The sequence below is a fragment of the Lithobates pipiens genome, unplaced genomic scaffold, assembly GCF_037356315.1.
Source record: "Lithobates pipiens isolate NorthernLeopardFrog02 unplaced genomic scaffold, aLitPip1_a1.2 Scaffold_18, whole genome shotgun sequence".
Lineage (NCBI taxonomy): Eukaryota > Metazoa > Chordata > Amphibia > Anura > Ranidae > Lithobates > Lithobates pipiens.
In genome coordinates this window covers 631,824,373-631,880,567 of record NW_027507758.1, presented here as the reverse complement: position 1 = coordinate 631,880,567, position 56,195 = coordinate 631,824,373, and the positions used below count along the sequence as shown (strand labels likewise).

The following is a 56,195-nucleotide window of genomic DNA, read 5'->3' as shown; positions in this document are numbered from 1 at the left end:
AAGAAAATAAAGCTTTTCTTACCTGCGCAGGATTTGTCTGTGGTTCTTGATGTGCCCGACCATTTCGTTCCGTCCTTATGTTCGTTCGCCTCTTGTAGTTTCTTTCTGCAGGTCCCTTGTTCGCGGCGCCAGAAATGTTAGGTGTGACCTCAACAAGTCACCTATTTGTCAGGTTATGTTACCGTTTCCCAATTGTTAGTTAGAGTTCTTATCTAAGCAAAGAGACACGGAGGTATTCAGTATTTCTGCTCAGAAGTCCGTCGTAACTCTGACTCTCTCTGACTGACTGACTCTGAGCTCTTTATTACTTCTCTTTTATAGACAGAAAAGAGCAAACATCAGCAGTGTAAAAAAACAACATTTTGCAAAGAAAAAGCAATTCTCCGGGTGTTATCAGCTGATAAGACAATCTTCTGGGCGTAGACTGCTTTTTAGGGCTGATGCGGCCTCTTATGCGTACGTGACTAAAGATGACGAGTCCTTATTTTACTGAGAAGGATAGAGAAAGACAAGTATTTAGTAAGACATATTGTCAACCATTTTGTTTAGACACCCCTTAATCCTTACAGGTGGTAATTAAACTCACTTGGTGTCTTATCTGCATTTAATTAGCCTCAGAACCCGTGTAATTCATATGTGTTCCGGTTTAAAGGGATGAGGTGGCAACTCTAGGAGGGACACACATCCTCTCTCCTCCCCTTCTTGTTCCTGACCCGGAAGTTAAATGTATGACATTATTTCCGGGTCCCCATTGACAGTTTCCTCAGCTATCAAGGCCGGGAAAGAATATAATGCAGTGTGAGTGTGCAGTGCGCCCTCCAAAATTATGGACAGGCTTAAGACTCCCTAATTTAAAATGTAAAAACTATTCTAATAGTTCTACAATGCAATATCAACACACCTAGCACCACCCAACATTATAAGTGATTTATTCTTTGAAAGCAAATACACTTTTACAAACTGGTGCTGACTAGTATTCTAATGTTTCTCTTCTCCCTCAGTTTTTTCTCCATCACTCAGCTAATGAGATCCCAAAGCTGATGGAGAGAGGTGGGGGAGGGTCACACAAGCATGATATTCAAGCAACTGACATCCTCCTTATCAACTCATGATGTCATTGGTCATTAGGGGGTCAGCAGCTAGAAGGCTGTAATGGTGTACAATGAAAACCTGAGGCTTTGTGTAACTAAAATGCTTCACCCACCCTCCGGCTTGTATACAATTTTGGGGCAATTGTTCGGAATTTTACCAAGGTGCCCCTGAAGAAACCTCAAGGCACCCCAGTTGAAAAAGGCTGCTCTATGTGATGAAAAAAAATATATATATTTTATAATTGTACAAAATTAAATTTAAACCCAGGCACATACCCCCCATAAAAATAAATCTGAGGCCACGCCCCCACATATACGCATGTACAAACATAAACTCACACATTTGGGGCGCCTACAACTGAAAACGTTGATTGCGATACACATTACATATCGCCGCACACACCGGAATGAGAGCAATAATTCTACACCAGACCTCCTCCATAACACTAAACCGATGACCTATAGGGGGCTTTTAAAGCGTCACCTATAGAAAATATAGGGCACTGAAGGTTGTCACCATTTCACAGGTGCACACAAATTTAAGCTTTGATATGTTGGGTATCTATTTACTCGGTGCAACCTCAGCATTTATATTTTACCAAACAGTTGGATAGTTTATTGTGTTTTTGTGCCCCCTACAATGGAGTTTAGTGTGTTTTTTACCAAAATGTTGTGTTTCCTAGACGGTAATACTGTGTGACAAAAAAACATAGAACTACCACTATTTTATTCTCTAGGTTGTCTGCTTTCAGAAAATATATGATATTTTGGGGGTTTTATATAATCTTCAGGCCTAAAATTATTTTTTAACTCCTTCCCACCCAGACTATAGCAGAATGACGGCCAGGCGGGGGTTCCATTATCCTGACTGGAGGTCATATGATGTTCAGAAGAATAAGCCGCTCGGGCATGTGGCAATCGTTGGTGTGGTGTGTCGCTCTGACACACTGCATCTCTAAACTCAGTAAGGAGCCTATGACGTAGGCTGTTTACCATGTGATCAGCTGTCCAATCAAAGCTAATCACATTGTAACCAGGAAGTTCCGGTTATTGGCTTTCCTTTATTCATGCTGACAAGGCACGAGTAGAGGAGAGCCGATCAGCGTCTCTCCTGACAGAGGGGGATCTGCACTGATATTCAGCATTGATTATCAGTACAGGCCTATCAGTGATGATCGCCAGTGATGCCCAGCAGTGCCCGCCTGTGATGCCAATTAGTACCCATCAGGGATGCTTTTCAGTACCTCCTCATCAGTGCTGTATATTAGTGCCTCATCAGTGCCCATTTTTTTTAATTTGTAGTACACAAAATAAAACCCCAGTGGTGATCAAATACCACAAAAATAAAGCTCTATTTGTATGAAAAAAATATACAAAATGTCATATGGGTACAGTGTTACATGACCATTGTCATTCAAAGTGTGAGAGCGCTGAAAGATGAAAATTGGCCTGGGCAGAAAGGGAGGTGAAAGTGTCCGGTATTGAAGTGGTTAAACATGCGGGCACAATAAATGCAAAACTCATCTCTGTCAATGAAAGGGTAAAAGGAAATGTTCACCTTCGGGAACATTTAACATGTTCCTGCAGCGGCGCAGTGATCTGACCCCTCTGTGTGACAGCAGTGCAAGGAGAAGTCACTTTATGAAAAAAGCACGGTGTTGCCATTTATGTCTTTTGCTGATGTTAGCTTGTAGTTTTCAATGAACTCCCACAACACTGCAGAACTCTCTGGTAGATGAGGGACAAGGAGATTATCATAATGGACAAGGAGATTGACATAAGGGACAAGGAGATTGTGACCCCGATTTAGTCATCTTTGATGTCCACACCCCTGGAACGGTTTCTAACATGAAGATCAGCCATGGAGTATATCTGAGGTGTATATCAGGGTGTGCTTCTTCCCCTACATGAGAGCTGTGATGTCCAGCAACATTCATATAGAAGACATTTCCCACACTCAAGGCACTAATACAATTTGAGGGTTGTGTGGAATCCCTGATGTACAGGAAGACAGAACTTCAGTGAGGAACAATTCCCTCACTCAGGACAGGAATACGGCTTCTCCCTGTGTGAGATCTCTGATGTTTGTAAAGATGAGATTTCTGAGAAAAACATTTTCCACACTCAGGACAGGAAAGTGGCTTCTCCCCCGTGTGAGATCTCTGATGTCTGTAAAGATTAGACTTCACTGAAAAACATTTCCCGCACTCAGGACAAGAATACTGCTTCTCTCCCGTGTGAGATCTCTGATGTGTGTAAAGATTGGACTTCACTGAAAAACATTTCCCGCACTCAGGACAGGAATATGGCTTCTCTCCGGTGTGAGATCTCTGATGTTTGTAAAGATGGGACTTCTGTGAAAAACATTTCCTGCACTCAGGACAGGAATACGGCTTCTCCCCCGTGTGAGATCTCTGATGTCTGTAAAGATTGGACTTCTGTGAAAAACATTTCCCGCACTTAGGACAGGAATACTGCTTCTCTCCCGTGTGAGATCTCTGATGTGTGTAAAGATTGGACTTCACTGAAAAACATTTCCCACACTCAGGACAGGAATATGGCTTCTCTCCTGTGTGACATCTCTGATGTTTGTAAAGATGGGACTTCTGTGAAAAACATTTCCTGCACTCAGGACAGGAATATGGCTTCTCCCCCGTGTGAGATCTCTGATGTGTGTAAAGACCGGACTTGACTGAAAAACATTTCCTGCACTCAGGACAGGAAAACCTCTTATCTATTGGAAGGACGGCACCGTCACTCGCAGTCTGAGGTTCCTCAGGATAAGAGGAATACGATGGTCCATCTACACTGTGTGGTGCCGGATAGACATTTGAGGTAGTCGGGTTTTCTCCTGGACTATACTGTGTGATGTCCTCATCTTCTACTTTACAGTCTGGAGACAAAGTGAGACGATCCTCTGAGGTTTTCCTCATTTCCCGTCCATCTACTAAAATAGAAATACAAAGATTATTACTAGACATGAGCTGATTGGTTCCCCTAAACCAGGACTCCGCCCACATTAGACAGCTTTGTCTCTGAGGATCTTACAATTCCCCCCTCAAGGTAACTAGTAAATGGGTCCTCTGATCTCCTACCAGATCATTTCTTTATTCATGGACCTTAGTCAGAGAGTGAGGACACAACGAGAACTGTCTTTTATAGGAGTTCCCCCCTAAAGGTAACTAGTAAATGAGTCCTCTGTAGGGTAGCAACAAATGATTATTTTCATAATTGATTAGTTGGCCAATTATGGTTTTGATTAATCGACAAATTGGATAAAAACCTCCAAAAAAGGTTAGTGTATAATTTAGTTAATATTCTTGAATCTCTATATGCTGCGGTAAATATAAATATCCAGCTATATGAGAATAACAGACAGATAGATGTATTATTAGAGGGTGAATCTGCTACATATCAGAATCGGAGATTAAAATGTAAAAAAGAGGTAAAACGCTGTTTTGCAAATGATCAGACAGGAGTGTAATATAATATGATGAATGACAGACTCCCTTGTCATAGACAGGTAGGTGGGTACAAGTTCCCTGCACCTGATGTCACTTATGCTGGCCGTACACAAACTAATTTTTCTTTCAAAAAAAATATTTTTACAAAGGTTTTTATTGCAAATGAAGTATAACAAGAGTATACAAATAATTACAGGTTACAGTAAACATCAGACAACAAAATGAAAAAAGGGAAAAAAAAAACCCCCGACATCAAAATGTTGGCTATATAGTACTGTATACAATAACGTTAATGATGAAGAAATTGAAAGCCTAAATGATTCTGAAGAGGCATAATCATCAGCAAAATACCGTAATACCATATGTACCATATGTCTAGCACATCGTTTCTTGAAGATATCCTTAATGTGGGTGGTGTAAACAAGGAGTACAACATAAAAGGTTCGCCCTGTCGTACCTCCACCACAAAAAAATAACCAATGTAGGCAAAGCTTGTGAAAAGAAACTCAAAAAGTACATATAGAAAAAATAAGATTAATGAGAATTGCAATATAGCCTGTCGGGCTCGGTTATTTCCAACTGCCATAACCATCAGATTTAACTTGGCTCCATCATGACCAAAATCATTCAAAGGAGTACAGAAGAGAGACTAAGACATAGAAGAAAGAAGTGAGTGATACTTAAGGGCAGAAAGAGAGCAGAGAGAGTAGAGAGAGAGAGAGAGAGAAGAGAACAGAAGGGGGGAGGGGGAAGAGTCCATTCCACTAAAGGGAGCAGGGGTGCACACAGAGCACTTAGACAAAAGTTGGCTGCTGAATCTGGAAGGTTGGGTGCAGGATATCCAGGGCCTCCAGATTCTGAGAAATTTTTCATGTGTATCAGAAGCCATGGATGAAAGTTTTTAGTTAATCATGATGTCATTCATGCGGTTTTTAACTGCCTCGAAACTGAGTACAGGTGTTTTCCAAGACTTAGCAATGATCAATTTTGTTGCATTGAAAAGGTGTTGGGCTAGTTGACATTCTGGGCGAAGAAGTTCCTGAATGGGTTTGCATAATGGAGCTTCATAAGGGTCTCTTTTCAGGTTAGTGTGGAACATATTTCTTAACAGGGCATATACCCGTACCCAAAATCTGCAGGCTCTTGGACAAGTCCACCAAATGTGGGCCATGGACCCTGATACTGGGCAGCCCCTAAAACAGTTAGGAGAATATGAGGGAATGAATCGTGCTAACCTCTCAGGCATATAGTACCACCTATAAAAGACCTTGTATGCATTTTCTAGGATAAGAACATTCCTAGAACTTTTCATAAGGGTTGTTGTCATAATCCGCCAATCTGCCGGGTCCAATTGCGTCCCTAGATCTTTTTCTCATTGGAGATGGTATTTGCTTACGGGGGGGTTTGTTGATAGAAATAATAGAGGAATATAATAAGGATATTGTCCCCGGGGAATGAGGAGTAGCCCTACATATTTTTTCAAAGGGGGTCAGAGAGTACGGGGTTGGCCGAGCCCGGAGGAGCTGTTGGATAAAATGCTTTATTTGTAGGTAACTATAATGTTCCCGCAGGGGAATATCGTGAGAGGAATGTAGCATAGCAAATGTAACTACTCTCGTGGGAGTGAGCAAAGAATGGACATCTGTGAATCCACTATTTGCCCACCAAGCAAATTGACCGGGATTGTCTCTGCTAGGGGGGAATAATTGGCAGTGGGCGAGGCGTAGTAAAGGCAGGTGAAGGGATATGAGGCCAGCTGAATATTTGGTCATGTCCCAGAGGCGAAGCAAGTGGGCCATACACGGCCCCATTCCTTTCGGCTGCTTCGAGGGAGGGAGCCATGGTACGGAGGAGATGGGAATAGGGTGCGAATCAACCAGATCAATAGTGGCCCAAAGCGGCATTTGGTAATTGTCATGAAAACGGGTAATTTGAGCGAGGTTGGCCGCCGTGTAGTACGCTTGGAGGTTGGGGAAACCCCCTTCAGACCGCCTAGCATACATTGTCTGCTTATTAATTCGGGGACGGGAAGAGGCCCAAATAAATTTCAAGATTTTACGCTGATGGATTTGCAGTATATAAGAGGCAACTGGAATGGGCACTACCCTAAAAAAATACAATAACTTTGGGAGATAAGTCATACGAATTGCGGTGATTCTACCAAACCAGGAAATCGGGTAATGAGACCAGGAGGTTAACATCGCGTCTAGCTTACGGAAGAGGGGGGGGGGGAATTAGCCTGGTACAAACCATTGTATCTAGGGGAGATACGGATCCCCAGATAAGGTAGCGAGGGAAGCCATTGAAAGGGGAAATTTTCTTTTATGGAAGATAATTCAGATGGGGAAAGGTTTACCGACATGGCTTTGGACTTTGCGGGGTTGACTCGTAAACCAGACAGGGACGCGAATGTCTCCAAAAGAGAAAACAGACTGGGGAGTGAGATTCTGGGTGATGTCATAGTTAGTAGAATATCATCCGCAAAAAGCGAAATCTTGTGTGGGAAGCCTGCCACTTCAACGCCTTTGATGTCCGGATGTGAACGGATCGACTCTGCCAGCGGCTCCATGGCCAGGACAAATAAAAGGGGCGAGTACCCCTTCGTATAGGGAACACATGGGATTCAAACCCATAATATTTAACTTTAGCTTGAGGGGCATCGTACAGAGCTGCCAACCAGCGCAGAAATGAGGCTCCGAAACCATAGCGGCGGAGAATGGTCATAAGATATGGCCAGGATAAAGTATCGAAAGCCTTGTTCACATCCAACGACAAAAGCATGGTTTCAAGGGATCGACTATGGCCAATATGCTGTAATTGAATGATTCTATGGATGGCATCCCCAGCCTGCCTCATCGGAACGAAACCTACTTGGTCTTTTTTAATGAGTCGAGGGAGAAACGAATTCAATGGTTGGCCAATATTTTCGTAAGAATTTTCATGTCAATATTGATTAAAGATATAGGACGGAAGTTCGCCCAGGAAGTATGGTCACGGTCAGGCTTCGGCAGCATTACTATATTCGCTGTCAGTAAATCTGATGAGAGGTTCTGCCCATTCTTAACGGAGTTGTACATGGCCATCAAGGGGGCTGCTACTACATCCACTAATTTTCTATAGTATAGTGCCGTGAAGCCATCCGGACCTGGTCGCTTTCCAACCTTGAGGTCCTTAATACTTTGTCTGACCTCAGACTCTTGGATATCACGGTCCATAAGATTCATCTGGGCCTCAGTTAAAGTGGGCAGGGCTATTCGCTGGAGAAATTCCGCCCTATCCTGGTCTGTCTTAGAATCTTGGGCTGAGTATAGGGAGGAGAGTCTGTGCCGAAATTCGTCTAGTATGTAAACCGGGTTACTTGTGAGTTTATTGTGTCGGGTGCGCAAGGTTATGGGGGTCAATTTAGGATTAAATGTTTGCAACCTCCTAGCCAGAATCACGGTGGGTTTATTCGCCTTAATATACCAGCGTTGGCGAGACCAGCGCAAGATGCGTTCTGCTTGTTCAGTGAGACTTAAGTCTAGTTCCATGTGGGCCTGGTCTAGGAGCTTACGATCAGCAGGAGAAGGGGTATGCTTAAAAAGCGCAGAAATGGAGTCCAAACGGGACTCCAACTTTCTCTGCATTTCCTGCCTCTCTTTCTTGCGTTTAGACGCTATTTGAATGATGCGACCCCTTAGTACTGCTTTATATGCCTCCCATAATGTCACTGGAGAAGAGACTGAAGTTGAATTAAGATGGAAATACTCAGATGACGCCTCTAGTAAGGTGTCATGGATGTCTCGTATAGATAACAATGAATCATTCATGACCCAAGGGGAGGGCTAAGGATTACGCATTAGGGACCGACAAACCACTAAGATGGGATCATGGTCTGTCCAGGGGGCTGCCAAGATGGAAACAGATTCCACTAGGGGGAGGTGTTTTCTATGCATTATAACATGATCTATTCGGGAATGCAAATGATGTGGATGGGAATAATGTGTGTAATCTCTGGTTGTCGGGTGTAACTCGCGCCAAAGGTCTACTAAGTCATAGGTGCGTAAGGAACAAGAAAACATTTTGGCTGCGGAGGAAATGGCCTTTTTTTCGGAGGGATATTTGTCTAATACCGGATTAAGGGCCACATTGGCGTCCCCAGCCAGCAACAGGGTCCCCTTCTGGTGCGACGCTAAGAGAGAACAGATATGTGACAGAAAGGGGCCTGGGTTGGAATTGGGAGCATAGTAGGTCAAGATAGTAACGTCCGTGTCTTGAATGCTGCCCAAAAGCAGGAGGTATCTGCCTGCAGGATCTGCTATCTGTTTGTCGCACTGAAAGGGGACCGTCCTGCGGAAGACAATCAAGACTCCCCTCTATTTAGTCGGACCGTTAGCCTGAAACACTTGTGGATATTGGGAATCAAAGTAATTAGGGTGTGAAGCGGAGGAAAAGTGAGTTTCTTGGAGACACGCGATATCAATGCGCTGCTTTCTAAGGTATTTAAACACTTTGACTCTCTTGGATGGTGAATTCATACCTTGCACATTCAGTGACAGCCAGTGCAGGGTCTCGACGAGTGAGCGGGGAACTGCTTGTCAGAGGCTCCGCGTGCATCCCCTATGGACTCAGGGATAGGGAGAAAGGGGATTAGAGCAGAGTAAAGAGGGTAAGCATGAAAGGAAATATAAGGAGAGCCAGAAAGAGTAAGAACAGAGAAGCCGAGGAAAGATCGGAAGAGAAGTATTGAAAATAACAGCTGTGCAATTAGGCGTAGGCCGGGAGGCCCACCAGGAGGTCGGAGGTTGAGAGGGACCATGATCCCACGCAAGTACCGATACAAGGAGGACGCAGTGTTCAACCTGGCCCACTCGATATATCTTAAAACTTGCAATGAAACAAACATTAGGTTTGAGCACTAAATTGCAGTTATGTAGTATGTAGTAATTGTAGTAATGTCAGACTAAGGCAGTACCAACGGGCTAAGGCTTGCTCAGTAACTATTAAGTCAGTCGTTATTCCCCTCGGGGGGGGGGGAACCATTGTCCAAAGACTTAGATGGCACCAGCACCGAGGCCTGCTTTTGCCTGCAAAATTAAACATGTGAATTGTAAAGACATGTGAGCTTAGAACTAGAATGAAGAAGCAAATAGCAAATAAACCTCCCCCGGCTCCCCAGGAAACCCTAGGGGGGAGCCGGGGGAGGCCCGCCACAGACATCTAGGAATGTCCAGACCCAAGAGGGAAAAAGAAAAGAGAAAAAAAAAATATATATATATAAAAATATTCTGATATATATATATATATCATATCATATCATATCATATCATCATATATATATATATATATATATATATATATATATATATATATACCCAGAAGTAGAATATATAGGGATTTTACCTTGGATTCACACATGAAGATATATGGAGGTTAGAGAGGGGAAGGGGGACTTTTATATTAAAGTAGAACTGAAAGCTGAGACTTTTTTTTCATGGATATAATCATTTTATATATAATGCACAATACTAGTAAACTTTTACATTATGTAATCATCATGCCTTCTATTACCTCCAGTCTATCGGCCTCCACCTTCTCTGGGGTCAGATGCTAATCTTCCCTGCACAGAGCCCTAAAAGTCATTGTAAATGTTGGATTTCTTTTCTAAACAAACTTGTCATACTTACCTGCTCTGTGTAATGGTTTTGCACAGAGCAGCCGTGATTATCCTCTTCTGGACCCCCCCCCCCCATGCCTAGCTCCTCCTGCCTTCATAGGGAGTGTCCCTATAGGAATCCACAAAGTATAGTATAGAGCGCCCCTTAGAAATAGTGATGGACGAACGTCCGACGGGACGTTTCGCGAACGCGGGCCGCGAACGCGGCCGATAGTTCGCGAACCGTAACGTTCACGGCGGGCCTCATTGACTTCAATGGGAGGCGAACTTTGCAAACCTACAGGTCAAATTTGCAGCCACAAAATATTTACTAGCTGTGCAAACATAGTCCCACCACATGGCCAATGACATAACACATGTATGAGTTGAATCTGGGATCGACAGCTACAAGCATTCTTTTTTTATATGTGAAATTGTTGTGACAATTCAGGACTGTGGAGCGCATGAAGGCAATGGAGGAGAGGGAAGGTCAGGGTAGGCAAAGAAGAGGGTGCAGGAGATGATCACCAGCAGCGTGACATACAGCAATGACACCTGCACCGTGATAGAGTGATCTGACACCAGCACCGTGATAGAGAGCACTGACATCAGCAGCGTGACAGACAGCAATGACACCTGCACCATGATAGAGTGATCTGACACCAGCACCGTGATAGAGAGCACTGACATCAGCAGCGTGGCATAAAGCACTGACACCAGCACAGTGATATACAGCACTGACACCAGCACCGTGATAGAGAGCACTGACATCAGCAGCGTGACATAAAGCACTCACACCAGCACCGTGATATACAGCACTGACACCAGCACCGTGATATACAGCACTGACACCTGCACCGTAAGCAGCCCCAGGAGGAAGTCAGCATAGCACAGGGATGGTGGGAGCCCCTCATAATGAGCATAGCACAGGGATGGTGGGAGCCCCTCATATTATGCACAGCAGAGGTACAGCCCCAGGAGGAAGTCAGCACAGTACAGGGATGGTGGGAGCCCCTCATAATGAGCATAGCACAGGGATGGTGGGAGCCCCTTATAATATGTACAGTAGAGGTACAGCCCCAGGAGGAAGTCAGCACAGCACAGGGATGGTGGGAGCCCCTCATAATAAGCAGCCCCAGGAGGATGTCAGCATAGCACAGGGATGGTGGGAGCCCCTCATAATAAGCAACCCCAGGAGGAAGTCAGCACAGCACAGGGATGGTGGGAGCCCCTCATAATAAGCAGCCCCAGGAAGAAGTCAGCACAGCACAGGGATGGTGGGAGCCCCTCATAATGAGCATAGCACAGGGATGGTGGGAGCCCCTCATAATATGCACAGCAGAGGTACAGCCCCAGGAGGAAGTCAGCACAGCACAGGGATGGTGGGAGCCCCTCATAATGAGCATAGCACAGGGATGGTGGGAGCCCCTTATAATATGCACAGCAGAGGTACAGCCCCAGGAGGAAGTCAGCACAGCACAGGGATGGTGGGAGACCCTCATAATAAGCAGCCCCAGGAGGATGTCAGCATAGCACAGGGATGGTGGGAGCCCCTCATAATAAGCAGCCCCAGGAGGAAGTCAGCACAGCACAGGGATGGTGGGAGCCCCTCATAATGAGCATAGCACAGGGATGGTGGGAGCCCCTCATAATATGCACAGCAGAGGTACAGCCCCAGGAGGAAGTCAGCACAGCACAGGGATGGTGGGAGCCCCTCATAATAAGCAGCCCCAGTAGAAATATGACACCGCTCAACCTCTTCAAACAGGAGGGTACGGGCATATAGTACGGTGTGCTTTTTTTGGACAAGGAAGTGAACCAAATGAAGAAAGAAGGTCTGTGTGCTCGATTAAAAAAATTGTTTATAGACATATACATGGTCTACTGGTCACATGTGTTGAATTCCTCCGAGATCCATGCCTCATTCATTTTTTAGAAATGTGAGGTAGTTAACACTGTCGTGAGCTAGGCGAGTACGCTTATCGGTCACGATCTCTCCTGCTGCGCTGAACGTCCTTTCGGACAGGACACTGGACGAGGGGCAAGCTAACAGTTCGATTGCAAATTGGGCAAGCTCTGGCCAGAGGTCAAGCCTGCCCACCCAGTAGTCCAGGGGTTCATCACTCCTCAGAGCGTCCACATCGGCCGTTAACCCGATGTAGTCGGACACCTGACGGTCTAGGCATTCCCTGATGCTGGATCCGGATGACACCTGTCGATGGGTCGACTGAAAGAATGACCTCATATCCGAAGTCACCAACACATCTTCAAACCGGCCTCTTCTTGCAGGCGCTTTTGGATTGGTACCCGCAACTGCTTCTCTGGGAGTGGGAATTGCTCTCTGCCAGCGCACACAAAAGCAGAATGCAGCATTTCTCGAAGCAAGGCCTGGAAGTGCTCCATTCTGACAGCCCTCTGTGACGGCGGTAACATTTCCACCATTTTGTGTTTGTACCAGGGGTCTAAGTACGTTGCCACCCAGTACTGGTCCTTGACCCTTATGCTTTTTATATGGGGGTCCCTCTTAAAACACTGGAGCATGAAGGCCCCCATTTACACTAAGCTGGAAGCGGCGTGGTGGCCTGGCTCCTGCTCATCATCCAGGATAATATTGTCCTCTTCATTCTCCTCTCCCCATCCATGCACAACAGGGATCCCAGAAAGGTTTAAAGCATGCTCTTCTTGCTCCTCCTCATCCACCCCGGCACCATCCTCCTCTGACTCCTCTTCAGACTCCTGTTGTTCACTTGTCTCAGATAGAGTAGCCCCCCCTGGGAATTCATCCAGCATTGCGACTTCCTCATCTTCCCGCTCCTGCTCCTCCACAGCTTGATCAATCACACGACGCAATGCACGCTCCATAAAGAAGGCATAAGGTACCATGTCACTGATGGCGCCATGGCTGCGACTAACCAGTTTGGTGATCTCCTCAAATGGCCGCAGAAGTCTGCATGCGTCACGCATGAGCAGCCATTGGCACGGTGAGAAAAACGCAGCTCCCCAGAACCTGTTCTGCCACAGAGTTCATACAGGTAGACATTAACTGCACATTTCTGCTGGAGCAGCCTATCAAGCATATAGAAGGTTGAGTTGCATTGCGTCGGGCAATCGCAAATAAGACATCTAACCGGCAGATTGTGTCGCCGCTGAATGTCAGCAAGGCGAGCCATGGCCGTGTAAGATCTTCTGAAATGGGCCGAGATTTTCCTTGCCTGCCACAAGATGTCCTGGACCCCAGGGTTTTTGACAAGGAATCGCTGCACGACCAAGTTTAAGACGTGTGCCATGCATGGCACGTGCGTAATTTTGCTCTGTTTCAATGCGCTAAGCAGATTGGCACCGTTGTCACACACCACTTTACCAACTGTCAAATTGAGCGGTGTTAGCCACTGATCTGCCTGTGAACGCAAAGTTGAAAGGAGTGTCGGGCCAGTGTGGCTCTTGGCTTCCAGGCACAACAGACGCGGCGTGGCATGGCAACGTCTCACCTGGCATGTCGAATAGGTTCTGGGGAGCTTGGGCGGTGCAGCGGAAGAGACGCTAGCAGCGGAAAAGGAGGAGTCGGCCGAGGAGGAGAGGGAGGAGGATGGAGTAGGAGGAGGAGGAGAAGAAGAGCCAGGCCTGCATGCAATCCGTGGCGGTAAAACCAAATCTACACGGGTGCCACGGGTTACATGCTTGACGGCCGTCAGAAGGTTCACCCAGTGGGCAGTAAAAGTGATATACCTTCCCTGCCCATGTTTGCTAGACCACGTGTCTGTGGTAAGGTGTATCTTGGCACCGACACTGTGTGCCAGAGATACATTCACTTGCCGCTGAACATGGCCATATAGCCCTGGGATGCCCTTCTCTGAGAAATACTTCCTTCCTGGGACCTTCCATTGTGGTGTTCCAATGTCCACAAATTTTCGAAAGGCCTTCGAGTCCACCAGTTTATATGGCAGTAGTTGGCGGGCTATCAGTTCTGACAAGCCAGCCGTCAACCGTTGGGCAAGAGGGTTATCCGGCGTCATCATTTTTTTACGCTCGAACATTAGGCCCACAGAAGCCTGCCTTTTTGCAGAAAAACGTGAGCTTGGCGTGATGGAAGGTGGAGTGGAGGACAATTGTGAGGAGAGAGGAGAAGGAGAAGTAGAAGACGAGGCTGGACGGTGAGAGCCTGGAGTGTGGCTTTGTGTGTTCCGTTGCTCCCACTGGGCTCGGTGATGGCTGCTCATGTGCCTTCTTAAGACGGTCGTCCCTAGGTGAGTGTTGGGCTTACCGCGACTAATGCGTTGACTGCAAAGATTGCAGATGGCAACGCTATTGTCAGCAGCGGACACGTTAAAAAAAGCCCACACTGCGGAGCCATGTGCCGGTGTCATGGGAGCGCCAGATGTGACCGTACATGGTCGATGACTCACTCCTGATACATTTGCAGTCTGCTTTGTCCCTCCTGTGCAATGTAAGTTATTCCTGCTTCTCCTCCCTATCTGCTGGTCCATATCTCCCTCTGAACTCCCCTCCTCTTCCTCTCTTGTGGGCACCCACGTGACATCACTAGACACGTCATCATTGCCATCACCTTCCCCACCGCTATAAGTAGAGATCTCGGAGTAGGCAGCAACAGCGGGGACCAACCTCCTCCTTGGGCTGATCTGGGTACTGTGGTCAGACTGCTGAGTGGCGGTTGTTGCTACCTCCTCTTCCTGATCCAATACAAAGAGTGGCAGCGCATCAGAAATGTCTTGATATGGATCGGAAAATAATTCCTGTGACTCAAGCGGAAGGTATGTGGTGGTGGTGGTGGTGTTGCTGGTGGTAGTGTCTTTGGGGGTGCACATAGCAGAGAGTGAAGAAAAGGGTGCAGATCGAGAGGATGAGGAGGGTGCAGAAGAGTAAGGCTAAGTGAGCTACTCAACCAAGTCTGGTGCGTCCTTTAAAGTAATTGAACGCACCTTCTGCAACTTCCCACTTTGGTTCAAGCCTGTTGCTCCTGCCCTACCCCTACCACACCTGCGGAAGGGCCTGCCTCTTCCTCTGCCTGTCATTTTTTAAATGACCCTGTGACAAAACTCTCAGTCCCTATACTGATAAGGGACTGCTGCAGTATAGGGCAGCAGTCAGCAGTAGTGCACCTCAACCCTATGTATTGTGGACCTATACCAGTCCTTAAGGAATAGCAGACTGTACCTCACTCAACCCTATGTACTGTAGTACCCTATACCTTACCACTCCTTATAAGGACCTTTGTGGAACAAGTAGGTTGTGAATGATTAGCAGACTGTACCTCAGTCCCTATACTGATAAAGGACTGCTGCAGTATAGTTCAGGAGTCAGCAGTAGTGCACCTCAACCCTATGTATTGTGGACCTACACCAATCCTTAAGGAATAGCAGACTGTACCTCACTCAACCCTATGTACTGTAGTACCCTATACCTTACCACTCCTTATAAGGACCTTTGTGGAACAAGTAGGTTGTGAATGATTAGCAGACTGTACCTCAGTCCCTATACTGATAAAGGACTGCTGCAGTATAGGGCAGCAGTCAGCAGTAGTGCACTTCAACCCTATGTATTGTGGACCTATACCAGTCCTTAAGGAATAGCAGAATGTACCTCACTCAACCCTATGTACTGTAGTATCCTATACCTTACCAGTCCTTAAAAGGACCTTTGTGGAACAAGTAGGTTGTGAATGATTAGCAGACTGTACCTCAGTCCCTATACTGATAAAGGACTGCTGCAGGGGGGGCGTGGCCTGGACATGGCGGAGTGAAGTCGCATTTTCTGTGAGCTCCCGGCCCCGGTCTTCCACCCACGGTGTTCCACTGTTAAATCGGCATGCAATCACCTGAAAGATGCAGGACAAGGGCAGCTGCTAAGGGAGATCGCTCTGGGACCCCCGCCGGGGAGATGCAACGCTACTTTAACCCCACGCAAAGACGGTCTACAGGTGCGGCCTTGGCGGCGCCACGAGGCACACCACGCGGAGCACCTCAAGCGCGGCCTGAGAGTCGGGACACCCCGGCGGATCGACATCCAGCCGCGGACACTCCGCCTGTAACATCGGCTTCAATGGATGTACCAGGAAGTTCCCGGGGGTCGGATCAGGTCGAACAAGATCTCCGATCCTTGATACAGGCCCTCCCCACCAGAACGGACATTGAGGCGCTTATTTTACGCCTCGAGGAGACGCACCGCAGAGATATCCAGGAGGTGAGGGAAGATGTGTCCGCTTTGACGGAAAGGGTGTCTGCGGGGGAGGCCTCCTTTTCCACATTGGAGCACCGAGTGGCGAACTTGGAAAGGTCCCGAGACCAACATCGTGACACAGCTATTGCACTTCAGCTCCACTTAGAAGACGTGGAAGACAGGAGCCGCAGGAACAATCTGCGGCTCCGAGGAGTACCCGAATCCCTCGAGGGTGAAACTATGGAGGCCGCTGTGCAAGAAGTTTTTTGTACTCTCTTGGAGGATCCCGCGGGTGCTGTGGTAGTGGAACGTCTTCACCAGACTCTGGGACCTAGAAATGCTGACCCGGAACATCCGCGGGGTGTCCTATGCAAACTGCTACGATACCCACAGAAAGACGAGATACTGAGAAGAGCATGGGAGCAGGGAGAAGTTGACTTAAACGGAGCTGCCATTTCCATTCTCCCGGATCTTTCCAGGGCCACGCTGAAACGTAGGGCCCTACTACGCCCCGTCCTGGAGTTGGCAAAAGCGAAGGGATGTACCTATCGTTGGGGATACCCACTTGCCGTCACTTTCTGGAGGGAAGGCAACATGTACACCCTGCAGTCGCCAGCTGACCTGCCCGGCCTCTTCAGGTTCCTTGAGGCGGAACAGATCCCTGTCCCTGACTGGCTACAACTGCTACCTCACCCGGTTGGAAGATCTGGTCCCTCAGCGTACAGAGGCCCGTTACAGCCCAGGTTGCAGCGCAGCCGACGGCGGCCTAGGTTGGCCCAGCGGGAGGAACCTCCACACCGTGAGTAGCTCCCTTGTTTTGCTGCTTGACCCCTGACTTATTTTGGGCTCCCCCAACTGTCCTCTATCAGTACCCCAACGGTTTTGTGACTTTCTTGCCCTCCATAGCCCGGATTTTTTCCCTTATTTTTTGTGCTCCCCCCCCGCCCCGTTGTGTCCCCTCCGGACCCCCGCTGTGTCTCCTTTCCTATGGAAGACTGAGGTACATTGATATGCGGTGGGGGGTCTTTTTTCTATGATACTCTCTACATGGCAGCGGGACGATGTGTACCCTGGCAATGGATGGATATGGCAGTTGCTTTTGTTGAGGGCGGGGGGGAGGAGGGTTGATGGCCACAGGAATTACACCATGCTCTTGGGTTTTATGCTCTCCCCTGCTGCTAGGCCTACACACCCCCCTGACCGCTGGGATGCCGGACGGAGACTTATTTGCCACGTGAGGATTGTCTCCCCGGACAACTCGTAGATGCAGGCCCTGACCTGCGCCCCATATTGGATATACTATATACTGCCTTGTGTGCTGGACTGCCTTGAACAGAGGGACGTGACCATTTTTTCCATCTGGGGGGGGAGGGGGGTGTTTTGCCCGAGGGGGGCCTGTTTTACCCTGTGGCCCGGGACGCCCGGGGTGATTCCACTGTGCTGGGGGATGGGAGTGCTCCTTCGGGTTGTGGAGGAGTTTGATTATGGTTTGAGGGAGTTGGGGGGACCAGCAACCATGTTTGTTATTGGGGAGTGATGTAGAGGGTATGCTGTTAGCCACATGATTGTCTAGTGTTGTTTCTTTCCCTCAGGTTATTCTTCCTTTTATAGTTGAGCTGGGCATTGATGTTAACATGTTTCCTCTCCCTGTGAATATTCTTCACGTCTTTATATGCTATATACTGTTCCACAAATATGGTCAGATGTTTTTGCCGTTGTATGTTGTTGTTATATGCCGGATTGCCGTGGGTGTTGGGTGGGACCGGGGGCCACACTTCTCGGCCCTGTCCAACCACTACCCCACTTAGGAACGCGCCCGCATCCCGGTATCTTACTGGGGAGCGCTTTAGCTGTATTCAGCACATTTAGTTGTCTCTTTGCACAATTCTCTCTTGTGATTGCGTCCCTAATTCTACTTCTTGTTCTTATTTCTCCTTTTCGGGCCCGTTAAGGGCCTATCTATCACTTTCCCCCTTTCCGCATCCACTTTCCCTCCCCTGGGCCCCGGCCTCCTACACCCCCCCGCACCCCCCCTCCCCCAGAACCCACGAGCATGGCTGATCTTACAATAATATCCCTGAATTCAAAGGGATTGAACATCCCGGAGAAGAGGAGGATGCTCCTACAGGATATGAGATGCATGAAAGCGGACATTGTATTTTTACAGGAGACCCATTTTAGAGCTAACTCTCTATCTCTCCTCAAAAATAGGTTCTTCCACACGGTTTATCACTCCATGTACACGGAGGCTAAGTCAAGGGGAGTATCCATTCTGATCTCAGCTAAAATGCCATGGACGTTGTTGGACGTGCAATATGATAAGGAAGGGCGGTTTTTATTTTTGAAGGGGAAGGTGGGAGGGACGGTTGTGACCCTGGCGAATATCTACTCCCCTAATGACCGACAAGACGCCTTTCTCAAAACTAGACTATCGCACCTTACTAGATACACAGAGGGCCAGCTTATTATAGGGGGCGATCTTAATGCCCCCCTTACTCCCACGGAAGATACCTCTACGGGCCTTTATTCCACCTCCCGAGAGATGCGTAAACGCATCTCTGCATCTTTACATTCAGCACAACTGGTTGATACGTGGAGACTTTTTCATCCCGGGGAAAGGGACTACACTTTTTATTCCAGACCCCACCATACATACTCGCGTATAGACTATTACCTAATCCCCCATAGACATTTACATGCTGTTAAAGATGTTACGATAGGTTCAATAACTTGGTCAGATCATGCCCCGATTACCCTGCGATACACTATTACGGACATTCATAAATCACAGAGACCACCCTGGCGCCTGAATGACAGTCTTCTTCAGGACCCAGAAATCCTCGCGGACGTAAATAGGGAAATAGACTGTTATTTCCAGACTAACTTGACTTCAGAGAGTAGCCCCGGAGTGATCTGGGAAGCGCACAAAGCGGTGATCCGTGGAGTGCTTATTAAACATGGTGCTAGGCTCCACAAGCAGAGGTCGGCCCAACTGTCGGCGTTGTTGCTAAAGGTGCAGAATCTGGAGGTATGTCATAAACGCACTCCCACAGTACATTTAGGTAGGGAGCTAGATGTGGCTTGCAGGCAGATTCCTGACCTGCTTCATTATAGGGCAAAGGCAATGCTCCAAATATGGCGGAAAAAAGTGTACGAATCCGGAGATAAGTGCGGGAGGACCTTAGCTTGTAACCTACAAGAACAAACACTTGCCTCCTATATACCATACGTCACCTCTGTGGGGGGTCAGAAGATCTCCCTGCTGCAACAAATTTCACAAGAATTTAAAACATTCTATGACGCCCTTTATAATCTACATACGTCCCCGCCGCCCCCAAATGCTACCTCTCAGTATATCGCCACCTCCCTCATGCCCACGTTACCGGTCGAAGTTATAGAGAACTAAGGCCGCGTACACACGCGCGGACTGTTGGCCCAACTTTGTCCGTCCAAGGCCGCGTACACACGCGCGGACTGTTGGCCCAACTTTGTCCGTCCAACAGTTTGAGCGAACAGTCCGCTCAAACTTAGCATGGACGGACATGGCCACACACGACGGACGAACAGTTTGCTGAAACCGTGCGCGATGACGTGAACGGCACGTACGACGGGACGAAAAATACGACGTCCTATACACTGCAATGCAACCTTCCGACGTGGAAATCCTTTCTGAGCATGCGCGAGACTTAGTTGGCCGAACAAGCCTACACACGAGCGAACAGTCCGCTGAAACCTTGTTTCAGCGGACAGTTTTTCGGAATTTCCGTAAGACCTTGTTCGGCCAACTGTCCGCTGAAACTGTCCGCTGAAGCCCCACACACGAGCGGACTGTCCGCCCAAACACTGTTCAGCGGACAAGGTTGGGCGAACAGTCCGCGCGTGTGTACGCGGCCCAACAGTTTGAGCGAACAGTCCGCTCAAACTTAGCATGGACGGACATGGCCACACACGACGGACGAACAGTTTGCTGAAACCATGCGCGATGACGTGAACGGCACGTACGACAGGACGAAAAATACGACGTCCTATACACTGCAATGCAACCTTCCGACGTGGAAATCCTTTCTGAGCATGCGCGAGACTTAGTTGGCCGAACAAGCCTACACACGAGCGAACAGTCCGCTGAAACCTTGTTTCAGCGGACAGTTTTTTCGGAATTTCCGTAAGACCTTGTTCGGCCAACTGTCCGCTGAAACTGTCCGCTGAAGCCCCACACACGAGCGGACTGTCCGCCCAAACACTGTTCAGCGGACAAGGTTGGGCGAACAGTCCGCGCGTGTGTACGCGGCCTCAGAGGAGCTAATTACGTTAATAGAACTTCAGTCGGCGCTAGGCACCACTAAGACGGGAAAGGCTCCGGGTCCAGACGGTCTCACGAATACATACTATAAAACCCTTCTCCCGTCTTTGGGTTCACATTTGATAAATTTTTTTAATGTTCTGAGCACGGGAGCGCACTTCCATAAGTCAACGGTACAGGCCCAGATTTCGGTTATACCGAAAGAAGGCAAGGATCCAGCGCAATGTGGGAGCTACCGCCCTATCTCCTTGCTAAATACAGACCTGAAACTCTTCACAAAAATTTTGGCCACTAGACTACAACGACATTTACCTAGCTTAATCCACTTAGACCAGGTGGGTTTCGTACCGACCAGAGAAGCCAGGGACAATACTATTAAAGTCCTGAATCTGTTACATGTGGCGAATAAGGAACGCATTCCGTGCGTATTCCTCGGGACGGACGCCGAAAAAGCGTTCGACCGAGTGAACTGGCAGTTTATGTTCTATACGCTGGAGCACATTGGACTGCGGGACAGGATGATGCGCTGAATTTCGGCGGTGTATTCCAATCTGACGGCCGGGGTGAGAGCCAACGGTGTTCTCTCGGACATCTTTGAGATTACCAATGGGACCAGGCAGGGGTGTCCTCTCTCCCCTTTGCTGTTTGCCCTGACCCTGGAGCCTTTCCTTTGTCATATTAGGAGAAACACAGATATTGTAGGGATCGGGGTCGCGAATACACAATACAAAGTCTCGGCTTACGCCGATGACTTATTGTTTACTCTGGCTGATCCGTCCTTATCACTACCTACCCTACTTAGTGAATTTGAAATTTATGGCAAACTCTCCAACTTCCGTATAAATTTTAGTAAATCGGAGGCCATGGGAGTAGGCATGTCCGCTCCCCAGCTGACTAATCTACAAACTCGTTTCAACCTGAAATGGACGACAGTAGCCTTGAAATACCTGGGCACACTTATACCCCCGAAACTATCTCAACTTTTTCAGCTCAACTTTCCACCCTTGCTTCATAAAGTGCGAGCTTTGTTATGCAAATGGAACAGCGGCCTCCATTCTTGGTTTGGCCGCTGTAACATCCTGAAAATGATGATTCTTCCCAAATTTTTCTACCTCCTTCAAGCCCTCCCAATCCACATCCCTCTATCCTACTTCGCACAAATCCGGTCAGTATTTTTGAACTTTCTGTGGGCGGGGAAAAGGTCTAGGTTACAGGGGAGGATTTTGTCCCTACCCAAGCGATCTGGGGGTCTGGCGATGCCAGACGTGCACACGTACTACAAAAGCAGCACAGCTGGTTAGACTAATTGACTGGTGTCGTCATGGGAAGGTGAAGCTGTGGACGCAGGTGGAACAAGCTCAGAGCAGGATACTCCTGAATGTCATTCCATGGTGCTACAATGATGTGCCGCTGGCCCTCAAGCGCCACCCACTCATAGGCAATACTGTGGTAGTCTGCACGTGTCTGGCCTCCTGGGTCCCCCTGTCTTCCGATATCTCGCCCCTCCGCCCGATTTTGGACGACCCACGTTTCCCCCCAGGCACATCTGATGCAGCATTCCGAACCCTGAGGGATTCGGGGTGTTACCTAGCCTCACATTTTAGTGTAGCGGGATGCTGGAGAACGACTGCAGAACTGACAGACCCGACTGGCTCTTACCGCCTGGACTTTTTGAGAACAGCACAACTGCGACACTTTTTAGACTCCCTAACGCCGCCTAGGGCCGCGTCTTCTTCTCCCACACCCATAGAAGATCTATGCTCCAGAACGGGGTTGGTGGCTCACACTCTGTCCTTAACATATACGATACTTACTGTTCCGCCGGAAGGCTATCAGCTCCCGAGTCTCATTAAATGGGAAAGGGAACTGAATTGCACATTCACAGATCTACAGAAGCAGAAAATTGTGCTGTTTACGCACAAATCGTCAATCTGCACTAAGGTGCAGGAGACGAATTACAAACTCCTCACGAGATGGTATAGGACCCCGGTAGTTTTGCGTAAATTTTTCCCGGCGGTGTCGGATGAATGCTGGCGCTGCCGGGAGGGGACGGGGACTCTGTTGCATATTTTTTGGTCCTGCCCTAGACTTAGATGTTTTTGGGAGGGGGTCCGTCGGATCGTGCAGGGATTCACTGATTATGTGATCCTAGATGATCCGGCGTTCTTCCTGCTTCATGTTAACGACATACCCACACGCTTGTATAAGAAGTCTTTGATCAGACATTTGGTAGATGCAGCAAAGGCATGCATTCCCCTTGCCTGGAAATCTCCGCTCCCGCCTACTCTGAATACTTGGGTCAGGAAAGTCGAAGACGTTAATAAGATGGAAGACCTTGTCCTGACGAGCCAACACAGACAGGAGGTATATACTAAGACATGGCAGCTTTGGAATGTATTTAAATTCTCACAAGAGGGGCAGGCCCTACGGATGCCCCTAGATCACCCACCGTGAAGTGGATGATATCGTGACCATTCGTTCGAATGCTTACCTAATCTGAGTATACTGGACACCCATGCTCGTGGGTACCCCCCCTCCCCTGCCCCGCCCCCCCCAATCTCCTTCCTCCTGTCCCCCGCCTGACATTTACTTACCTCTCCCTTCCTACTTCCTCTTCTATTCACTGTTTTTCTATCTAGCGTTGCCTTCCTTGGCACCTCAGGGCTCTGTTGGAGTTCCTGGGCTTTCTTACATCCTTCTACAACCAACAGGAAAAAAAAAAGGGGGGGGGGAGAGACCTGGTCGGACCTAAACGGCATGATGTTACATGTTACTATCAGGAGATACCTGTGTTACAGTTGTACTATGTCATGTATTCAGATTGTCGCTACTTTATATTGCACTGTGAATGTTTGGATTTTGTACATGTTGTGGCCGGTTTGGTCCTTCCGCCCAAATACAAAAAAAAAAAAAAAGGACTGCTGCAGTATAGGGCAGCAGTCAGCAGTAGTGCACCTCAACCCTATGAATTGTGGACCTATACCAGTCCTTAAGGAATAGCAGACTGTACCTCACTCAACCCTATGTACTGTAGTACCCTATACCTTACCAGTCCTTATAAGGACCTTTGTGGAACAAGTAGGTTATGAATGATTAGCAGACTGTACCTCAGTCCCTATACTGATAAAGGACTACTGCAGCAGAAGGGCAGCAGTCAAGTATAATATTCTTTCTATATTTGGAAGAAAGAATATTATACGTGTACAAGCCTATTACCATACCAGTCCTGAAAAGAACCTTTGTGGACCTAATAGAAACAGCTACTGATTAAACTGACTGTCCCTCACTGCCTCACACACAGCTTCCTGCCTGTCCCTATTTAAACTGACAAAACACAGGCTGCTGGAACAATAACTTGAATAGCACTTTTGTGGACCTAATAGTAACAGCTAATGATTAAACTGACTGTCCCTGCAGCACACAGCGTCCTGTCCCTCTCTCTACACTGACAAAAGACAGGCTGCTGCAAAAATCAGTAGCACAGCAGTGCCTCAAACCTATATCCTGAACTACACCTAACACCTATACCAGTCCTGAAAATAACTTTTGTGGACCAAATAGCTAGTGATTTGGGTCACTGCAGTCTCTCCCTGCTCCACACAGCAACCTCTCCCTATTGTGACAGAAGAAAGAATGTAAAATGGCTGCCGGATCGGGTCTATTTATAAGTTAGGGGGAATGTCCAAGTGTCCATGTGCTGTAATGTCTCAATTGGCTGTCCTGTACCCCATGATGGATGTGTCATCATAGGTCAAAGTTCTTTTACACAGTAAACATGGAAGTCCGCCGGGCGAACGGCGGCAATAGTCCGCCGATCGGGCGGACGGCAAACAGCCGAAATTTGCCGCGAAACGACCACTGGGGGAACCGTTCGGCCATCCCTACTTAGGAAGTTGCAAAGTATAGTATAGAGTTCCCTTATAGGAAGCCACAAAGTATAGTATAGAGTTCCTCTATAGGAAGCTTCAAAGTATAGTATAGAGTTCCCCTATAGGAAGCCACAAAGTATAGTATAGCATTCCCCTATAGGAAGGTATAAAAACTTCTGCCTTTAGAATCACTTGCTTCCTTCTCTTGCCCAGGACTACATGTCCCATGAGGCATTGCTCCGCACACATTCAAGTTCTCAGGCATTTACTGACATGTTTGGATGGTGTACTGAGCTGTATTTTCTGATATGTAAAGAAATAATGCATTCTGTATGCAGGCCAATTAATCGACTGACCAACTAATTAATTTTGAAAATATTTGACAATTTTCAGAATCGATTATGACAACATCTCTGAATCTTCTACCAGTTCTTTTTTTTTAATCATGGAACTTAGTCAGAGAGTGAGGAAACAAAGAGAATGGTCTTTTATAGGCTTGACAGTGACGAGAGGATTATGGGACAAGTGTCCTCACCTCCTCTATCAATCATTGCTATCTTCTCAAATCAAGAAGTCCTGTACTTCCTTATTTAGTGCATGATTTAGTCATGCATAACAGTGGGGCTGAGCCCCACCAAAGGTCAGAGAGTGAGGATGGGGGGAGAACAACCAAGATGAAGGACTGGACTGATCCTGAAGACCACCATCATTGGGTTATTGACTCCTCCCTCAATTTCACTTTCTGTTTAAGGTTCCAAAGATTGAGGATGTGATCACATTATTATGAAAATGTTCTAAGTCTGTGCTCCAATCAAATCATCAGATATAAATATCCAGCTGGTAGAAAATGGATGTAAAAGAGGTAAGGGTTGTGTAATGTACAACTTATTATATAGGATACAACAGTTAGGATTTTATAGTATCAGAATGATGTAATGTAAAACATAGAGTATATAGTGCAGGCATCAGGAGTATGTAATGTACAACATAAATTATATAGTGTAAGGATCAGGACTCATAATATTGGTATTCAGTAATCAATGGAAGCTTAAATGTTCACATAAGACAAGCTGCAGAGATCCCACACTGCTGCCTCCCATCTCCTGAGACTGCACAAAAGTGACTTGGATCTGAGACTATACACATATATCCATCCACCCGGCACAGCCAGCAGACAACAGAGCAAGTAATCCTGGGAGAAATGTCTATGATGAAAATGAACATTTTGCTGCCAGCTGAACCCCAGAATCTCCATAAATCCAGTCTAGATATATAAATTGTGTCTGCAGCACAAAGAAGGAAGATTATCCAAGAGAAATACAGGAATACAGGACAGGGAACACAGCTCAGGAAAGTGACCAGGTGATTACAGGCTGATATCACCCAGTCCCTGCCCTACTCTGGAACAATCAGTGAGCAGCATGGGTGGAGGAATGTATTTAGTGTTAATGACCCACCTGTGCTGATCTCTGTAGGAGTGTCCTCCTCTATAAATGCCCCCGTTATTCCATCCTCCTCCATAGACTGCTGATCATCCCTCACATACGTCTCTTCTTTTTCTGCTTTAACCTCAAATTCTATATCGATTGGATCTCCACTCTAAATCAAGAAAATGAGAGAGAATATCATCTGTAAGATATAAGCTTTATTATTGTGACATCACATAAAAAATCCACAGTGTCTCCACGAGTCTGTGTTTTATGAGCTCCATCCCACCAACCTTGTAACAGTGAGGGATGGCGTGATCTTCCTGTGTAGAATCCCGGGAATACAGAGGACATGGACATCTCTCTGGTGGGTTCCTGGTATTAGGTGGCTCCATCATATACTTGTGTCCTTCTGAAAACTCCTCCATCACTCCATATTCCTCATCCTCCTCTTTATACTCTTCTTTAACATCAATATTATAACCCCCCAGGTTTCCACTCTGCAATATATCATTTATGTAACAAACATGCTGTGTATAAAACAGAACTACCAATAATTGTCAATCATCTACCTGATGATGGTGAGGGATGGTGTGACCTTCCTGTGTGGAATCCTGGGAATACAGAGGATGGGGACATCTCTCAAGTGGGTTTCTGTAGCTGCATGACTCCACCATGGTGTCCTGGTACAGATCTTTGTGTTCTTTTAGAGACCCTGACCCCTCCATCACCCCATCCTCATCATCCTCCTCTTTTATCTCTTTAACTTCAACCTTAGAATCTCTATGGTTTCCACTCTGAATATAGAATAAAAATGACATCAATGCAGATAATGTACAGATCCTAATGATACTATCAGTGATTGTTCCTCATCTACCTGATGATGGTGAGGGATGATGTGACCTTCCTGTTTGGAATCCTGGGAATACAGAAGATGGGGACATCTCTCTGGTGGGTTCCCATTCTTAGATCCATCTGCAGGAAATACACACACTGACTGAATACATTGTTTCTATGTGTTTATCAGATGATGGGGGATCTAGGTGGAGCCTCCGTACTGCTCTCTCCTTTACAATAAAGTCTCCTCTTACCCAGTGATGTGAGGGGCGGCTGATTGTCCATCATGATGTCCTTTTAGAGGTCCTTGTGTCCTTCTAAATACTCCCACTCCTCCATGGAGAAATAGACAGTAACATCCTGAAACCTTATAGGAACCTGACACACACAATGATAGTCACCATCCAGACACATCCCTTGTCTGTTATTGGATAATGTCCCAGAATTCCTAGCACCGCTCACCTCTCCTCGAAGGTCTCTGGTGACTTCTGGAATCTTCTTTGCATTTCTCTATTCTATCGGGGAGGGAGGTGGAGGCAATGTGATGGTCATATGATCTCCAGACTTCACAGGAGGAAAATGTTAGATCTGAACACAAATAGTAAAATTTAAATGATATTCCCAGAATTCTCCTCACCTCACCATTCAGGTTTCTGGTTTATTAAAGCTCCATTTCAGACTGATGTATAATTTACCCACACTGGACCCCACACTATGCAGGTTAAAAGCTTGTAGCAGGCATTCTGATGTCATTACATACAATGCAGGACCTACAGTCCCACTTTGCTAGTGAGGATTCCAAGGGTCCGCCCACATCCTAAGAGCATCAGTATAAAAAAGCCAGATTGAGGAACATTGGTAGGAGGAGCTTTGAAGTCAGTGTGATGTCATAGGACATGCTGACTCTGGATGGAGGGACATTTGTATGGGGTGATTCGAGGGGTCCTCTATATGAGGCTTCCATGCAAACCAATCATTGTTCCTGGGTTCGTCCTACCTCTCCTAAACTGAAGAGTGAACTTTGACCTTTACCATACAGAAATCTGTCAGGAATCTGTGAAAGTAAGCTCTCATGTGATCAGGTGACGTGCGGAGGAACGGAGTGTAAATAGCAGACAATTTTCTCCAGAGCTCCTAATGGTGGGGATGGATTTTTCTGAGTGCTGGTGCCAAGTTTCCACCCCCCAGGATCACTGCAGGTGTGGAGAAAAGCTGTGTAAGAGGATATGGAGGAGAGATGAGTAGGAGTTCCAGGAATCAGGATAAAGGTCAGGACAAGCAACAGACGAGCGCATCCAAAAGATGAAGCCAAGATCACTAAACAGAAAATCAATCCAAGGAACCAACAGGCAGGATGAGAAATAGTAAGAAGGAGCTCAGAGACAAATGAGAATATTGCTCAGGCAATGGGAGATTTTCTCAGCATGACTTACATAATGAAGGAGATGAGGGGGAGGGGAGGAAGTCACTTAAGGCAGGTCTTGACAAATTTGCTTTGAATCTATGAGCCAGCTAAAAAAGAACAGAGATAGTTTTCTCAGGGGAATATTGGGCTATCGGTGCCAGGGGCAAGGCAAGTAATTAGTGAGTAATTTGTGGGGTGGAGAACACAGGACTTGGGGTGCAAAAGAAGAGTGCAGGACATGTTGGGCTGTGTGAAGAATGCATGACATGGGGAGGATGGTGCAAGGTGTATGACATATAATGCAGGGTGCAGAACGCAGGACATGGGATGCAGAATTCAGCACAGTAATACAATCCCCCACTCACCCTGTGTCCTCCTGCATGTCCTGTGCATCTCCCCCAGCAGTGTGTGAGAGCAGAGTGGATGGAGAGGACATCTTGTGTACATAAAGCAGCATGTCCCTCCCTGGCTGGTTTCTTAGCTGGCTGCTTTGCAGACTTGTCCTGGTTACTCCTGTAAGGAACCTGTAGTCCTGTTTCTCAGCACCTTGTGAGGATTTTTGTGGCAGTGCCGAGGAGGCGCCTTGCTGGAGATTTGGTCCTCTCCTTCCTCTCTGTTCTGCCGGAGGGCTCTGCAGGGACATAGGCAGCTGTGGGGGGGAACCAGGAGCCGATGGTGACAGTAATTTGCCCGCGGAAATGAGAAAGATCGGCAGTGGGAGCTCAGTGAGATAAGTCCTCTCATACCGCTGTCCTGCCCAGTCCACACCTGACTTCACAGGTTGGGTGCCATCATCTCCCACCTCCTCCGCTCACCCTCCCGCCTGGCCCCGCTCTGAGCCACATTCCTGTCTGAATAATGTGTCCGGGTTTCAGGCAGAAACATTATTCAGACCAACAGTGAGAATGGGCTGACAAGAGCCCAGCTGCCAAGATGCCATTTCTAATCACCATGGTGACCTGGGATTTTCAGCTGGTTCAGCAGGGATCGGTCACATTTCCACCCATGTGTGGTCACTGCCGGCTAAAAGTCACTCGATCCGCGGCTGCAGCCAATAGCTTCATCACTGATCTGTGTATTCTGAGAGCGGAGGAGCACCCCCCATTGTTAGAATACAATAGTGCAATGGGGAGGATTCCCCTATCCCCCTCCAATGTGTTCAGTTTTTTTTTTTTTTTTGCTCAGCCCATTGGCTGAATGAAATAACAACTAATCCCCATGAAGGGGTTAATCTACATTTCCACACTATATATGTGTGTATCATCATCTGCTGGAGATAAAAGACATCGCAGTGACTATGGAGGAAGAGGACGGACATGACAGGGGGTTACTGGGTGTAAATAGAAAATAAGATCTTATTACCTCCTCTGCTGCCACTTATAGTAACGTCTTCTCTCTACTTCCTCCCGACTCACCTCTCACCCGGAACTTCTTATTTATACCTGACATCACTTCCGTTCTACATAGAGACTTCCTGTATAAAAATGAGATCACCACCTTGTGGCGCTCAGTGGAACTGCATCTAGGAGAAACTGCGTAATGTGAAAACTGCCTTGTGCTGTGTGTGTATGTACTGTATATCCTTATAGATGGGGTCATCTCCACTCCCACCAAGGGGGATAGAAATATATTACTGCTCGGGGGGGGGGGGAGACATTTTGGCCCCTTTGTTTTTGCAGTAAAATTGATTACAGATTTAGTCATGTAGAACATCTGTTATATGGATACAAAGAACCCCAGCTGAGAGTAAAGGGTGGAAATGGCTCCTTATCCCCATATTTGGGCAATTATGTCACCAATAGGGATGAGCCGAACACCCCTCGGTTCAGTTCGCAGCAGAACACAGTTAAAGTCTATGGGACACAAACATGAGTAATCAAAAGTGCTAATTTTAAAGGCTTATATGCAAGTTATTGTCATAAAAAGTGTTTGGGGACCCGGGTCCTGCCCCAGGGGACATGTATCAATGCAATTTTTTTTTTTTTTTAAAAGGCCGTTTTTTTGGGAGCAGTGATTTTTTTTTAATGCCTAAAGTGAAACAATAAAAATGAAATATTTCTTTAAATATTGTGCCAGGGGGTGTCTTTAGTATGCCTGTAAAGTAGCACATCTTTCCCGTGTTTAGAACAATACCACAGCAAAATGACATTTCTAAAGGAAGAAATCTCATTTAAAACTGCTCGCTGCAGTAATGTATTGTCAGATTCCGGCAATATAGATAAAAATCATTTAAAAAAACGGTATGGGGACCTGGGTCCTGCCCAGTATCAATGCAAAAAAAGTTTTAAAATCTGACTTTTTTTCAGTAGCAGTGATTTTAATAAAGCTTAAAGTGAAACAATAAAAATTAAATATTCCTTTTAAATATCATGCCGTACGTGTTTAGAACAGTACCACAGCAAAAATACATTTCCAATGGAAAAATTGTCATTTAAAACTGATCGCGGCTGTAATGAATTGTCGGGTCTCGGCAATAAAGATAAAACTCATTGAAAAAAAGGACTTGGGTCCCCCCCTAGTCCATTACCATTGCCAAACCAAAATGAAAAAAAAAATTGTGTGGGGTCTCCCTAAAATCCATACCAGGCCCTTCAGGTCTGGTATGGATTTTAAGGAGAACCCTGCACCAAAATTTAAAAAAAATGACATAGGGGTCCCCCCCAAAATCCATACCAGAACCTTATCTGAGCACACAAACTGGCAGGCCTCAGGAAAAGAGGGGGAACGAGAGAGCACCCCCCCTCCTGAGTCATACCAGGCCACATGCCCTCAATATGGGGAGGGTGCAACATTTTTGCTCTCTGTATGATATCAACATAATTCTTATTTTGCTACTCAGTTCTGTCAGTGTGCACTTTATATTTTAACTGGCTTTCTCAGAGATTTTGATATTTAGATATTTATCTACATCATAGAATTTCCAGGATGTGGGTTGATAATCTGGATTTTCTTAGCATTGTTTTTGTACATGTTATATGTTTTCTAAAGTATTAAGGTGTTCTACATAGGAAATTTGTTATCCATACAAATTTCAATAAAATAAATGAATTTAATTAAACTGCTTGGTTAACCAATTAAGGACTGAGCCTCTTTCTGAGATTTGTTCTTTACAAGTTAAAAACTGTTTATTTGCTGGAAAATTACTTAGAACCCCCAAACATTATACATTTTTTTCTAACACCCTAGAGAATAAAATTGTGGTCGTTGCAATACTTTCTGTCACACCGTATTTGCACAGCAGTCTTACAAGCGCACTTTTTTGGGGAAAAAATACACTTTTTTGAATTAAACAGTAAGACAACAGTAAAGTTAGCCCAATTTTATTCATATTGTGAAAGATAATGTTACGCCAAGTAAATTGATACCCAACATGTCACACTTCAAAATTGCGCCCACTCGTGAAATGGACCTCTTAAATATGAGATCTGGGGTCAAAAGGACCTCAGATCTCATATTTAGACTTAAATGCAATAAAAATAAAAAATAAAAATTGTAACTTAAAAAAAATGTCCCTTTTATGAGTTTGGGCGGAAGTGACGTTTTGACATTGCTTCTGCCCAGAAATTGTATGGTGATGGGTGGGGGGCCATCTTCCCCTCACTCATCTCCATACCCAGTTAGTGACAGGATGCGATCGCCTCCGCCGCTGGCTCCAGATCGCGGCGGGAGGGGAGGCCCTCTCCCCCCAACAATAAAAGTGATCTTCTGGCGAATCCACCACAAAGACCACTTTTATCTTGTAGCCGACCGCCTGCTGAAGAAGGGGATACTGGGGTTATGGCAGCTAGCTGCTACCATACCAACAATATCCTCCTTCAATCCAATCACAGTGTTGCAGTCCGCGATAGCCTGAAATAACTCCCGGGAGACATATCGCCGGGCAGAGCAGTGTGTCGGGACCGCTGCAGGCTCTTTAATCTAAGGTGAGTATTTCATAATGAGCTAGTATGTTATGCATACTAGCTCATTATGGCTTTGTCTTGCAGGTTTTTTTTGTGGGTTTACAACCACTTTAATGACCCACCTGTGCTGATCTCTGTAGGAGTGTCCTCCTCTATAAATGTCCCCGTTATTCCATCCTCCTCCATAGACTGCTGATCATCCCTCACATACCTCTCTTCTTCTTCTGCTTTCACCTCAAATTCTATATCGATTGGATCTCCACTCTAAATCAAGAAAAGGAGAGTGAATATCATCTGTAAGATATAAGCTTTATTATTGTGACATCACATAAAAATCCACACATTGTCTCTATAAGTGTGTTTCATAAGCTCCATCCCACCAACCTTGTAACAGTGAGGGATGATGTGATCTTCCTGTGTGGAATCCCGGGAATACAGAGGACGGGGACATCTCTCTGGTGGGTTCCTGGTATTTGGTGGCTCCATCATATCCTTGTGTCCTTCTGAAAACTCCTCCATCACTCCATACTCCTCATCCTCCTCTTTATACTCTTCTTTAACAATATTATCACCCCCAAGGTTTCCACTCTGAATATATAATAAAACATTCATTGTAACAAACATGCTGTGTATAAATCAGAACTATCAATAATTGTCAATCATCTACCTGATGATGGTGGGGGATGGTGTGATCGTCCTGTGTGGAGTTTCGGGAATACAGAGGACGGGAACATCTCTCTGGTGGGTTTCTGTAGCTGGATGACTCCACCATGGTGTCCTGGTACAGATCTTTGTGTTCTTTTAGAAACTCCGACTCCTCCATCACCCCATCCTCATCATCCTCCTCTTTTATCTCTTTAACTTCAACCTTAGAATTCCTATGGTTTCCACTCTGAATATAGAATAAAAATGACATCAATGCAGACAATGTACAGATCCTAATGATACTATCAGTGATTGTTCCTCATCTACCTGATGATGGTGAGGGATGGTGTGACCTTCCTGTGTGGAATCCCGGGAATACAGAGGACGGGGACATCTCTCTGGTGGGTTCCCATTACTGAATCCATCTGTAGGAAACACACACACTGACTGAATACATTGTTTCTATGTGTTTATCAGATGATGGGGGATCTAGGTGGAGCCTCCGTACTGCTCTCTCCTTTACAATAAAGTCTCCTCTTACCCGGTGATGTGAGGGGCGGCTGATTGTCCATCATGACGTCCTTGTAGAGATCCTTGTGTCCTTCTAAATACTCCCACTCCTCCATGGAGAAATAGACAGTGACATCCTGACACCTTATAGGAACCTGACACACACAATGATACAGTCACCATCCAGACACATCCCTTGTCTGTTACTGGATAATGACCCAGAATTCCCAGAATCATCCTCACCTCTCCTCCATCATCTCTCTGGTGACTTCTAGAATCTTCTTTTTATTTCTCTATTCTATCAGGGAGGGAGGTGGAGGAAATTTGATGGTCAGATGATCTCCAGACTTCACAGGAGGGAAACTCTAGATCTGAATACAAATAGTAAAATGTAAATGATATTCCCAGAATTCTCCTCACCTCATCATTCAGGTTTCTGTTTTATTAAAGCTCCACTTCAGACTGAGGTATAATTTACCCACACAGGACCCCCACACTATGCAGGTTAAAAGCTTGTAGGAGGCATTCTGACATCATTACATACAATGCAGGACCAACAGGCCCACATCCTAAGAGAATCAGTAAAAAAAAGCCATATGGAGGGACATTGGGAGGAGGAGCTGTGAGGTCAGTGTGATGTCATAGGACATATAGACTCTGGATGGATGGACATGTGGATGGGGAGATTTAAGGGGTCCTCTATATGAGGCTCCCATGCAAACCAAATTATTGTTCCTGGGTGTGTCCTTCCTCTCCTAAACTGAAGAGTGAACTTTGACCTTTACCATACAGAAATCTGTCAGGAATGTGTGAAAGTAAGCTCTCATGTGATCAGGTGACGTGCGGAGGAACGGAGTGTAAATAGCAGACAATTTTCCCCAGAGCTCCCAATGGTGGGGATGGATTTTGCTGAGTGCTGGTGCCAAGTTTCCACCCCCCAGGATCACTGCAGGTGTGGAGAAAAGCTGTGTAAGAGGATATGGAGGAGAGATGAGGAGGAGATCCAGGAATCAGGATAAAGGTCAGGACAAGCAACAGACGAGCGCATCCAAGAGATGAAGCCGGGGTCACTACACAGAAAATCAATCCAAGGAAACAACAGGCAGGACGAGGAATAGCAAGAAGGAGCTCAGAGACAAATGAGAATATTGCTCAGCCAATGGGAGATGATCTCAGCATGATTTACATAATGAAGGAGATGAGGGGGAGGGGAGGAAGTCACTTAAGGGAGGGTTTGTCAAATTTGCTTTGAATCTAGGAGCCAGTTAAAAAAAGTTAGGAGACACTTTTTATTAGCGTAGGGGTTGTCAGTGCTCGAGGCAAGGTAAGTTATTTGTGGGTGCAGAATGCAGGACATATGGTGCAGGGTGCTGAACACAGGAAATGGTGTGCAGTACAAGTTGTGCAGGATGCAGAAGATGAGGTGCAGAACACAGCATATGTGGGGCAGAATGCAGGACAGTAATACAATCCCCCTCCCCCTGTGTCCTCCTGCATGTCCTGTACATCTCCCCCAGCAGTGTGTGAGAGCAGAGTGGATGGAGAGGATATCTTGTGTACATAAAGCAGCATGTCCCTCCCTGGCTGGTCTCTTAGCTGGCTGCTTTGCAGGCTTGTCCTGGTTCCTCCTGTAAGGACTCTGTAGTTCTGTTTCTCAGCACCTTGTGGGGATCTTTGTGGCAGTGCCGAGGTGGCGCTGTGTTGGAGATTTGGTCCCGCTCCTTCCTCTCTGTTCTGCCGGAGGGCTCTACAGGGACACAGGCCGCTGTGGGTGGTGATAGTAATGTGGCTGCGGAAAGGAGAAAGATGGGCAGTGAGATGAGTCCTCTCATGCCACTGTCCTGCCCAGTCCAACCCTGACTTCACAGGTCGGGTGCCGCCATCTCTACCCATCTCACCCTCCCTCCTGGCCCTGCTCTGAGCCACAGATTCCTGTTTGAATAATGTGTCTGGGTTTCAGGCAGACACATTATTCAGACCAACAGTGAGAATGGGCTGACAAGAGTCCAGGGGCCAGGACGCCATTTCTAGTCACCATGGGGTGAGCTGGGATGTGACCACATGAAAATTCAGCTGGTTCCGCAGGTGGTCACTGCCATCTAAAAGTCACTCGATCAGCGGCTGCAGCAAATTGCAGCATCACTGATCTGTAAATTCTGAGAGCGGAGGAGAGCCACCCATTGTCAGAATACAATAGTGCAGCGGGGAGGATTCCCCCATCCCCCTCCAATGTGTGGATGGAGGAATTTCTTCAGATTTTTTCACTCATCCCGCTGGCTGAACGATAAAACTGAACCACGTATGGCCAGATTTGTAAGGAAGATATATTCATCATTAGTGGTTGGCTCGGCTGCGTTTGAAACCCCACGTTCCCGATCCTGCCAGGAAGCCGACACTGCTCAGCGCTAATCACTTCCTGATCTGTGCATCTGCAGGAAATGTCTCACTGCCTGTGATTAGCGCTGTGCAGTGTCAGCTTCCTGGCGGGATTGGGAAGGTGAGGTTTCCAACACGCCTGAGCTAGGGTTGCCACCTAATTCCTTTAAAACTGAACATATACTGTATTAATCACACAGGTTCTGTGCCTAATTAAGGTGGTAATTAAACTCACTTGGTTCCTTAGCTGCGTTATATTTGCCACAGAACCCGTGTAATTCATATGTGTTTGGGTTTAAAGGGATGCTGTGGCAACCCTAGCCCGAACCCATCACTATTAATCATCAACTGATCCCCCTGAAGGGGTTAATCTAGGTTTCTACACACATATATACATCATCTGCTGGAGATAAAAGACATCACAGTGACTATGGAGGAAGAGGACGGACATGACGGGGGGTTACTGGGTGAAAATAAGATCTTATTACCTCCTCTGCTGCCTCTTCCAGCAACGTCTTCTTTATACTTCCTCCCGACTCACCTCTCACCCGGAACTTCCTGTCTGTACCTGACATCACTTCCTGTCTTCAGAAAGTGGAGCTCCACATTTGACAGGAAACATGTGACCCGCAATCCACCTTTTTTTTTTCCTTTAATGAACTTTAATGTAACAAACATTCAGTAGACATTAGAAACAATTTTTCCTGTCACATCTGCATTTCGTTATGGTATCCCGCTGCAGACTGGAGCTCCACTCTGCACAGGAGTCATGTGACCTCCTCAGAGATATGTAGCGCCCGTAACCCGTTGCAGGGTGGCCTTGACTTAATGGGCTTACCGGTTACCTTCTCTTGGCCTGCTCCTCCATTTCTAGGGGTTCCCAGGGTTGATACCCAACGACTTGTACGCTGACGCAGAGGAAGTCCTTTCAAAAAGGTTTATTTGGCATTAGAACTTTCACAAAACACAGTCTCTTAGGGAACAGAGGGCACGGGTGAAGAGCTCAGGCACCTTGAACTGCAGGTTTAACAAAGTCTATATTTCCAACCAGAGAGTAGCCACTCACAGCTGGGTACTTCAAGGCTGAACAGATCTCTAGCCAGAGATCATGGCAGTCAGCACGTTGACTCAAAACTTGAACAATCAACTGAGAGTATACAGGAACCTTTTTCCGACCGTACCTGGAATGTTTCCCTCTTCCTTTGTGGTACTGGAAAAACGTGATATTCGTCAATGTCCTTCCCAACTCAGTAACCAGGCACTTCTCAGGATGCCACTTGCCAGCCCTCCTCCGAAGAGTCCTCCCCTGGTCACTTCCATGAGCTGCGGTGTCCCTCCAAGCCGAGAGCACACCCGGACACTTTGAATCCTCCCTCAGTTACAGCGCCTCGGACCAGCCGGTTCCGAGACTCGGGAACGGACGGATCCCTACCCCAGACCAGACAGGTCTATCAGGGGCCACTGACAGGAACATGTTGCGGGATGTCGAACACCCTTTGACCGGGACCCCTCACAGGGCTACCCCGGTCCTGGAACCAGAACAGACCAGACGGGTCTCACAAACAACTCTGGGACCCTGAACACATGACCCACACCTGTTTAAGTACCCCCTCCCAGACTCCTCAGCGGGCCCCGGCACTCCTGCTGATTGGCTCAGAGAGGGTTGATACCAAAACATCCAACCAGACTTGATTCTAGCCTGCCATGTGCACCTCACCGTTCACATGACCAGGCAGAACTTTCAAACAGAGCCTGGTCAGACTGATGTTAGGCCTACCTATAACAATTAACCCTCAGAACCTTTATTGTCCTGAGGTCAAAAACTAAATTTACAATGCGTGTGACATTTGATCCCTATATGTATATATATATATATATATATATATATATATATATATATATATATATATGTATGTAGCACTGACCCCCGAAGGAGCGGCTTGTTTTATTGGGCTTACCGTTACCTTCCTGACCTCGGGTGTGTCTAGGGGTTTCCCGAGGTAGATGGCCCAAAAAACTGCAGAAACTGACACTGGATCCGCTTTTGGGATTTTTATTTGACAACAAGTAGACAAAACAGTCTCTCAAAGAAGGGTAGAGGCTTATGTAGGAAGTTCAGGTACTCTTGGAACTGCAAAAGATAAGAAGTCTCTCACTATAGAAATCCAGAGAATTAGCGCTCACAACTGGATTCTCACAGCTACAGGATAGACCTCCTCTCACTAGGCCTAGCAGCCGATAGAATGTTTAAATAAAGCAAAGTCCCAGAATGCACAGCAAGATGACACTCCCACTGGGCTGGCTCCGAGAAAGAATGGCACTCAATAAGCCTAGCCAACTGCAATCTCACACTTGCCAGTGGTGACAGCGACATCTGTGGCCAAGCAGCTAGACTGGTACTGAAACCATCATTTGGTATAATTAACCCTAAAACCCAACTGTGGCTTTAGGAATTTTAAATAGAAAAAAACACATAGCGCATGCTCTTCAGGAGCCGGCGCTACATACTTCCCCCTCTCATTTAGACAATGTCCTCATCGTCCAGGAAAGAAAGGGAAAAAAACTTCTAATCCTATAAAAAATTTAAGTACCTGAACTTTAAGGTAAGAATGGGGAATGGAAGGAAAAACAAAAGAACATTGAGCAATGTGAAATATTCCACAGTTGACACAGGCAGGTTACATGTTATACAACCCAATTCCTGGTTATCTATACCACCCACTCTCCGGCAGCTTGATAGGTGCTCTTGATGACTCCTGGAAATAAAACACATAAACAAAAACCACAACAAAACACACTCTGTTTCTATGTTTTTAGAAGGCAGGGTCTCATTCCATAGATAAGACTCTCTCTCCTAAACTTAAAAATGTAACAACTAGCGAAAAAGAAAACTAAACGTTTTGTGCAGACCCACACCACCTAGTGGCGAGAGTCATAAAGTGCAAGCCCTTTCATTGAGATAAGTACTGTGACCCATGGAAGATCTTGACACGGAGCTTCTTTAGAAACCTAAACTCGAACTAGCTACCCCACAGTCCTTGTATTCAAGAAAAAAGAAAAACTCTTTTCAGGCAAGAAAAAAACACAGTTCTGGTAGCTCTTTCACCAGTAGAATCTTGGATCCAGCAAAGTCAGTGTTTTTCCCTGAGCGTCCACTGTAGTCACAAAGTAGACCACATTGTCTCTTCGTGGCCGGCAGATCACAACTTTGTCCGCGTAAATATGCCTCCCATAGCTCCGGTGTTGGAGGCAGCCAGTAAATCGCTCATACATGTCCGGGGCACACACTTTCTTCCTGAAAGGTTTTGGAACCTTGAAGTAGTCCCAAACATCATTAGCATACCATTCCTCACAGTTTTCCTCAATCACTTCCATAATTTCCTTGGGCACATACGGAAACTCCAGTCCATACTCTGTTGCCACCCGCTTGTTAAGCAGCCGCTGGGATCGTGTGAGCATGGGCAAAGCTCTAGCACTTCCATCCACGGGAGGCACACAGGATTTGGGAGACTTGTGCACAATGGCAAAAGAGGTTTTCTTTGGCTCAGACAAAGTTAAAGGCTTTGGCAAAGTCAAGTCTATGGTGGTCGGGGTTTCCGCCCGTGGCGATACACTCCCCGAATTTAGGGTAAACCAGACAGAAATACTACAAGTTGCAGCGACATCATCCGTGTTGGCCCATAGCATCTCCTGGGACATGGTCTCAAAAAGGTCATCATCCCCAGCATCAGAGAAAGAATCTAGTTCTGAATCTCTCAACTCCTCTCTTGGCAGATAATTTGTCACAGTCCCGCCCAAAACAATGGCCCCAGATTTCTCACCAGTAGTGTTGGTGGACTTCTCCAGAACGATCTCCCTCCTCCAATTTGGTTCAGGTAAACTCAGAGATGGTCCTCGACTTCGGCCTTGACATGGCCCACTTTCTCCAAAGCAGGCATGGTAGTTGTGATGACGGTGGACAAAGCAGTGTCCATGACATCCGGAGTAGTTCCTCCGGCAATGGCAGTAGTAGCATCTCCTTCCGGGACGCTGGCAGCAGTAGACATTGTAGAGATGATAGGCCTCACCAAAAGAGTGTAGACAATGGACTCCTCAGTGGCCACACCCGATCCTGGCAAACATTGGGTCCACCAGACCCACTGATTGGCTCCCGCGGTGTCCAATCACAGTGGTAGCTAGTCACGGGTGGCACGCACATGTGCCCAAAACTGTATGTGATTTTGCGCAATAGAGCTAGGATGGGGGGGTGTTGAATGTAGTCTCGGAGTTGACAGGGATTTCAGGGGTGAATGATTGGTCAGGTGAATGGCTGGTTTTAGCACTTATATCATCCCAACACCATGCGTGTTAGGAGGATCAAATCATATTATTTCTATTACTACATTACAGGCAGTGCCTGGGTTACAAACAAGACAGGGACTGTATAGGTTTGTTCTTAAGTTGAATCTGTTTGTAATTTGGAACAGGTACATTTTGTAAGTGTAGCTCCAGACAAAAAATCTATTTTTAAGCTTTTTTGATAACATAGGGAAGGGTTATCACCCATGTAACATTTGTTTTGCTGTCTGTGCACCTCTTCAGAAGATTTCACCTCACTTTCTGTCCCAATGACAATTGAATTTGAAAATTTGGGGTTATTAGGGAAACAAGGATTGGTGATAAAGTATCAGTGGAGACACCTTTTTCCCATAATAACTCTTATGCCGTGTACACATGATCAGAATTCTGGCCAGAAAAAGACCGATGAGAGCTTTTCATCAGAAAATGCGACCATGTGTATGCTCCATCGGAATTTAGCTGTACGAATTTCTGCCAGCTGAAAATTGATAGCATGTTCTCAATTTTCCAGACGGAAAAACTTTCTATAGGAAATTCCGATCGTGTGTATGCAATTCCGACACGCCAAAAATCACGCATGCTCAGATTCAACTACGAGACGGAAGCTATTGGCTACTGGCTATTGAACTTCCTTTTTCTAGTTCTGTCGTACGTGTTGTACGTCACCGTGTTCTAAACGATCGGAATTTGGTGTGACCGTGTGTAGGCAAGACAGCTTGAGCGGAATTCCATCAGAATTCCGTTGGAAAAACCATCAGAGCTTTTTCCAATGAGAATTCCGATCATGTTTTTAGGGGTATGTTTCCTCTCACTTCCTGTTGTCTCCCTCTGTTTCTAAGTAGGAGTTGTTTGTAAGTCGGATGTTTGTAAGTAGGGGACCGCCTGTACTACATTGTAATATATAATGAAATAGTTCAACTCACCATAATGCAGAATCAGTGGGAACCCTGAGCTTGTCACTTGCCACCAGATGCAGCATGCCATCGTCGCATGCTACCAGATGCACTTGCCACCGTGGCGGTGCAGCCCGGGAACCTGTTTTACAGCACGCTGGAGTGGACCCAGAGAAGATAGAGGAGGTGGGTCTCAGAGGCTTCGCTAGGGTTGGTGTCTCCCCACCAGTGCGGTAAAACATGGTGTCACCCCCTGCCAAGTAAAGTCCCCCCTCAGTACAGACCCCCCTTCATTAAGTATAGACGCCCCTCCCTCAGTATAGATCCCCCTCCCTCAATACAGGTTCCCCTCTCCAAAAAGTACTGACCCCCCCACTAAGTACAGTCCCCCCCTCCCTCAGTATAGATCCCTCTCCCTCAGTACAGACTCCCCAATATGTATAGACCCCCCCAATAAGTACAGACCCCCCTCAGTACAGACCCTCCTCAGTAAAGACCTCTCCTCCCTCAGTATAGCTCCCCCTCATTCAGGATGGACTCCCCCCCCCATATGTATAGACCCCCTCAGTACAGACCCCCCGCTAAGTACAGACAGTACAGACCCCCCACTAAGTACAGACCCCCCTCAGGACAGACCCCCTCAGGACAGAACCCCCTCAGTACAGACCCCCCTCAGTACAGACCCCACCGCTAAGTACAGACCCCCCTCTGTACAGACAGACAGGGGCCGTCTCAGCTGCCCTCAGCTCAGGCGGGCTCGGTTGTGCTCAGGCAGGGGGGCGGTCTCAGCTCCTCTCAGCTGGGGTGGTCGGTCTCATCTCCCCTTGGCTCGGGCAGATCGAGCTGCAGGCAGAGCGAGTGCTAGCACTATAGCGGGGTTTGCTCGCTCTGTCAATTTCATTCCGGGACACTGTATTTTCCCGGAATGAAGGTGCCCGGGCCAGGCCTGCTAATTGCGGGAATGTCCGGGCAATCTGGGACACGTGGGCACCCTACACCCCTCAGTACTTGGGGCGGTCAGCAATTGGTTAAGAGGATAGACATTCTGATATGGAAAGAGAAGCAGCCTAGGATCCGCTTACCTATTTTACTGGTGAGACTCAGACCGCCCCCCCCCCCCCCCCCGCCCGAGCACAGCCAAGCCTGCCCGAGCTGAGGGGAGCTGAGACCGCCCCCCGCCTGAGAGAAAGGGGGTCTGTACTAAGCAGGGGGGTCTGTACTGAGGGAGGTCTGCACTTAGCGGGGGGTCTGTACTGAGGGGGGCCTGTACTTAGTGGGGGGTTTGTACTGAGGGGGATCTGTACTTAGCGGGGGGGTCTGTACTGAGGAGGGTCTGTACTGAGGGAGGGTCTGTACTAGGGTGCCCACATGTCCAAGATTGCCTGGGACATTCCCGCAATTAGCAGGTCTGTCCCGGGTCCTGGGCACCTTCATTCCGGGACAATACAGTGTCCCGGAATGATATTGACAGAGCAAGCAAACCCCGCTATAGCGCTGGCGCTCGCTCTGCCTCCAGCTCCATCTGCCTCCAGCCGAGAGGAGCTGAGACTCAGACTGCCCGAGCACAGCCAAGCCTGCTCGAGCCGAGGGGAGCTGAGACCACCCCCCCGCCCGAGCACAGCCGAGCCCGCCCGAGCCGAGGGGAGCAGAGACTGCCCCTCCGAGCCGAGGGGAGCGAAGACAGGCCCCCGTCTAAGAGTAAGGGGGTTTGTATTAAGCAGGGGGGTCTGTACTGAGGGGGGTCTGTACTGGGGGGTCTGTATTGAGGGGGGTCTGTACTAAGCGGGGGGTCTGTACTGAGGGGGATCTGTACTTAGCGGGGGGTCTGTACTGAGGAGGGTCTGTACTGAGGGAGGGTCTGTACTAGGGTGCCCACATGTCCAAGATTGCCTGGGACATTCCCGCAATTAGCAGGTCTGTCCCGGGTCCTGGGCACCTTCATTCCGGGACAATACAGTGTCCCGGAATGAAATTGACAGAACAAGCAAACCCCGCTATAACGCTGGCACTCGCTCTGCCTCCAGCTCCATCTACCTCCAGCCGAGAGGAGCTGAGACTCAGACCGCCCGAGCACAGCCGAGCCTGCCCGAGCCGAGGGGAGCTGAGACCACCCCCCCCCGCCCGAGCACAGCCAAGCCCGCCCGAGCCGAGGGGAGCTGAGACTGCCCCTCCGAGCCGAGGGGAGCGGAGACAGCCCCCCGCCTAAGAGTAAGGGGGTTTGTATTAAGCAGGGGGGTCTGTACTGAGGGGGGGTCTGTACTGGGGGGTCTGTATTGAGGGGGTCTGTACTAAGCGGGGGGTCTGTACTGAGGGGGGTCTGTACTTAGCAGGGGGGTCTGTACTGAGGGGAGACTGTACTGAGGGGGGTCTGTACTGAGGGGGGTCTATACTGAGGGGGGTTTATACGTATTAGGAGGAGTCTATACTGAGGGAAGGGGATCTATACTGAGGGAGGGGGGTCTGTACTTATTGGGGAGGGGAGTCTGTACTGAGGGAGGGGGATCTATACTTAATGAAGGGGGGTCTGTACTGAGGGAGGGGGATCTATACTTGGCAGGGGGTGACACCATGTTTTACCGGACTTGGTGGGGTGACACCAACCCTAGTGAAGCCACTGCCACCCACCTCCTCTATCTTCTCTAGGCCCACTCCAGCATGCTCTAAAACAGGTCCCCGGGCCACACTGCCATGGTGGCAAGTGACAAACTGCATCTAGTGGCAGGTGACGTTGGCAAGTGACAAATTGCATCTAGTGGCAGGTCACGTTGGCAAGTGACACACTGCATCTGGTAGCAGGCGACGGTGGCATGCTGCATCTGGTGGCAAGTGACAAGCTCAGGGTTCCCACTGCTTCTGCATTATGGTGAGTTGAACTATTTCATTATATATTACAATGTAATAATATAAATAATATGATTTGATCATCCTAACACCATATCAGGCATGGTGTTGGGATGATATAAGTGTTAAAACCAGCCATTCACCTGACAAATTACATACCCCTGGAATCCCCGTCAACTACGAGACTACATTAAACCTCCCCTCCCCCGGTCCTTGGCAAAATTGTCCCTGAATGGCAGTTTGGAAATGTAGTCACCCTAGTAGGGACCTCAATCAAGCTATACTGCTGTCTAGGTCTAATAAATATCCTCTGCTGGCCCAACTGGAGGCGGGTGGGTTTTGGGACTGTTCAACATGTCCTACCTTGATCCTCATGGCTAAGGTCTGGGACGAGATGTGACATATTATGGGCTATGATGGCATTTCCAGATTTTCATATCTGGAAAACGGGGCAACTAGAGGAGATTGGGAAACCACAGGGCTTTTCTTTTGGTGGTATTTGATCACCTCTGCAGTTTTTATTTTTTGCTCTATAAACAAACACAAAGAGCGACAATTTTGAAAAAAAACAATATTTTTTTACTTTTTGGTATAATAAATATCCCCTTTTTTTAAAAAACTAAAAAATTTCCTTATCAATTTAGACCGATATGTATTCTACATATTTTTGGTAAAAAATAAAATCGCAATAAACGTATATTGATTGGTTTGTGCAAAAGTTATGACGTCTACAAAATAGAGGATAGATTTATGGCATTTTTTATTATTATTATTTTTTTTTACTAGTAATTAAGGATGAGCCAAACACCCCCCCGGTTCAGTTTGCACCAGAACCTGCGAACAGACCTAAACTTCGTGTGAACTTTAGAACCCTATTAAAGTCTATGGGACTCGAACGTTCAAAATCTAAAGTGCTCATTTTAAAGGCTAATATGCAAGTTATTGTCCTAAAAAGTGTTTGGGGACCTGGCTCCTGACCCAGGAGACATTTATCAATGCAAAAAAAGTTTTAAAAACTGCCGTTTTTTCGGGAGCAGTGATTTTAATAATGCTTAAAGTGAAACAATAAAAGTGTAATATTCCTTTAAATTTCATACCTGGGGGGTGTCTATAGTATGCCTGTAAAGGGGCGCATGTTTCCCGTGCTTAGAACTGTCCCTGCACAAAGTGTAATTTCTGCAGGAAAAAAAGTAATTTAAAAGCACTCGCGGCTATAATGAATTGTCGGCTCCCCATAATACTGAGAACACTCATTGAAAGTCATCGATAAAAAAAAAAAGCGTGGAGTTCCCCCAAATTCAATTACCAGGCCCTTCAGGTCTGGTATGGATATTAAGGGGAACCCCACGTCAAATTAAAAAAAAATGACGTGATGTTCCCCCTAAATATCTATACCAGACCCTTTATCAGAGCACGCAACCTGGCAGGCCACAGGAAAATAGAGGGGACGAGAGAGCGCCCCCCCTCCTGAACCGTACCAGGCCACATGCCCTCAGCATTGGAAGGATGCTTTGGGGGTCTGTGACCCCTCAAAGCACCTTTAACAAGGGGACCCCTAGATCGCCCCCCGTTTGAAATGGTAAGGGGATACAAAAGTACCCCTACCATTTCACTTTTTTTTTTCACTTAGCATTATTAAAATCACTGCTCCCGAAAAAAACGGTAGTTTTTAAACTTTTTTTTGCATTGATACATGTCCCCTGGGGCAGGACCCAGGTCCCAAACACTTTTTAGGACAATAAGTTGCATATTAGCCTTTAAAATTAGCACTGTAGTTTTCTCCCATAGACTTGTACAGGGTGTTCCGTGGCTTTTCGAATTTGCAGCGAACACCCCAAATTGTTCACTGTTTGCTGAACAGGCGGACAGGCAATGTTCGAGTCGAACATGAGTTTGACTCAAACTCAAAGCTCATCCCTACTAGTAATGACAGTGATCTGTGATTTTTAGCAATACTGCGACATTACGACGGACAGATTGGAGACTTTTGACACTTTTTTTGGGACCGTTGGCATTTATTCAGTGATCAGTGCTATAAAAATGCACTGATTAATGTGTAAATGTCACTGGCAGGGTAGGGGTTAACACTAGGGGGCGATAAAGGGATTAAATGTGTGTTCTCTCAGTGTTTTCTAATGCCCCATACACACTATCAGAGTTTCTGATGATTTTTTCCTTCAGATTGACCAAAACCATGTAGTGCAAGGGCCTGCCTGATAGCATACAAATTGAAACTCCTAAGGTTTGACCTCATATTATATGGTTTTGGTAAATCTGATGGAAAAATTCAGCAGAAAAACTGATAGTGTATATGGGGCTTTACTGTGTGGGGATAGCAGTGACTCTGAAAAGAGCCATATCAGTTTTCCTACTTAGTAGGAACAAACGATATGGCTCCTCTCCTCTGACAGCACAGGGATTTTTGTGTCACGCTGGCACTCATGCACGCGATTGCACGTGGCCGCGGTGACCATGTCTGCCGGCAAAACGCGCATCGGGTCCCTGCGCGTGCCCTCTGGTGGCCGAGAAGGGGTAGGATGTACCCGTACGAGATTTCACCCTGGAAGAGCCATTGTACCGCAGTATATCTGAGAGACACAGTCAGCAAGTGGTTAAAGGCTTACAACTCGAGCTTGGTTTACCCACAACTAGCTTTTATCAATACCTTTATCTTCACCATCCACGTTCTATTCAAACTAGGTCCACATCTCTCCTACAGATAGACACTCAACTCATAGATCAAGTAGCTACTAGTAAGGAGAAGAAATATCTTCTATCATCTTTAGATGGGTCTCTCCTTATATCATCTTTATATGAGTCTCTTCTTCTATCATCTTTATATGGGTCTCTTCTTCTATCATCTTTATATGGGTCTCTTCTTCTATCATCTTTATATGGGTCTCTTCTTCTATCATCTTTATATGGGTCTCTTTTTATATCATCTTTATATGGGTCTATTATTCTATCATCTTTATATGGGTCTCTTCTTCTATCATCTTTATATGGGTCTCTTTCTATATCATCTTTATATGGGTCTCTTATTCTATCATCTTTATATGGGTCTCTTCTTCTATCATATTTATATGGGTCTCTTCTCATATTATCTTTATATGGGTCTCTTCTTATATCATCTTTATATTGGTCTCTTCTTATATCATCATTATATGGGTCTCTTCTTATATCATCTTTATATGGGTCTCTTCTGCTTCGCTCTCAGGCAACTTTATGTCAGGACAGGGTGGTCTACAGACATCTCTAACATGGATGGAGAGTGATGGCAATCTATTTTAGAGCAAGTACCTTTAATATATTTTCCTCCTACCCAACGGTTGTCACTACATTTTGTTATTCAGAGTACCCCTGCGGACCATTTATACGTGTGTTGGCAGTGCCCTAAACTGGAATAGAGTAATATCAGTTATAAACCAAGCATTTCAGGTGACCCTACCAAATGACCCTTAGACCTGTATATTAGAGTTTTTGGATGAAGAGCTATTTACACCCCGTGCCCGGACCGCTATATCACGCTTCTTGTTTTTGGCAGGTAAATGTATTCTGTTAAAGTGGATAGCGCCTCTACCACCCACGTCTGAGGACTGGCGTACTAAAGATAACACCACATTGCTGAAGGAGAGACATATCATGAAACCCCGTGGTACTCCACTCAAGTTCAATAAATGATGGGACCCGTGGTTACAGGGACCTGGCTTGGCTCCATTGGCCCTCGTTTCTTTACAACTCCTACAGTGCTAAATATTTTGTTGAGGATGTACTAAAATGGGTTACCTTTAGGACAATAATGTGTGGGCACATATGGACCTCTCATAATGCAACTCAATATGCTCATAATCTGCTATTTGCGGGAGGTTGGTTTTAGGCCTGGTTCACACCTATGCTGGTTGCAATTTACATATTCCAGGTGCATTTTGCATTTTCCAACACATGTTTTTGATCCATTGAAGTCTATGCAACCAAAAACCCCAAAAAAGTCCCTGGACCTTTCCATAAAATGAACATGACTCATTGTCCCGCATCAGTTGGAGTTATCAGTGCCCCATTTTTGGTGTCAGTGAGAGCAATAGTGCTCCATTGTTGAGGTCATTGGGGGGGGGGGAACTGTGCCCCATCATTGGTGTCATTAGGAGAAATAGTGCCCGATCTTTGGTGTCATTGGGAGGAACTGTGCCCCATTATTGGTGTCATTGGGAGGAACTGTGCCCCATCATTGGTGTTATTAGGAGGATTAGTGTCCCATCATTGGTGTCATTGGGAGGAACTGTGCCCTATCATTGGTGTCATTGGGAGGAACTGTGTCCCATCATTGGTGTCATTGGGAGGAACTGTGCCCCATTATTGGTGTCATTGGGAGGGACTGTGCCCCATCATTGGTGTCATTGGGAGGAACTGTGCCCCATTATTGGTGTCATTGGGAGGGACTGTGCCCCATCATTGGTGTTGTTAGGAGGAATAGTGCCCCATCATTGATGTCATTGGAAGGAACTGTGCCCCATCATTGGTGTCATTGGGAGGAACTGTGCCCCATTATTGGTGTCATTGGGAGGGACTGTGCCCCATCATTGGTGTTGTTAGGAGGAATAGTGCCCCATCATTGATGTCATTGGAAGGAACTGTGCTCCATCATTGGTGTCATTGGGAGGAACTGTGCCCCATTATTGGTGTCATTGGGAGGGACTGTGCCCCATAATTGTTGTTGTTAGGAGGAATAGTACCCCATCATTGATGTCATTGGAAGGAACTGTGCCCCATCATTGGTGTCATTGGGAGGAGCTGTGCCCCATTATTGGTGTCATTGGGAGGGACTGTGCCCCATCATTTGTGTTGTTAGGAGGAATAGTGCCCCATCATTGGTGTCATTGGAAGGAACTGTGCCCCATCATTGGTGTCATTGGGAGGAACTGTGCCCCATCATTGGTGTCATTGGGAGGAACTGTGCCCCATCATTGGGCCTGATTGTTGGTGTTATTGGAAGGAATGGTCCCCCATCATTGGTATTATTGGGCCCTATTGTCAGTGTCATTGGGAGGAACTGTGCCCCTTTGTTGGTGTCAGTGAATAAAATATGGACCTAAGGGCCAGATACAAGCAAGCAAAGGGCCGCATTCGGCCCCCGGGAGATCTGTAGCAATATTCTTGTTCCAAATACAGACTTTACGGTACTTATTACTGAGCTGATCTTTTTGATACTGTATGAGGAAAAAAATTGTACTATGTAAGGACAAATGTTCTGCTTTTTGAGTTATTCCCCTCGGGTGACATGAATATTTCATGTTTTTGTTTGTTTTGCTTGTCTGTTTTGTTTATGTAAAAGTCACAAAACCTTTAATAAATAACATTTGAAAAAAAAATAACTAAAAATATGTGGATATATTCATATATAAAGTGCTAGGTGCTCAAATAATATTCTCTGCAGATCTACTGCTTCCACTTTTTTTTTTAATTCAGAAAACCAACTTTATTGAGGAAAAAAATAAGCATATGCATGGTACAATAAATGATATAGGCCAACATGGCCATAACAGTAGTACATACATAAGCACATTGGGTTATCTGCGTAATATAGTGTTAAATACCCATCCAATTACGTGCAATCGCTTTTCTCGCCAAGAATAGCGTCTCGTGTAAAAAAGTGCGAAGGGGTTTGTCGGCATCTAAATCTGGCAGCAGGCCGAGTAGGCAAATCTTTGGGTCTAGGGTAGCAGGGGAGCCCATCTGATCGTGCAGGAAGCGTATCACCTGTATCCACTATGTGTGGATAGTTGGGCAGGACCATATAAGGTGATAGAAGGAGCCTAGGGTAGGGTCACATAAGCGGCATCCTGGATTGTACATAGGTTTGAAACGTGCTATCCTCTGAGGAGTCAGATATGTCCTGTGTATAATATACAACTGCGTGAGGCGGTCCGACAGCTTGGGGGAGACTTTTTTTTATGTACCTCAAGATTTCATCCCACTCCCCATCCTCACTTATTCCACGTCCACCTCCCATCTAGTCCTAGCAGCATAAGCTATCGCCACAGTGTCAGGGAGGCAGATGGCGGAGTAAAGGGTGGAAATTTATTTGGCTGGCTCAGCACCTGTGATTATGTCTACTATAGAGGGGGCTGTCAGGGATGGGTTGGAGAGAGGAAACTGAGTTTGTATAGCATGGTAGAGCTGTAAGTACCTGAAAAGGAGATAGTTGGGAAGTGAGAATTCATCCTTTAGTGTTCTGGAATGTCTTAAGCCCCATGTTGGTCATAATTTGGTGTATATACAGGATCCCATGACGTATCCAAACTGCGGGGTCTGGAATGGACAATAGTTCAGGCAAGTGTGTGTTGAACCAGAGAGGGGTGTGAGAGTGAACCTGTGGGGTCCCGAGTTTTTGTAGTGCCGTCCGCCATATCCTCCGGTGTTGTGCCAACATGTCTGCTTTGTATTGGGGGGGGGGACATCTTGTCAATGGGGCCCTAAGGACTGACTGAAGTGGGTTATGGGCTGGGTCGTCAGGGTGCTCACAGAGTAATAGCTGGTATCTTGGTGGTTCGTTCTTGTCAAAATGATAGAAATGGGACAATTGGGAGGTGAGATAATAGTCCTGAAAATCTGGAAGAGCAGCTCCTCTCAAGGTCACTGGGTTCTTCAGAATTCTCCAAGACAATTTGTGTCTGCTGTGAGCCCATATAAACGAATTAGGAATTGATTCAATTGTTTTGAAAAAAAAATTGTGGTATATACAGGGGGGCATGCCACACCAAATAGAGTATCTTTGGAAGGAGCATCATTTTGACCAGACTGATAACACCCAGGGGTAGTCTGGCCCAAGTTTGTGTCTTGGTCTTGATCAGGGTGTACAGGGGTTCAATATTCAGGGGTGCATAGTCTATCAGCGATCTAGTGACTTGCACTCCAAGGTACTTGATCAAAGAGACCCTAAGGAGAGTCAGAGGTGGGGACGTGGGTACGGGGGGAAATGATCAAGTGGGAGGATCTGGGACTTAGACCAATTAATACTCAGACCCGAGTGGCTACCAATACATTCTATGGAGTGGAGGGCTGCAACAAGGGAGGGACCAGAGTCGGCTAAGTATAGGAGTGTATCGTCAGCATACATACCAATTTTTTCTTCCAGATTCCCTATCCTAAGGCCGCGGATGTTGGTCTCTGCACGAACCATGATAGCCAATGGCTCCACAGCCAATGCATACAGCATGGGGGAAAGGGGGCAGCCTTGTTGGGTTCCTCTCTCCAGCGGGAATTGGTCAGAGAGCCAGCCGTTCACAAACACCTTGGCCTTTGGGGATTGATACAGCGAATAAAGTTGGGGCCAAGTCCAAATCCGGAGAGGCACTGCCACAGGTAGTTTCACTCCACAGAATCAAATGCCTTGGCGCCATCTAGGGCCACCACGACCCTCAAACTGACTTCATCATGGGATCCCTGAATGTTCATGAGTAGGCGGTGAATATCCATAGAGATGTTTTTTCCTGGCATAAAGCCAGTCTGGTCAGGATGGATCAGTGATAGAATGACCTGGTTAAGGTAGGAGGCAAGAATCTTAGCCAATATTTTAATGTCGACCTTTAGTAAGGAAATAGGTCTATACAATTTTGGATATTTGGGGTCCTTACCGGGCTTGGGAATTACTACAATTTGGGCTTCTCTCATAGAGGGGGGTAGGATTCCCGAGTCGAATATAGATTTATATAGGTCATGGAGTTTAGGGGTTAAAATTTCAGAATAGGTGGCATAAAATTCAAGTGATCCTGGTGCTTTAGAAGTGGCCAGACAGGAGATAGCCTCGGAAATATCTTTCTTAGTAATGAGAGCCTCTAAGAGTTCACTTTGGGCGTCTGTCAGTTTGGGAAATGTAATTCTCGCTAAGTAATCTCTGGTATCTTGGGGAGTGTGAGTGACCCGGGAGGTGTAGAGTGTATGATAAAATCTCGCAAATTCCTCCGCTATTTGTTGTGGATCAGTGATATCGTTCCCCTGGATGTCTGTTGATGACACCACCACCAGGGGACGTGAGTCTAAATGGGCAAGTTACGCAAGTATTTTGCCCGATCTTTCTCAATACTCAAATATCCTTTGCCTAAAGAAAAAGATGCGTTGCTTGGCCTTCTTGTGACTGAATCTCCTCCAGCATATGTAGGTGTTCTGTAGCCTGTTGGACAACAAGTTTTAAAGACCGCTTGAGTCTGTTAATACGTGTGGAGAACAGGGAGTGGGCATGAAGCTTAAATGTCTCCCACACTATGACGTACATAACTGAGTCCCTGTTGGTTGTAAAATAATATTGCAATTCCGTGGGGATGTCATCCTGGTCCTGCAGAGCAGTCAACCAAAATGGGTTCAACCGCCATGGAGGGGGGAGGAAGGCATTCAGTAGCTGTATCGTAATCCAGTAGGGGGCGTGATCCACGAGAAATCTCGGCACAAAGCCCACATCACCCAGTTTAGGTGTCAGGGTCTTTGAGATGAGAATAAAGTCGATATGCGACATTGTGTTGTGGCTGGCTGAGAAGCACGAAAAGACTTTAGCGTGTGGATGTTTGTGGCGCCAAGTGTCTACAAGAGCAAAGTCAGTCAGTATACGGTGTAGTCTGGTATGGGCCGGTGGGTCAATGGGGGGGGTCCGGTGTGCCCATTCGGTCTAGAGCGGGAGTGAGGGTCATATTAAAGTCCCCCATCAACACTGCCGGTATAGAGGGGTATTGTGCCATGAAGGCAATGCCCTCCTTAATTACAACTGAGTTGTATGGAGGGGGGACATAGCAGGCTAGTATGTTGCTCAAAACAAATCCACCAATCAATGAAAAGTTCATAAGGTGTAAAGTTCTCGGTGCTCCAAACTGTGGCAGCTGTAGTGTAGCCACGCCTTCTTCCTCCTCTTACACACGTGATGGTGAGGGCGCCCCCTTAGTGGTGCTTCCCCACTCACCAGACCAATATGACTCCCAGCTTTTCATCTACCAAAGTCACCAACATCCTTCACACTCTCCTCACCTCCGATGTCAAAGGAACTGGATCCTCCTCGCTCACTCCTGCAAGTCTGCTGCGCTTCCTGTCATCTCCCTCCTAGACTCCTCCTCCTCCGACCGCTGTTCCAGCAAGAGCTCCGCCTCTTCATACACAGAGCTCCTCCTCTTCATACACACTCAGAGCTCCGCCTCTTCATACACAATCAGAGCTCCGCCTCTTCACACACACTCAGAGCTCCGCCTCTTCACACACACTCAGAGCTCTGTCTCTTTATACACATTCAGAGCTCCACCTCTTCATACACACTCAGGGCTCCTCCTCTTCATACACACTCAGAGCTCCGCCTCTTCATACACACTTAGAGCTCCGCCTCTTCATACACACTCAGAGCTCCGCTTCTTCATACACACTCAGAGCTCCACCTCTTTATACACACTCAGATCTCCACCTCTTCATACACACGCAGAGCTCCTCCTCTTCATACACACTTAGAGCTCCGCCTCTTCATATACACTCAGAGCTCCGCTTCTTCATACACACTCAGGGCTCCGCCTCTTTATATACACTCAGAGCTCATCCTCTTCATACACACTCAGAGCTCCTCCTCTTCATACACAATCAGAGCTCCGCCTCTTTATACACAATCAGAGCTCCGCCTCTTTATACACACTCAGAGCTCCGCCTCTTCATACACACTCAGGGAGGAGAAGGGGAATCCCACATCGTGTAATGCCTTTAATACAAGGAAATACTAAAAACAGATGCTTGACTAAGCAACACCAGGAAGTGCTGTGTGTTCCACAGGCAGGAAGTGATGTCACCAGAACAGGACGTTCCACCCTACAGTCAGAAGTTGGCAATCGGACATCTTTTTACACCCATCGGAGTCTTGCATTTCACACTTATTTTTAACAGTAAACTGAGCTTCTATCCTGAAATACAGTATTTTGAGATCCTCAGACTGCTTTGATGTTGAATTGTAAAATCAGCGGTGTTCTGTCTTATTAGAAAACCTGTGAGATCAGCATGCTTGCCGCTGCTTTTCAAATTCAACATCAAAACAGTGTCACAGATTTCTATATACTGTATTTCACTATATAAGCTCAGTTTACTGTTAAAATAAGTGTCAAATGCAACACTTTGGTGGCTGTAAAAAGATGTTGCCACCTTCTAACTGTAGGCTTACTGTGGACGAGTGCGGGGTGTACCAAGATGGCTACGATGGAGCGTCACTTTTGTTATCAGATTTGACAGGTCGCCAAATCTGACAGAACATTGTGTTTCCACTAAAAGATGTTTTCCTGGTGCCTCCATGGCAGCATACCTGTGACAAGCTCCGCCTTGGCTCCTCCCTCAGGACTAGTGAATATTATAAAAGAAAAGGTTAGTACAGCCCCCGCATTCTCCTTTTTTCCTCATACCTCATGGCAGTGAATCCTGGTCGGCGTCCTTACCTTCTGCATTCGGCAGCGTCCGTCCGGGTTCAAGCCTCTCCCGGACGCAGTTCCTTCTCTTGGGCAGCTAAACGCGCTTATAAGGTTGGAAGTCCCTTCTGTAGGATCTTTTGGGACAAGCAGTTTGTCTCTTAAGTAAGAGCTTTATCTGCAAATTGATCAGGCACCAGCTCATTCATGGTAACGGAGGCAGCAGCTATTTCTACATTTCTTTGTTTTTTCCCCTTCTCTCTTTTCTTCCTTCCTTTCCTTTCCCTTTTTTTAGGTTTTATATCTTTATCTTTTCCCTTTTCTCTTCCCTCTCTCTTTTGCTCTCTTCCCCTCCCCAACCTTCCATTTCTTTCTTTGTTTCTTTTCTTTTGACCTCCCATTTGTTGGTTTCTCTCAGACAATCTCCCTCTTAGCCCCTGTCGCCATTCCCGGCTCCATAGGAGCCGCGCGCGCTCAGCGCCGGCGTTTTATTTAACTTTCGGCGTTCCCCGCCGTGCTCTGCGCATGCGCCGGCGGCGTGAGGCTTCTAGCTTACTGGTCCGCCGATCGGCGCATGCGCAGTGGATTCGGAGGCCGCGGCGGCCATCTTTGATAAGGGCACAGTGACGTCTGTGCCCTCAAAATCTCAAAGACAGGATAGAGGCGTGCCCTGCCTCTCCTGTTCTACTGTTTATCTCCCTGATGGCCTCAGTGGAACGCCTGTGGCTGCAGGGAGAACTGCAACTCTGAGTTTAAAAAAAAAAAAAAAAAAGAGAAGATGGATTAATTAATTAAATAGTATAAAATTAAATAAACATTAAATTATTAAATAAAATTAATAAAAAATAATTAAATAAATTATTTTATTTACAAAAAAAAATAATAATAATAATAATTATATAAGTTATTTTATTTACAAAAATAAATAAATAAATAAATAAAAATTTTTAAATAGATATAATTTAAATCCCCCCCCCCCCCCCCAAAAAAAAAAAAAAAAGGACAGGAGGACAAAATGTAGATTTAGACGTATTTTAGATGTATTTATTAAAGTCCCTTTTTTCCAGTCAAGGACACGGTTGGTTGATTTTTCTCCTCTAAAACTCTTTTCTTAGCTGCTGCTTCTGCTAATCCGTCTAGTATGAGCCATTCGCCACCCGCACAAGATCCTACTCTACACCTGAGGTAAGGACCTACGTCCAGGTAAGTTGATACACTTTAAAAAAAAAAAAAAAAAAAAAAAAAAAAAAAAAAAAGAGTGCACTCAGGCTGGTACTTTATGTATTTCAGTCCTGTACGCCAGAAGATGTCTAAGAGGACCTCAAGGCGACATGAAGGCGATGATGACTCTAGTCACAGCAGAGACAGGTCGTCCTGGCATGGGGATTATAGAAGTGGCAGAAAGCATCGGCCAAAAGGCGCCATCACTCATGCTCCCCGAGACCTAGATCTCCAAGATGTCAGGCATGTGGAGCTGCCCCACTTTCAGACAAACTGATCTGTTTGAGATTGCCTCAGGGACGATGCAGCTGAAGGTCTGCAAATGGCGGACCTACTTAAGAAAGCAGTAAAGGACTCCCTTGCGGAATTGGTAGCCACAATGACGACGCAACAACCAGCGTCTCCTCCTCAGGAGCAAACGGCTGAGGCTTCCATCCCGGGGATGTCCACAAGTGGAATTTTTCGTCTGTCGCCGGCATCCTCCTCTAAACATCAGGAAGAGAATGCCATCTCAGAGGAATCATCTGATGACCTAGATGCCTCTGGCTTTGCTTTCGCTATGGTCCAGCCTTATGTACAGGCAGCTAAACAAGCGATCGGCTGGGAGAGACCAACACAAAGGTTTAAGAAGTCTAAATCGTACTTCCCCTTTCTCAAACGTCAGATCTCCGTTTTTTCCTCTCATGGACGAGATCAGGGATGTGATTGAGGAAGAGTGGGAAAAGACAGAGAAAATGTTCTCTATTAATCGGTTGGGAAAGTTATTCCCTCTCTCATAGCCTGATTCCGCAATGCTGGAGGGTTCTCCAGTGGTCGATGCAGCAGTGGTAAGGTTGGCAAAGAATGTCACATTGCCCC

General features: G+C 46.7%; 1 protein-coding gene across 3 annotated transcripts; it reads right to left on the bottom strand.

Moving 5' to 3' along the window:
• Window positions 1-235: 235 nt before the first annotated feature.
• On the bottom strand, window positions 236-29,618 carry LOC143989659 (uncharacterized). 3 transcript variants are annotated; one of them, XM_077489918.1, is made up of 8 exons: window positions 29,565-29,613; window positions 27,260-27,385; window positions 27,052-27,175; window positions 26,838-26,935; window positions 26,533-26,757; window positions 26,254-26,460; window positions 25,991-26,132; window positions 236-4,038 (listed from the first exon to the last, which is right to left on the bottom strand). In XM_077489918.1, exons 3-8 carry the CDS (start codon window positions 27,083-27,085, stop codon window positions 3,110-3,112), a joined length of 1,635 nt encoding a protein of 544 aa, XP_077346044.1. In that variant the 5' UTR covers window positions 27,086-27,175; window positions 27,260-27,385; window positions 29,565-29,613; the 3' UTR covers window positions 236-3,109. The 3 variants fall into 3 exon arrangements, with proteins under 3 accessions (XP_077346044.1, XP_077346043.1, XP_077346045.1); XM_077489917.1 differs by having other exon boundaries at window positions 27,052-27,385; XM_077489919.1 differs by lacking the exons at window positions 27,052-27,175; window positions 27,260-27,385 and having other exon boundaries at window positions 29,565-29,618.
• Between the last annotated feature and the right edge of the window lie 26,577 nt (window positions 29,619-56,195).

What these genes read in the sequence shown, in the direction of transcription:
- LOC143989659 (XM_077489917.1), bottom strand. Translation starts at nt 27,085, where the DNA reads ATGATGGACAATCAGCCGCCCCTCACATCACTGG. An exon ending in TCATCCCTCACCATCATCAG is followed by an intron (nt 26,758 to 26,837) that starts GTAGATGAGGAA and finishes TTCTATATTCAG; the next exon opens with AGTGGAAACCATAGAGATTC. An exon ending in TCCTACAGAGATCAGCACAG is followed by an intron (nt 4,039 to 25,990) that starts GTGGGTCATTAA and finishes TTTCTATTTTAG; the next exon opens with TAGATGGACGGGAAATGAGG.